The sequence below is a fragment of the Branchiostoma belcheri genome, unplaced genomic scaffold, assembly GCF_001625305.1.
Source record: "Branchiostoma belcheri isolate BF01 breed outbred unplaced genomic scaffold, Haploidv18h27 scaffold120, whole genome shotgun sequence".
Lineage (NCBI taxonomy): Eukaryota > Metazoa > Chordata > Leptocardii > Amphioxiformes > Branchiostomatidae > Branchiostoma > Branchiostoma belcheri.
In genome coordinates this window covers 672,945-744,319 of record NW_017802603.1, presented here as the reverse complement: position 1 = coordinate 744,319, position 71,375 = coordinate 672,945, and the positions used below count along the sequence as shown (strand labels likewise).

The window sequence follows — 71,375 nt, the reverse complement described above, 5'->3', positions numbered from 1 at the left end:
CGTCCGACGGGAAAAAATACCGTCAATTGACGGTAAAACGGGCGCTGGCTAAAGCCCTGGTTGAATGTCACGAGGTTTGTAAACTTAGATGTTGGGGACAAAGCCATAGAAGAGATTTTGAATAAAATTATATATATATATATTAACGTTACTTATAATTTAAGTTAAAATGTACTTTTGTGTCTCATTTTTTTATTCTGTTAAAAAGACTCTTAAAAGAGAGAAAACAGGTTATAAACTGTTATATACTTGATTTTTGTAATGTTTTAAACTTAAAGAGTTGAAATATAGAAGTGCATGTTCTCTCATTATATACAATGTTGATGAGAACTAGAACCATTTATATAACTTAGGTAAATTGAAATGATAGGATGGGGAAAATGTTCGTAAAAACTGTAAGCCTGTAAGCGGCGAAAATGGTCAGCTTTTGCAGAAGCACTTGTTTCAGTAGAAAACCAGAATAAATCACGCACCCGTAATTTGGCTTCGACCCAGAGCTCCTACTTCAGAGTTGAAACCTCAAAAAAAGTAACTTTATTAGAGCATGGAGGTATTATACCTCTATGATTGGAAGAAATATAGTATTGCGACACGTGCATAGAATTTGACAAATGGGGGGGGGGCGGTGGCGCTACCTAAAATTCTGCTGCGCTACCTAGTTTTTGCCCTAGGTAGCACACTGTGCTACTTTGCTCAAAAAAGTATTTCGAACACTGCGTTAATCAACAGTCCATACCGAACCAACCGTCAGTAGCCATCAAACCGGCATACAAACATATTACGCACATAACTTTCATACTACACACAAACAAATAACCTAAACCAATAGAAAAAAAAACCCGGAGGTTTGAAATCTACGATTTCCCTTGTCTATGTCTAAGGCTAGGCTAAACTACTGCTGCAATTTTCGAATACATGTATTTTTTAATACTTTGTCAAAACTACCAACGCCTTAACACTTTGATGTCAATTGGAAACATTATCCAAGGGACCACCAAAAGTGGTCACATTGTCCAGGTGGTCCTTACATGTATGTAGTGGTTTGACTGTAATAAAGATCTCCTCTGTTACTTGGCACACAGGCAAACTCTCTGAAGACGAGCTGAACTCCCTGATCGCGCACGCCCACCGGCGTATTGAACAGCTGCAGAGCCAGCTGGCAGAACAGCAGCTGCTGGAGAAGTCCCGTATGGACGACGCGCTCGGCAGACAGCGTGCCGAGGATGAGAAGGAGACCCTTGCGCTGCTGAAGAGAGAACTGGAACGGCAGAAACAAGAACTGGCTCTGGCTCAGGACCTCAGGGTATGTGGATGTGGGAGCGCATGATTATTTATTTGGGTGTTTGTGTGTCTGTCCGGACAGTAGGTTAACAGCATGTGGGTGTGGGGAAGATTGGCAGGCAGAATGATAGGTCAAAATGTTAGAAACAGGATGTCGGGTTAGTTACCTCTAAATATCATGGAATCTCAAAATGCTCCCGGTAAGTCTGAAATCCCTGATTTGTTGTCCAGATTGCCCAGGCGAGGGAGCAGTATGAGACAGAGATGCGTACCCAGCTGCGTCGGCAGGCAGCAGCACACAGCGAGCACCTGCAGGACGTGCTGCGGGTCCAGGAGCAGGAGCTGGGCTCCAAACACCAGGCCGAGATGCACGACGCTCTCATGGACGAGCGAGATCGCTACCAGGTCAAACTGAACGAGGCCATGGCCAGGCTGAGGGGGGTGGAGGCAGCCATTGAGGGTAAGCTCAGCGAACATTAACCTATTCATTAACCACTGCTACCAAAGAGCAAGTTAAGCTGATACATGTTACATTCATCATGAATGACAATGACAATATAATGAAGGGATCATTTTCATAGGTTAAAAGCGACCCCTATTAATTGGTTGCAGTACTGCAGATCACTGTTTGGGCATGCTGCAAATATCATCTATGACAATGATAAGAAGTTTATTACATATCCATGCCTAACTGGGACTAAATGCAAATTTATTCTGGTTCCTACAGGTCGAGCTGACATCGAGAGAGAAGCCCGTAAGTCCCAGGAGCTGCTGATTGCTTGTGAGACCTTGAAACGTCTCATCAACACTGGCAACGAGGAGGCGACGTCATGGGAGGAGCGCCGCGTGCCCCTCTCCAGGGAAGTCAACACCGTGAAGGAGGCAGCAGGGGACAGCACGTTCTTCCAGACGCTCCTGGACGCCATGCCGCAGCAGGCCATGGAGGCGGGCGTGTATCCGGAGGACTCTCTACGGCAGCGCTTCCTCCGCGTCAAAAGGGTCTGCCGGCGCGTGGCCATGATCGATGAAACCGGCGGAACCCTCTTCCAGTTCTTCGTGTCGTACCTCCAGTCTCTCCTGCTGGTGGACGCGGGAAGGAGGTCGCTCCCCCCGGGGAAAGAAGTCGACCCAAAGAAATTGGACACGTTCACGTTACTATCTTATGCAGAACATAGCCTAGAAAACGGAGACTTAGAGCAAGCAGCAAGGTTTATCAATCAACTGAAGGGGGAGCCTCGGAAGGTGGCTTCTGGTTGGCTAGAAGAAGCCAGGCTCACGCTGGAAGCGAGGCAGGCAGCACAGGCTCTGGCCGCGGCTGCGGCAGCAGTAGGGTTAGGAACGCTAGTTTGATAGCGATAGGTTTATTTGAGACAGTGGATGCAACCACAAGAAGCAGTCCTGGAGACTTTGATCCTCTTAATGTCAGTTTACTTTTGCATGTGACTGATTCATATTGTATACTGTGAAAAAGTCAATGTTTTGATCAATTGTATGTGTACTTGTGTGTAAAATTGGGTACATATACTATATAGCTCTGTTGTGGCTAAATAAAAAGATTCTGAAGACCTAGCAATTTACATAGCTATCTTAAAATTTTCTCCTGGAGTCTCTAGAACTACCTCTTGCAAATTTTCTGTATTTGAAGAGAGATTTTGCCGCAATAAGAACATTTCAAAACATGGGTTTCCCTGCATGCAAAGTCATTGAGGTGCTTGTGATGTGAAAAGGAATTTGACAGCTTTAAATCAAAGAATGCTATAAAAGCTTTTTGCAGAAAAAGAGTTTGTCAGTTTGATATGATACTTCATAGTGGTACATGGTAGGACAGGACCAATAATTAGGAGTGACAAGGTCACTAATGTGTAAGCAATGATGACATTAAAGAGTTAAGTCAGACTGTTGAAGTGTCAATGTTTCCTTTATGTGTTATATGAACCATGAGTAACCCCTGCTGTTAACAGGAAAAACATGCTCATGAATTACATCATCACACCTTCAAAGGTGTGTTTCTCAAGGTCGGTGACTGGTCATGGTGTCACCCGGAGATGGCGTGGATGCGAGACAACTGTTTGTTGTGATACTGTAAATGCATTTATTTTGCGTGCTTCTATTTCACAGTATGAGGCGAAAGGAGGCTTTCGCGGCCCTGAAGTCCAATCCCGTAGTAAACTAAAAATGTAAAATACATTTTTGCTGTGTCATGATTTCGTATTTAGAAGACACTGCGGAAACCGATAAATTAAAACCACTGCAAAAGTTTCATGATTTACAGTTGTATGCTGCTAGCACAAATCAGTAACAAGATCAACATGCTGGATGATTTGTTTGTTTCAGCATCACTGCAGCCTGTCTTAATCCTAAAAACAAGCTTAAGCGCTAGTCCCCACAGGTGGCTACATTTTTGTAAATTCTTCGAATCCCATAATGTGATTTCATGCTTGTTTCAAATGGTGCTAGGGTGGGGCCAAACATAATCTTGAGTATTGGCAACTTCAAACGAACGTTAACAAGATTGCAGAACACTCGAAAGATTCGAATTCCTGGTGTTACACTTCAGACACTTTGAAATGTGCTACCCGCCATGGAATCAATAAACTGTGTTACTTCTGTTTAGTATGCAAATTTATCACTACTCACGATTCAAGTTTAACCACTTGTGATGCTTACATTCATACTAGGGGGAGGCACTTTAAGAGAACCTTGCATCATTCTCCGTTATTGTTTATCCACATCTCACATACTAAGCCAAGCTGGAACCAGAGCTTAGAAAAGCGTTTAAGGTTCAGCCCTCCAAGGATCACTCGCGCTTCGCTATGCAACTTTTTTCTTTGTTGTTTTGACCTGCCCCTCCCCACACACACACTTTGTGGAATATCCCATTTCATGAATTGACGACAGTCTCATTTGTGAAGTCAACAACAAGGTGGGACAACACGACGCAAAGTTACAGCTCGACGCAAGGTTATAACACGCCACAAAGTTCTGCTCAAGGTAATTCTTACCAAATTTTTCTCAGAGGCACCGCCACGTATTTGCTGGACCTACGTGCCAGGTAACGTTAACCTTTCGTTGTTTGTTTCAAATTCAACTTAACGTTAACCTCGCTTGCTTTATGTTAATTCTGTAGCGTGACAAAAGCAAGGTTTGCCTTTTGTAACCTAGCACTCAGTGTCACGTCAGGATCGCGTTCGCCCAGGGTTTTCTTAGCGATTTCTTCTTTCCATGGCTATAAATACATTAAGTTACGACAAATGGAATCTCCAATGTTTACTGATCAAAGCATCATGTATAGATTTACCCATTTTACGTGTATTTCGGTGTGTTCAGCGTAACTGTTGGAGCGCATACCTCCGTCGCACCAACAGAGATGGCGTCGCCTCGCCAGAAATTTCAACAAGTGAAACTTCATTTCGGGTACAGCGTGCAGTAGTGCAGCTCCTCAAGTAGTGCTGACTCGTGATTACAAATGTCCACTTCCGAGAATTGTAGTAGTGGTGCGCTTGTCGGAGTTCAGAGTACCAACAGGTCGATATCCGACCAGACGTTTACCGCCCCGCTCGCATCGGGCGAATAAACCAGAAGGTCAAGGGCATTATATCCTATACAATGTCCTTAGTATAGCCAACCACTTGACCACTTCATCATGAACTGACCACTTCAACATGAACAGCCCATGAGCCGTTTTGCTGTTTCCATTCTGTTTACATCAACTTGGGGAAATCAGAGACTAGATCCAGAGTCAGATATCGCCACGTACAAACATTGACATTTGAAGCGGTGTTTCCCAAGGTCAGTGACACCTGTCGGTACCAGCCGGAGATCGTACGGCGATGTGAGACAGCTGAGGGGCATGTCACGGCATTGTCACACACTTACCATAATTGCTAAAGGATGCAGAAAAAATACCCAAATGCATTTTTATCTCTCCAGTACCTTTACTAACATGATATTAAGCCTTTGATTCTCGTGCAAACACAACGGCAAGTGTGAGAAACTAACTAAAATCTGAAACTAGACCTAGTGTGCCTTAGGGGATTCCTGGCCTGTCTACAATTACCCACTAATGTGCCATATTTTGAAAGATGACTATTAGTAAACAAAGCCACGGTCAAAGATGACTGTCATCGATAAAGGTAAGATATCATTAGTTATAAAGGTAAGGTATCTTATCTGGGTAATAAGATACCCAAGTAACTGTTGTAACTGTTGACGTTACTCAAGCAACTGGATAGATTTTGAAAACGATCAGACCTTTTAGGTTGCATCAAGTACCTTTCGACAAGATAATTGTGGCAGTCCAGGTGTCGTGCGGGATGTCACGTACACCATACCATATATACATCGTACCAATGCCACATCTTCACACAATCATACCGCTCCGATCCCTTTAAGTTTTTTCAAAAGGACTGAGTTTTTGGTTACAATATATACTCCCTTTATTTTGCATTAATAATGGAAGCGTGATTACAGAAGAACGTGCAACATATGCAGACGTCGTAGATATTATCATAGGTGACATGTAGTTAGAGCTGATTTATGGTTATCGATTAGGGACGTGGCGACACAAAGTCCTGATAAAATCCCAGTCATCATACGCACCTCAGTGACGACAGTCCGAGAGAAGAAGGCAAGCGCAGGCCCATGTAATTGACATGACACGTGTGCCCATTCCGCGATGCAGGTGTATTACAAATAGTGTATAATGTCTGGGCCCGTAAGAGAGTCTTTTCCTGTCGACTCTTGGTAGGAAGCCGTACGTTGTGTTGTGTTGTATTGTCATAAGAGTTTCGCATATGTAGAAGTGGGTTTCTCGATAACAAAATGTTGGAAATTAACCCACATGTCAAGAACGCACTAGCGACTAGGACGAATGTTACCTCTCCCTAATGCCGCAGAAGTAGTAGTAGTGGTAGTGGCGCAACGCTCGTGAGGACGCAGTAAGTCAACGGACCCAGGAATTTCCTATCTCCAGAAACCGTTCACGATGACGCACAGGTTTAGGATTGTGCAGCCTTCAAAATCCCATACATTACCTGAAATCAACAAATCGTTGGTACACCCGATCCCTTTTCATGTTCCTGGCCGATCTTTACCCTTCTGTCTGTTTACAGTACAGAGTTGAACACAGAACGACACCGCCTGCGGCAAAGTTTAGAACGGACAGCACGTACACGGAAGTAAGCCGGGCGGAACTTTGTCTCGTGGGAAATGTTTCTAAGCCACTTTGCTTACATTTTCACATGCACATTACTAAATGTTTGCCTCATTGTAAAGGACATGAAGTTAGCATGGGTCAAATTCCATACTAGTATCCTGGCCTAATAAGTATTTCTTTATTTATGACGATTTATCATATTTGTGGAAGAAATAACAGGTGACTATCAACCTCCGTTATGAAGTGAAAGTTGTTGTGTCTGGCACACTGCAAGTGACTGTATGGATCTAAGAAACGAAAAAAAAAAACGGGTTGGGCGTTTCGGTTATATAATATATATATATATCAAGACTGACGACAAACAAAATATGTTAAACTCCATTTTGCTTCACACAGATGGCATTCTCCCTGAAGTTGGCGGTCGCCGCCGCCCTGGTCGTGACCCTGTCGGTCTGCATGGTTGAGGGGTATCCTTCTGGTGCTCCTGTCGAGGCCTGTAGTGCCATGTTCCCGAACCACCGGATGAACCACGAGAACTCCAGCCTCCCTGACGAGCGCTACAGCTCACAGAACCTGTCCACGGCGCCTTACCTCATCACTGCTGCCAGGCAGGACAATGGAAAGGTCCAAGGTAACTGTAAAATACAAACTTATGCACTTATTCTTTGTGTGTGTGTTTTCATGCGTGCGTGCGTTCGAGCGTGCGCGCTATTCTGTGTCTTTATGTTTCCTTAGTATGATTTCAGATGATTGAGGATTATGACTGGGTTGTCACTGGTCTTACGGACGACCTGGTCTTACGCCAAACACTGAGACGCATCGCTGCTGCTGATGATGACTAGTCGTAGTTATGCCTTAGTGTTTTAAACGTTAAGACTTGCATTCCAGTGTCCCTGGGAGTTACCGATGCGGCCCAGTACTACTGGGAGGGCTTCTTCCTGCAGGCCCGACTACAGGGCACTACCGCCCCGGTGGGCAGGTGGGAAGTGCTTCCAACCGGCACCCAGACCAGGGATTGTCCGGGCGGGATGAAGGTAAAGACTGGCTCGTGCATATGTTTCAACGTATAAAGGTGGTAGACTCACGGTAATATCTTACCAGATATGTACGTGTGCATACTGCACGTTATGGACGCGTACGTAGCTAGGAACTGTTTTATATCACATCTCAGACAGGCTTATTTGATTAAGGTTACGGTAATGTTTGGCACAAACATTCTTTTGTATGGCCCAACATTTGTTTCACCGTATGTGTACGTGTTAAAGTTGACTCAAACATGAGCCCCTTTGTGCCCTCTGTAGAATGCCCTCACTCACACGTCAGAGACGAAGGTCCGAACTTTGGACGCTACCTGGACGCCACCTGCCGCCCCGGCTAATATGACAGTCGTCTTCCGCGTGACATTCGTCAAGGGATTCGAGACGTTCTGGGTCGGCCTGGAGTCGGCTCCTGTCACCGGCGTGAAAGCCTGTGCGTAATAACTTCCCATTGTTTTCATAACAAGTTAAGGGGCCTAATAATACTACAATACTACGATTTTATGATTATGGACGACATCCGTCATTTTGATATCGACCAAAATTGTCTGCTTAAAATTTGTTTTTAATATGGCCATGCGGCTGTGCTGTCGACAATGTTGACAACCCTGTCTGTTACAGATGTGAGCGCTACTGTCCCCCTGAAGGCCCTGACAACTGTCGTGTTCAGCACCGCTCTGATGGCAACCGTCGCCGCCATGTTCTGAGCAGGATGATCCAGTCATGTGTAGCCTGCCTTAAGTTAAGAGCAGTGCATTTTTTCTAGATAGATCGTTTTAAGTTATGGTGGATACTAGCGGGGTTAAAGTAAGGGATGACATACCGTACGGTGACAAAGACTTGTTGTTCTACTCTATTTGTTTCATGTAAAGCATGGGGTGACGTTAGTATATAAATACTGTGTATATATACGTAATGGTTACAGGGTACCATAAGAGAGATCTGTTCCGCAAGTCAATCATCACCGCTTTACATCGTAAGCTACATGTAACCAAAAGATCATATTCAAGACAGATTTGATAATAATTACTTAAGGATAATAATGACTAATGAAAGAAATGGAAAATAAGGTTGATGGAAATAACGTTTCACTATCACCATTGAATCTGCTTTATACCATGATAGTTCAGAAAACCAGCACAACAATATGGCAAATCACACATTAAAAGTAGCAATTGACCAGAGAGGAAATCATGTTAACAACATATAGCATCGATCAAGCACTATCAGAACTAAACAAGGGAAATCGTAGATTTCAAACCTCCGGGTTTTTTGTGTGTTCTATTGGTTTAGGTTATTTGTTTGTGTGTAGTATGAAAGTTATGTGCGTAGTATGTTTGTATGTGTTTGATGGCTACTGACGGTTGGTTCGGTATGGACTGTTGATTAACGTAACGTGTCTGACAGCCTGCACCGTCACCCGCGCCATTACCCCCGCCGTCATCCCGCGCCATCATTGCTGCGCCGTCACCCAAAATTTTTATCGGAACCATACACCCCTCTGACTCTGTTTTCTCATTTTTGAATGGTTAGACCCAAAACTGCACTCGCCCCATTCCTTAACAACATGGTAATTACCATTTTCAGCATGGCGGGGGTGTCCGGAGCACTTAAACACCTTTTATTTCGACGCCCATAAACACATATGCAATTAAACAAAAACGTTCTGCATCATCTGCAGCCCAATAGCAATACGTATACCGAACCACAGACAAATCCGTCCAGCCGATCGCGAGAAACAGCTGCTGACAGAAATGTTTCGAACCATAGTAAAACCTCCTCGCGGAAGGATATCTCCTTCCCCGGAGGTAACAACATGTAATGCGTCACTTAAATGCTTATTTTTAATGATTATTTGCGTTTAAAACAGTTTTTTGCTATATTTGGTATCATATTCAGCATCATAAATAAATTGCGTGCAACAGAAATCTAACGATTCATTCAAGAAATTTCAATTCAATAGCTTACAACCATGTTCGAAAATTCAAATAATACACTTGCTGATTGTGAAAACATATTGTATGACATAGTACTATTTGGCACGTCGCGATCAGTTTAGTGAAGAAGGCATCGTCATCTCCAAGGTTATCGTTCTTGTCGTGTTCTTTCTCACCCCGGGAAAGTCGGCCAGCTCGCTCCACCTGTCCTCCTCCACGTGGTAACAATGAACCTTCCCCGGCGCTTTGTAGTCCACGAAGAGGAGCCTGTTGCCCAGCAGCGCACATTTGCTGGCCGGGTGGGACGGCAGGTAGTTGGGAAGCCGGCTCAGCTCGCTGGTTTCCTCGGTCAGGATGTCGTACTTCACCACCTGCCCCGCCGGCTCCTCGCTCTGCACCAGGTACAGACAGTTGCGTTCCGCTGCTTTCATGCCCGGGTTGGCGTAGGTCGGCCATGTTTCCTCCCTCCAGCGGTTGAGCTTGGGGTCGAACCGAAGTTTCTTCGCCGTGGATTGGCTGGGGCCTGAGCATGGCATATGCCAAAATTCTGATATATTGAAGAATAGTACTTTCAGTAAACGTTTACTTTGAAATTCAACACCCGAATAAGCTGATATGTTGGTTAGTGACAGTTAGTCACAACTTAAGCGACGGTCACAACCCGCCGTGCGTGCTTTTGTCCGTACGTTTTTTGGGAGGCTACGTCTGCTACGTTTTTTCTGAAAACGTGCGGAAGGAGTGGCATCGACGCACGTCACTCGCACGTCACTCGCACGGTTTTGCAAGGTGTAAGAGTGTGGTCTGCACGTTACGTCTGACCATGAGCGATTGCGTGCATTGTACGTTGCGCAAGTGGTACGTGAGTTGTACGTGCTTACAACGTACGATCTCTGTGCGATTGCAACTTTACCGTAAGGAGGCCGTACTCACACGTGCTTCTTCCGCACGGCACGTATGGGGCACGCACGTCGCTCGTACTCGCACGCACGGGTGGTGAATCCGCAGACCGCACGTAGAAAAAGTTTTACATGCACTTAAAGTTCTACGGCGTGTCTGTGTGCTCCCAAATCCGTAGGATTCCGTACGGAGGTGGTACTCACCACGCACGGATGCCTCACGTTTGCCCACGTTTTTGCACGTAGACAGCACGCAGGAGCACGTACGGCGGGTTGTGATCGTCGCTTAAGTCAATGCGTGACATGTACTATCATCAAATAAGTGACACACAAAAGTCAACAGTGTAAACACAAACCTTGGTAACTCATAACATGGGGTAGTTTTCTAAGGCTGAATCTATCGTTATGTGTTAAGTTGACACCGTGCATTTTCTCCACACGTGCATGGATATTTCACCACAAGATTTCATTACCACTGATTTGCATATATCCAGTATGCAGGGTCTCCTCCTCCATAATCCCTGCGTGTGCTGCATTACGCAATAAAAACAAAAGAAGCAAGAAGGTATTAGTATTAGTATTATATTTTGGAACTTTGTCTTTGAGGAAAGACTTTCACAACAATTTTAGTAGAATGTATCCTACAATAAACTAAAACAAAAGGGGAAACAGATTTATCCAGGGTAGGGTATTGCAAATAAGGGGAAGAAGTTAACGTTAAAAACCGTTTGGCAAAAGCAACAAAGAAGCTAGAGACATTCACGCGATTTATACTACAGCTACTTTGTCAGTCTTTTTGAAACAGCGCTAACTACTACTACAACAGTGGAGCAACTAGATCCGTACCAGTTTTGTGCCTGACCTGAATGGGTTAGAGCCAGAATCAGGCAGGGTTCTGCATAGTCTCCTCGTATCCAAAAACGGGCGTAGATTTTCTCCAGGCACGGTTCTGGATGCGCGTGGACTATCCAGAATCGTATCTGGACATGGTTCAGACTCTACAGTACGGTTCTGGATACACCAACACTAACCTTTCATTCCGGGCAGAGCGCTCCACAGCTCCACCCAGCGATCCACAGCGGGATCGTAGCGCAGCGACCTGGCCGTGCTGTCTCCCCACGACAGGTGGTCTCCGAAGACCCAAAGGTTCCCCATGCAGGTGGTTAACCTTGGAGCCCGGACACCCACCGGTAGGGCGCACACGGCACTCCAGCTGTTGGTCACGGGTTCGAATCTCTCCACAGATGACATGTAGCTACATCCCATCTCCTTCATTTCCTGTGTCGGTAAAGAAAAATCTATGTTGGGAATGCTAATATACTTCTTTGCTATTAAAGCATCTTTCATGCCGTATGTAAATCGAACGACATTTTGCGCTAACGACATAGAACTGTCTAGACCTATGAGGACAGTTATACAGGCATTTGAACATCATTGTACCTTAAGATTCCGGCCACCCACGACGTAAAGATGTCCATCCAGGGCTGCCAATCCAAAGTAAGATCGAGGATGTCGCATTTGTGGAACTTCGGACCACAGTCGTAAGAGGGCGTCGAAACAGAACACCCTACAACTACTTTTTCCACGCTGAGTGTCGCAATCCCCTAGAATGACGTACACGTAGTGGTCGATGGCAGCGACGTCAAAGTATGTCGTCTTGGAGACGTCGTGCGGAAGGGAAGTCAGGAGCTTCCAGACGTTTCTTGAGTCGTCAAAAATGTACAGTTCCGGAGGGTCATCAGTGGCATGGACAAATTCCTGCGGATGCAACAACAGCAACGGGTAAAGCGAACTACATATGTACATCTAGAAGGCAGTCGCTGAGCGTTGGGCGACCAAAAATTGGATTTTGTGCGACCATTGATTGCATAATTAGAATATGATGCAATATGTTTAATTACTTTATTATGATTGACAAGACAACACGAAACGCTATATGACGATAGCTCAGCGGTCGTAGACTCTAGTGGAAATGGCCATGGGGCGTCAGCAAAGATGGGTGGCACACAGACTTGCAGACATTTTCCAGATAGCCTACCTGTGCTGCAGTAGCTGCGATGCACTTCATCGGTGTCTTGTCGAAGCGAGCTCTTTGCTGAGGGTTCATTTGTTCCACCGCCCACGTCTCTCGCCTGTCTTTTATAAACTGATACACCCTGTCTCCCAGCCTGGACAGGCCGTATGTCTCCGTCAAGTTCAAGACATCAATGCAGTTCTCTGCATCCAGATGAAGGTACAAAAACTGCGCGACCGCTTCGATGGCCAGCCGAATTTGAAGGAAGCTGGACGCCACTAGAAGCTCGTTCACTGTTCTGAAGCATAACTGTAGTTCTCCTGTGTACATGAACTCCATGAGATAGTAAAAACTCCGTCCACTGACTCCCTTCAGCGTCACCACGTCCTGAAACCGCTCCTTCATGTTAGATGTGAACATGGAGCGGAAATACTCGCTGGCGGCGGCTAGGATGTTCTTGTGAGCTCGGAAGACCCTGTTTTCGACGTGAAGTTCAATGTCACAGAACTGCTCGCGTTCTATCATGTCGTTCAGATTCCTGTGGAAGGATGTCTGGAGGTTTCGTTTTACGCTGTCCTGGATGGTGATGGTTGAAGTATCCTGGTATTCAGGGGTTTGCGGGGATGTCGGTGGGGAGGGGGTGGTGGAGGGGGTGGGGGTGGAGCAGACGCCGGTGTCTCGCTGCCCCCCTCCCCACCCTCACCTCTACCCTCCTCCACTCCACCCTCGCCGTTCGCTTGGGCCTCTTCCTTAGACTCATTATCAGACTTTTCCTTCTTATCCCCGTCTTCCTTCTTCTTTTTCTCAGATTTCGGAGAGGACGGAGGCGTCGGAGGGAACTCCACCGGGTCGCCGACTGTCGAAAATGTGACAGGAATCTTGAAGACGTCTTCACATATATCCAGCAGTTTGGCGTCCAGATTCTTGGGAAGTTGTGAGGTGTAACACATGTACATGACGGAGTCAAACTGCTCCGGAGTCACGGCGTCCGTGATGTTGAACTCCGCGGGTGCAGGGCCCGCGGCCTCCGCCGTCTCCGCCCCGAGGGTACCGCTGAAGTACGGGCAGCTGACGGCAAGGATGTTTCTGTGCACGGGGAACACCCGCTCCCCCACCAGGACCCGTCCATCACAGAGGATTCCCTGCGATCGGAACTCGTTCAGGTTTTGCTGTACCAAGTCCCAGTGCCGACTCTTCCAGTCACTGATGACACCGACATCTTCGGTCGCCATGTCACACTTGTGTTTTTGTTTAAAGGGATCTGATGCTCCTATTTACTTAAATGGTACGCGGAGTGCTTCTCTGTTTACTTAAATGGAGCACGCTGCATCTGTAGGAAGAAACATGAAATAGCTCTGTTTGTTATGGAAGTAAAACACCGTGATACGTTTCCATAACAGGCATTACATATCATGTGTACACAGTTATCTTGAACTACAACAATATCTACTCCTTAAGTTCATGGGTAATTGTTAAAGTAGTATAAGACAAAGAGAGGAATAGTGATAGAATGCAGTGACCCAAACGCGCATAACAGGAATTATATTGGTGTTAACGTTATTCGGCACACACCGAGTGATTTGACATTGAAAAGACAAAAAGAAATCTAAAACATTATCATTTGTGTTACAGGCTGGTGGTTTGAGGCACTGGTTGGGTCAGTGTTAGGCTAGTGTTAGGCGATGTCGGAGATCACAGAAGAGCTCAAGGCGATTTTTCAATAGAAACGTGTTTATATAGTGGCTTGCGTTGACTTTTGGTTGTGGCTACAATTTAGTCCGAACAGCTGAAGTCTTGTTTTGGTACGATGTAGGGGTTAAGCGTGCCTGGCAACGACAAATATGGCTGGCATGCCGGGTACAGAAATAGATGTCAGCGACGAACCAACATATCTACTACATTTCAATACAGGTCTTAATACTACAATATCTTTAATATGAGGCAGTGAAAAAAACACTTTTCCAACTCATTCGAATGTTCGTGTAGTTATCAGTACAGCTGTCAACATGTTCAAAGATAGATAATTTTGCTGAACAATCATGCCAATGTCACGCCTTCTCTCGTTGCGTTTACGAATTTAAGTGAAGAATATTAGTGCTTTCAGTTTGGAAAGCTGTTATACCAGGAGTAGCCTGAAAGTTGAGCATACCTTTTCGTTGCATCCAGTACCCGTTAACTCTGCTCCCAAGCCGTCTTAATACACGGGGTTTTCTATTTTAAACCGGCACCGTGTTCAGCGGGGTTTGTTGTGACCGTACACGACAGGGTTAGGCGATAACTACAGACTACGTCATCACCTGCTGCTGTCAATCACTCTGACGTCACTACTCCTCGCGAGAGAACGGGTATGCCCAGATGAAGTCTTCTGTAGCTTTTTGGTCGACCTGAAAATAGAGGTTAGTTCTACAAACATGGCGTGTGGTTGCAGCTGTGGGTTCTCTGGCCCCATTTTGGGACAAGTCTATGTATGTACAAGTGTTAGAGGCTGGGGATGGTAATATTAAAGGTTGCAAACACTGTAACCTGTAAATAAAATAATTGCGTTCAACTTCCGGCGTAAGAACGTCGTTAATTTTCCCTTAAAGCAAAGAAAGAAATCCCCCAAAGAAATAAGCCACTACCAATAGTCAGCCCCGAAAATAATTGTTAAGTAGTGAACAGCTGTACCTCGTTTGTACGACGTTTGCTGAAAATGTTCTATTTTTGGTTTCCTGCTCTGCTCTTCAACAAATAAAGTGCAACTTACACTAGTGATAACGGCCAGAATGATTGACAGGTCATTTTGACTTGATGCCAGGGCCCCAGATCCCAAAATGTACATGTTTCGCCTGAAAATGGCAAAAAAAAACAACAACAAATAAAAATTAAAAGCCTGTATAGAAATAGTCGAAAAATGTCAGGGGATATTTGCCCGCTCTACCTCAATGCCTCAATACAGATCATTTGGCCAAAAAATAAAGCAATTGAATCCATTGAATGTAATCACAGAAGGAGGAGGTGGAGAAACACAATGGAAAGCAATATATTTCTTCCATACCTATGATATGGACTGGATTATAACAAACAGAATACTGAACACGTGCACCAGTAGTCAGAGAAACAGCTTATTACATTTTAGAATAATTTTCCTTCATCAAAAAACGACTAATTCCAGGAAATGTAATAACATGTTGTTCCACGTGCACCCACCCACTGACCCTCTAGGGCACAACGGGCTGTCGCACTTGTCATTATACTCAATATGTGCCCTAGGCTCTATACACTCACGGGTTTAATTCAGATTTGATCCAAGTGATACTGCTGCGGTGGTGCTGACAGAACATTTGTCGAAGAGGACATGCAGACATCCTTCTGTGGAATCATCAATTTCGGTTCCTTCTGAAGATAATCCGGACATAAGTTGACAATGAACACTATTCCCATTTTATTATTCAAAACCACGACCCAAACTGTGAGACCAGCCGTCCTGGGGGAGGCAGGTGCAGCGGTACCGGTGACAGTTGGTCCCTACGTCAGACAGCCTGTTGAATTCTTGGCTCGGAGCCTGCCGTTCTTTTCGCTGTCGATTGTTGCCGTTGTGGTCACCGTTGTTATCATCCTGTGGGCACGGTCTTCACCTCAACCTGGCCATCCGCCGGAGGAGGACAGAGAAGCAAGAGGACCTGTATTCTAACCTGCTGATATCGGGAACATGCGTATCATGCATATGGGAATAACTCTTCTCATGTTGTGTACTTTTTCTCTTTAACTTTATTCAATGTGACGTGACGGTGGTGTTGGCCATGTAACGTGCACGTGTATGCACAAGTTTGGATCCATATGGACAATCCAGGTCTACCCGTCCTCTTGATACTACAGCGCACCCCCTCCTGAAGGTTAACATCACACGCCGAGTGAACATGAAAGGTATGTGCATGTGGATGGGGAATTGGTGATGATTATAATCTTTCTTTTCCTCTTGTATACCGTGGCTTGGGCCTCAATAAGGACAGTATCAGTCCACCCTAGAGAGAAAGACGATGATATATACTCCTCAAGACAGCTATATATAATAGAAACTACTGAGTAGTTAATTGTCAGAAGAAAGTCTTGTTTTTCTCCATTAGATTAACATGACCACTACAACATCTAGCAATTGCAGGCTATTATACAGGTCAGCTTCCGTTGACACTTAACTCAAGGTTGTTTTCACTTCATTTCCATCCACGGATGTTCGATATTGAATATTAGATATTGAAGTTGCCTCAGCACCAAGGACAGGGCCAAAGTCCTCCCGTGGCTACGGGCTATCAATCGCGGTGAAGAAGTGTCGCCCTGGTTTAGGCTCCTAGGGATTCCATCCGTGAAGCCCATATGATATATCTAGAGAATACAATCCAACGTCATCCTTTCTCAACAGAACAAGTATGAAATGTGTATATACCCCACGATATGAGAAATGATTCGTAGCATCAGAGCAGGTCTCACTGCAAGCCGCCGTAGACCTTCCACATCCTCCGTTCTATCGACTGACTGATTCGTTTATGAACATCTTACGTTTCCTCCGGGAACAACAATGATTCTGCATCACTGGCAGAAAGAGACTATAAAGCGGATCATCAGTATTTCAGGCTTCGATCAATATGTCGTAATACAGTTCAACAAATCTGGAGACAAGTGCCGCTTGACAAAGCCAGAGTGGAAGGACACTGACAAAATGCTGTTTTCAAAAGATCGAAGTTGCTAAAGCTACTTAGAATCTAATATCATCGTTAAGTTAATATCGCTGTTTATTGGAGTATTTTGTTGGGCTTCGATGTTTTCTTGAAATAGAATTCAAAGATTGGGACAGGTTTGGATCCTAAATAGTGGGCACGGTATTAACCCATAATCATGCGCACCCGATCTACTGGAAAGGTAGGGAAACTGGGGAACTAAAGGCGCCAGTTAGGGAAAGCAAAATAGTTACCAGTATATTCAGATATCACTACATAAATGCAAATACGAGTAAATCGGAAGTCGTGAAGTAAAAGATTTTTAGTTCTCTTCCAATACATCTCCTCATTGCCTTCTCAAGCACTCCTGGAACTAGACTAGCATGATATACTGCATAAATGGTTCTTTCAACAGTTAAAACAGCTACGTAGCTACAAGTTATACCATATACAATGTACTGAACCCTGGCAGCAATTATGAATACCATTTGACCTCCCAGTTTCCTAATAGTACATGTAGACTGCATCTGACGTCATTGCTCCTCCCTTGTCGCTTTTGTTTCCACCGTGGCCTGTATATAAACATAGAAACTGGCTTTTAATGAAGACGAATAGTGGACCATTTTCTGGCAGAGTAAAGCTCTGGACTTAAGTTGAAAGCTGTGTGAGCAATAGCAGTTGATCTTCCTTTCCCACCAACCAGTTACGCATGCATCATGTATGTTGTGGGACCTGAGGTCAAACAAGGGAGCACGGTACTCAAAAACAAGCCGGGGTGTCAAAGCTTGCTCGATATTTCAAGAATAAATGTCAATATGAGATCTTGAGAACCTCAGGCCCCTTAGATTGCCAACCTTCCTCGTCCCAAAGCCTTAGCAAGCGTGCAAAACAGGTTATGCCCTTTCGTTACAACAGACAGACAAGAGATCAAACAAAATAAAGAATTAGTTTACTCTATTCATTATACTCACTGTGTTCACATGCCGTTCTACTGATACATCTAGTGGGCCGACGTTCCAATATCCTTAATGGGACAATTGTTGCGCATTCAAACAACGCGCCACTGAATATCTGAAACATTCATTTCCTTACTAATAGGTAATATTCAGAATATTGTCTAAAGGTAGGTTCCGGTGTATCTGTCAGAGTCTACACGTCTTTGTGTGCTCATGACAGATTGATGACCAGTCTCGGTCAAAACTCACGCCTGCGTGGCGCCTGGGTAGACGGCAATTAGCTGCACTGCAGGCGTATTCATTCCCGGCCGTCCCCGGCAGTGGAAGTCGTGCTGAGAGAGGTGTACCGGCATCCCAACGACCTGCGTTTTCGACGGTCTGTCTGCTGCAGGGAATGTTTAAGCTAATGTGAGTGTTTCCCATATTCTGCATTGACTGTTTCCCCGCACCGAACAGAAACAAGCATGCATCTTGCAACGCCGGGGATCAGCGAGGCATCCGCTACCATGTCCTCGGCTCACCCTCCCGACTTGACCCGGGCAACATCCGCGCCAGTCCCGTTCGTCCCGCCAAATCTTTTTCCAGACAACCTGTTCTTCATCTTCCTGTTGGTATTTGGTGCCATCTTCATGTTGGGGACCTACCTGGTCCTAACGATCTACAATAAGCTGTCCAAGCCGTCCAAAACGGAGGTGTGCACGCTGTCTGGAGAAACGGTTCCTGACACGGAGTGGAGCGAGTTGAGAGGTGGACATGCTGGCTCGCCTAACAAGAACATCAAGATACCGCTGTAAAGGTACATCTGAGAACATTTAAACTTGCATTAGATTCCATCGCGGACCGCATCTTGCTTGAAGCAGAAACTATTTCCATGAATTAACATCGGCCGTCTGGACCCCAAAACGTCAACCTCTTATAGTTTTCCTCATCGTTTCTTGCTGGTGGACTAGTACTGTGGGCTATGGTGTTATATTAGTCACAGTCGCAAACTGACCTGAACAGTCAGTCTGTGACTGTCCAAGACCTGAATAATGTGGGTCTGCAAAGAAGCTACAATCCCGATTTTTTTCGTCTTTTATTTTTTGTTTCTCTTTTATTACCAATTATTAATACAAATTCCAGGACGGAATTCCGTCGGTTCCATCACCATGCTTTCCCTGTAAGCTCCACAACACGACAGTCTGTTGATGACGACATATCCTGGAGCTTCTCGGGTGTGTAGAATGTCTTTAATGTCTCTGTATTACCTGTGGCGTTTCTTTATTGACGTCTATCCCAGCGGCGCGTGCCAGGACTGTGGGATTTACTGTATGTGCTAGATCTAGGAACATGATAGAAAAGCAATCCGATGGATAACATAACCATCGGTCTTCTTCATTCCATGTGCATCTAGGACCACGCGGCCCGGCCCGTGGGGAGTTTATCAGTCCAGCGGCAGTAGCAATAAATCGTCTGTCAAGAATTCCCTTCAGGAGTGAGGACGTGGGCGTGGACTGATATTGCTTTGGATACGCTCCATCTCGATCTACCTAATATTTCATAAGCCAACATTGCTCAATCGTGGGACGGTTACAGGCCATACCAAGATAAAATCATGCGGCGTTTTCAACAACAATGCTGGCCAAGGCACAGTATAGATGTCAGATAGCAACATTGAAATTGGACAGGACTGTCTTTCATCACAGCTTCCAGATATTCTAACTTATATAAGCAGACACATCAACGTGGTCCCTATACTACAACAGCATGTACCCTAGTTTTCCTATAAAGAAAAGTCAAAACTGTACATTGTGCCATCAGTATCTACAATAGGCCGGGTTTATATGGCATCTATCAGTGATAATGATGATAATGATAACGAGAAGTGGAGTAGAGAGATCTGCAAAGAAATGCCACGTTTAACCAAGTCCTCGGTTTAACAAGCAGGTCGATTTTCTCTTCAAACGTTTCACAAAGGACATGTTGACGTTGATGTTGACATGTAATAACGAACGAACCGGATACGGATACAAGACAAAAACCTCTTGTGCATGAAAGCGACATCAGGCGTGTTTAATGTATTAGCAGGTTGGGGATTTATCATTACCCATCACCGGAAACCATCCACCTACCGAGATACAGGATATTAACGTCGGCACAGGCTTATCACGGATCCATTTATCTATGTTACCTTAAATGTACGTTGTTATATGTTGACGCCAGGGTTTATTCAGAAATTGATATGTTCTTAGTATTGAACAGCTACAGACAAGGTTATCCAGGCCGGTGGAAAATATTATTACACGGCCATGAAGAATTCGAAAGTACAAAGATTCTTAATTACGTGTACTCTTGACCAAAAATATGATATATAACGTATACGGAGGTATTTATTGAATCCTACTGCTGAAGATACATGTATTTCACAGAAAACAGAAATGCGGTCATATGTCAAATTTTCAGTTTTTAATACATGATAGAGTGAATCATATATCAGTGGTACAGAATGCTTTTACCTCTTGTCTTACTTTCTAACATCATGTATCCTTATCTTAAGATAGAAAATGAGAGTCATCTTTGAAATATTTTACACAGTAATGTAATGTTTCTTCGCTCAGAATCACTTCTACAATGTCTCATCATACTGAATATTACTAACGGTTACCCAGAGAATAGGGAGAGAATAAAAGGCAATTATTGTCATCGTGCACGTGGCTGTCTTTGATAGCTGTAAGTAATGCCTTAATTGTAAGTAGGTGCAAGCAGTCCCGTTTCGTTCCTGTCTCCTCGTTATGTCGTTATAATTCAACCATGCAATATTAACGATGGCATTTCAGCACTAGTGCTGTCGGTTATCTCTCATTTCATTCCTTTTATGTAACATTGAAAAATAACTCCATGACAGCTTTGCAGCTTTATCAACATTTTTAAAGTTTGACTACCAGTTTTTTTATCAACATATAAATTAAACCAGTCTTTATTTTCTCGTTTCTTTTCTTTCATACAATATTGAATAGATGTCATTTGAACCCATGCTCGTCTGTACCAGTTGTTGCTGAATGCCGCTGCAAAATGAGAAACCACTCCCGGTAAGGAGAACTGAGTCCACCGTGACCAGGGGCTTAACCTCAATAAAGGAACAAAGCAGGGTAACTGTCGGCCAATGATAATGGATTTCCATCTATTGATTTTGGCGAGACAGCGGAGAGGATAATTGAAAAACCATGAACTTGACTAATAGCTACTCGCTATTAGGCCGGAGATGAATGTTTGTCACATCACTCACTACCCTTTCTTAATCTAGCGGGCGAGTGCGGTTATGGCCATCCGTTAGATGAAAGTGCCAGTGATATGGACATGGCACTCCGCCGCTGCATATCATATTTGCCCCGGATGTTTCATCTCTAAGGCTTCCCTTTCCACTTGATGGTGATCGCTGAGCGGCCAAAATTGGATTTGTGGCCCTTGATTTTATTGTTGGAATATGATGCCTGATGTCAAAACATGATCTAAAAAATAAAAAAAACACAGAAAACATTTTAAAAATCGTTCTTTGAATGAAATTTGTTGGGCAATCTGCCGTATTTTTTTGTCATTGATCGGTGCTCATTGGTCCCAGCCTGTAGGAAAGGTGGGGGGACAAAACGACAGTCATGTAACGTCATGGATATACACAATAGATACGGTACGGCGGGAGTGGTATAGATGACGTAAATCAGCCGCCGTTATTCTTTGGTGTTGTGGAATATGTATTGGCTCCATTGGCCTTAGCAGCTCCTTTAGCTCCAAATAGCTACATTTTTGTGTTCAAACGCAATCTATCAGTCTACAGGTAAGTACAAGATCACACGGCCGGAGGGAGTAACCAGCGCTAGCTGTCTGTGTACACCGAAGATGTATCACAGCCATTACCGACTGTAGACGACGTGTCTCCTTAGTTGCCTACAGAAAGCCACGCAGGGACAATCCTGTGACCGCCAGCTCGCTACCAGCAATACATCTCAGCATGCGTTATCATTACACACTCGTATTGGGATTAATTAAAGTCAGACAAACTAGAAAATAAGAATTCCAGTCTCGCAAAAAAAGCGCTTCCATGCGATCGTAACATTTGGTTCAGAGTGCAGGAGAACTTGATGTATATATAATAACCATGGGAATGATTAATAGATCTCGATGAGGCCTTCCATGCGAGATGAAAAGATTGGTGATCCTTCAAAATGTGTGGGAAACATTTAAGTAGGGAGAGGACTGGACCTGTATGCTATATGCCGCGCCATGTGAAAAGGCTTTCGAGTGAGAACATATGCCTTTTGCGATAATACCTACCTCAAGAATTAAGTGCTTCTCGCTAGCTGGCATCTAGATCTTCTTCATGGATGGAAACGGATGAGACCTACAGTAATTGCAATGATAGTATCTCTTGAACGGTAAGTGAGTAGGCGACGATCTAATAATAATTTAAAACAGAAGAAGACTGGAATGCCAAAGTAGTTAGCTTACATCACTTCGCGCATGGGAGAGGAATCGATAAATGTCTTGGGGATGTTTTGAAGGTTTGGTAATGACTTGACGGTGTGCCAATGTCTACCTTGACCCTTTCTTGAGTTTAAATTTTAGGAAAAGTGCGCCTGCAGCCTGGGGTGCCACAGGACATCGACCCACGTACATGCATACGTAGCACATCTAATGTACTAATGTACTATTGGGCCGTGGGAAAATGTCCCCGGGGACATGTTGGCCCTGCTAGCTGGACTTGAGGAGCCGGCCTGTGTAGACCCCGCTGGAAACAGTCTCAGTGACCCAGGCTACTTATGTACGTGCCTGCCCTGTGATTAAATGTGGTGGTGATGTTCCTTTTGTAGCGACCAGGTAACGCGAGCGGTAGTGTATGCATGATGAATATGAGACATTTCCTGGGGGAAGTTAGAGTTGTATATGTCTGGGGCATGGTGAAGATAGCGATAAGGTATAGTCTGAATCACCCATTCCCCTGGTAGAGGTTGAAATCAGGATATATATAGGAAAAGGATGGTTTCCCATTCTTTCGTAATGAAGTCATTGATCTTAAGTGGTATGATTCGACGTTGAAAAGTAATTAATGGCAGCAATTGCTATTTTTCTGTAGATACTATTATAATTATTCTGAATCCCCAAAACCTTGAGTTTGGAATAGGCAGCAGTTATACGGCATCGATATTCTGGTAACCCCCCAAGTACCCTCCATATCAATTACAGTCAGATGAAACGTTTTATTTTCCAATCAATCATTGGACAAACTTCAAAGCGAGAGCCTGGGGTCTGACTATCTGGCACTACTCACGTACTGGATTGTATCATTGCACGACAATTGTACGTGGTACAATATATGGCAACAACTATTGAACATGGTACAAAAAGAAAGGTATAAAATAAAACTTAACATCCTAAGTACTAAAACAACAAGAGCTAGCATACGTGATACAGTGTTATAAATACTAGTAGTTCAATTCCTTGTCAATCTGTATCTAAACTTTACAAACATGGTTGGTTTTGCATCAACAAAAAATGTGGTCGTGTAGGAAATATACAGTAACACTTGCCTCTGTTATTTAGTGTTTGCCTTTAAGCGAATATATACCCCAGAAAAAATTGCAGACTCCGATCGCTATCTCTACCGGTAGAATCCTCGATCATACCAGCAGAAATCCCGATATCACCTGTCGACAGAACTGTACCGGCAGATTCTACCAGTGTAAAATTGCATTGCTATTTCTATCCTAACAAATCCATTACATTTCCGAAGTAACAGTCCCTCAACCTTACTTACTAGTCTGTCCTTAGACGACTTGCGATACGGCTGACTTAAAGTCATAATTAGGATCAAAGCCAGTTCCTATGCGGCTGCAGTATAATATTAGTGCATCCAGGAGGACTTCAAACGGCTAATGGCGGTGCTTTGACATTATCAGTTTCTCATGACGCTCGAAGCGCCCCTGATGCCCGCTGGAACGACTGTCCTGCCCACGCTAATGGCGTCAAAACGCACATCACATTATCTTTAGAACGGTCCTGGTGTTAATACAAGCGAAGATCAAGTACTGTATCGTTATTTTTCATTAATCCGTACAGGTCTTGACGTTGGGTTTCATTGGAGACAAACGTTGTGAAATGTCGTACCGAGCTATGCATGTATTCCGGTCGCACTCCACGGTAAAACTACATTTTGTTCGTTTTTTCTATGATCATTTTCGTGCCATAATTCCCATATTTACATACAATAGAATACAGACGTTTAAACGTAGATGCGACCCATGGTGTGTTTGGAAACTTTTCCATAGTTAATTACAACGTTCAAAAGTTGATTTCTATAGTTGGCAAATGTAGGATCACACAGCAAAATGGCACTTTAGGGGTAGGCTAGATAATACTAGTACCTTGAATTTTGCGTTACAGCACTACACTATTTAGCCGTTAGATGGCGCGTATGATCGCTTGGACTAGTACCGTGGTAACATGAACAAAGTTCATGCCACGTACAACTACATGTACAAGGATAGTGACAACTTGACTGACAAGTAAGGAATTTAAAAAAAAAATGCAGGCTGACAGAATTGGGGTAACATGCAGGGACTTTTGACCGCTCAGCGAAAAAGGTATCCTCATGACGTGTATTTTCACTCAAATCGCCACTCCCAATGCTAATTCATCCATAAGTGAATTTTTCGCCTGCGATAATATATATAATGCTACACTACTTTCATGTAACTAGTTTGGAACAAAAGCAAACAAGCCAATCTGAATCTGTGTCAACATTTTAGACACGTCATTTAATAGCCAGCAAAACATGTACCAGATTTATTACTTTTTGCCATCAGTCCCAAGTACTTTCATTTTTTATTGATCGCACCAATGTCCTTGATTGGACTCCTCCACCTTTCGGCGCTACATGTATTTCGAATCTTATTTATTTCGAAGCATGTTTAATGCCAATGCTACTCTTTTCCGCTGCGTAGACAAATCTGTGATTGGAGATTAGTCTTTAGCGCCAAAATGACGTCATACACTCCAGCCAATCAGAACGCCGCATGAGGGTGTTCCCCACTCACGATTCACTTCCGGGGGGAGCACAGAGACGCCATTTTGCGTTTGATGTAGTTCTACAAACTGGACACTGTGCAAAAAGGACGAATTCTCTATTTTCCGCGGGAAATGCGGGAAGAATCCTGACTGACAAGTTGTCTAAGTACCCCGTGCAGGTAAGGGGCTCCATTTTACACTAATCCAAAGACTAGAAAATCGTCACTAAGAGTTTCTATCCTTTCCCCGCATCACTGTTTACGTTGGGTTACTTTCACTACTTGAGATCTTGGGGGGACATGGCACATAAGTTATACTGTACCTCCCCTCAGTTTCCATTCCTCTTCTGTTTTCTGAGTTGCTAGAGAAAACGGAGGACTGCCTCCTTAACAGGCACTCAACATATTTTTGATTTAACGACTTTCTTGTAGACTAGTAAACTGAAAAAGTTTGCTGTAGTTCTTTTCAAGGACTTTAGGAAACATTGTTCAAATTTTTACATTATGATAAATTGTGTTGTTGTGGGTTTCAGATAGTGAATATTTATCAAGAAGAAATGTATGACTCCGACTATTATATTGCCGTTATACCAGAAGTAGCCAATTCAAACTACTGTGGTAAAAGTTTTGATCCTTTTTAAAATTAACAAAATTTATTCTTTTTGAGCATCAATAAAATTAAGTTTTGAATTATTGCAGTTTTAATTGACATATTTGATCCAAAGAATTGTTTTGCTTGTTAAGTACAATTTGCTGTCAAGCAATTGAAAATATTTTCATACAAAACCCACTTCACCTAATCTAATGGGAGCTCAAGTGAGAAATAGGATCAGTTTGAGTTCGTATTGAATCGTAATAGTCTTTATGTTCTATTGCCTTGGTATTTGCTCATACTAACCTTAGTTCAAATACTAGTATAATTTGCTAAGCAAAATGTGTTTTATTGTAAAGGACATAATCTGATATGATAAAGTACTAGTAGAATCTAGTTGTCTATACATCTGCCTCAAGGCTGTAATGTATTCCTACTCTAGTACTAGTCTGTCATTTAAGTGAAGGTATTGTTGGATATGATGTTTAATGTTCAGCATACACACTACATGTTTATGATTATACAATAAGATGTTAGTTCAATGTAATTTTACTTTATATTTAATTTTGAATATCAAACTACAAGCAATGTACATAAACATCAAACTTATGCACAACTGAACAGAACTTTATAATGATATTCAAAACAGTCTGGTACTATTTTGAAGTTTGATTGGAAATAAAAATACCTGGAAGGTGTTTACTGTAAGTGTAACAACATAGTTTTCTTCATGCATTTTTGTATGTAATCAGGTGTTATTTTGAATTGCTTGCTAGTAAATTAGTTCTCTGTACATGTAGGTAAATTGTCCACAGTGCATGAATATTTTATGTACAATACAGTGTTTCCAGTCACATCCACGTAAGGTATTGTTGAAATTTGTCACACCTGTTCATTGTCTATAGTGATGAGAGCAGCATCAAAAGTATTGTTACAACGTGCACATTACGTTATAACTGACACTACAAGCACTCATGTACAAAGGACTTTCAATGAGTGAGTCACTGCCCCTCCCAACCTGGCCCTAGGGACCCAGACAATTTGGTACATACCAAGTTACCAACATTCCTTTTCAAACTGGAACACTGTATACATACATGTATGTTGTCCTACTTCACCAAAACTATTAACCCTATGCTGCTATATCAATTTACATAATGTTTCAAACTCAAAGGAAAGGATTTATAGAGGCAGTGGGGAGAAAAAAAATCCATGGTTTGTTTCAGTTTCTGCTTAGCCTATAATATTTTCATATTTTAAGAGGAACATAATTATCTACACAGAAGACATTATGACTATTATGTTCTACATAAAAGAGGCACTTAAAGCAGTAACATTACTGTCACTGTATCTTTCCTAAGCCCAGGTAAAACATTGTTATTCTGTAGTTAGTGACCTATGACATTTAGGATAGGTTTTCAAAACAGGCTGTCCTAAGTGTTTGAGGATCATGTATCCCTTAGAAGGACACTACAGTTACTGTGCAAGTACAACGTATATCATATTTCACATTCAGTTGTTACCCAGTTTACTGGCGACAAATCTTTTGCAATGTTGCTGCAAATTTGGTAAGAGAAACTTGAAATGAGTTTCCATAGTACTAATTTAGTCATAATTACAGTGACAATGTCACATATTTTTTTACAATATCCTACATATTCATGTTGTACATGAAGTTTCACTGCATTGGCAATGCAGATTTGGGTGCAGTCTAAGTAGTAAGGTAAGGTTATTTAGAGTACTAATGGTGGAAGTGGTTAATAAGCTCCCCTGTTTACCCTCACGTGGCCCAATACTGGCAGACTATAATTTGAGAACATTACTGGACAAAAAGAAACTAGTCACGTAGGTTAAATATGACCTGTCTGACTGGTTTCATGCCACAGTTCAGCCAGAGTATCTATGTCATGTAGTATTACATGGTCTCTCCTGTAAACTATATGTGGAAAAGGTTTCTTTCTTACAGTTATACAGACTAGTTGTCTGATAATTAGTAGAGTTGACTTATTTACAATTTCTGGACTTATATACAATGTATACCATAAAGCTGTATTGTTCAACTGGTGTAGGACAGCCTTTCGGCAAATCAACGAAATCCCAATTTTGATTAAGTGCCAAAATGTTTATTCATGTGAAAGAGCAACTTATTTGTAACTTCAATTTATCTGACAGAGATAATAAGAAAGCAAACATCAAATGTGGTCCTGGCTTACATCCAAGTTTGTTAGCTCATCGATGAAGTCTTCAGAGATCACTACTTATTCCCAACAATTATACTTTTGGATCATTTTAAGATTCTGACAGTACAACTTTCTTCGGTTAAGGAGCTGTCTGTTTATTTCTCCTACAGGACTGCATACTATATTACGTAGCTATAGGTGGAGACAGCTATAACTAACATGGACCTGGAAGATAAGAGCCTTTTTGTGGGCAGGCAGAAGGGTGGTGACAGTCAGGACTACACTCCTGTAAGTACAGCAATAACTGTTATTTTGCAGTTATAAATGCCTCCTGTTTGCAACTTTAGTTGTTGAAAATTATTTTCTGTATACCTGGATAAGTTTCAGTCTGATAATATACTTGAACATACTGTAGACATTATGCAGTTAACATTATAGACCACCCAGCTACATGTGTATATGGTCATGTAGTCCTCCAAATCAGATACACAAACACATACAGCACTAGTAGCTCTGGGCATGAAGTCTGAACCTTACAGTGACTAAAATCTGTTTGCAAACAGTATAGATTTTTCCATCATTTTCTTTATTTGACTTTGAACAATATCTGTGTTTTGCTGCAAATGTTCCTGCATTGCACTGCTGGTCAGTTGATTTTGCTGAAAACATTTTCAAAGCAGACTGCCACATCAAACTGCTACATTCTGGACATGCTTGCCCAGTCAAACGTACCAAATTAGAATTGTCTGTAAACTCTAAGGTTCATCCTGGGGCAGCTCAAGGATACAGCTACAATCTGTACTGCTGACGACATTGCCAACTAGAACATTTGTGCCAAGGGTAGACATTTTGTTGGACTTATGTAAAAAGCTAAGAGAAAAAGGTCAGGGATATCGCCTCATACCCTTGGACTCAATGACTTTCAACTGACTTTCAAGTACTGTCTCCCTGACAGCTTATCATTTTGTACTACTACATTGTACGTATACATGTGTACATGTACATGTATATGTTCAAATAATGTATTCTAGATCTGGTTTCTCTCTCACTTTCTTTAAAAAAGTTATTTTGAAAGAAATGGAATGATCCACACACACATTGCTCCTTGCAGAAATACTCACTTATGCATGATCCCTGGTTACATTATGCAAAATGTTCTTCATTCTAAATTCAGCCTTATCATTCTTTTTGTAGATATTCTATTAGTTTGAGTATAAATATGATGGTAAACTAAGAATATACTCTCTGACTTAGGTAGTTGAAAGCTTCATTTAAATAGTTTAAATTCCTCCATTGAATTATATACAGCACTGTTTAGAAATAAACTGTCTATATGATATATGTGTTAGATACATGTTTGAACTAATCCAGTAGGACATTTGGCTGCATTTCCCGTAGATCTACACTGTAGTGACAGCAGTGCTGAGTCCTGACTTGGTAGACAAGCTGCCGACCAGGCGCCGAGAATTCCTGCAGAAACTCCAGACAGACACGGGTGTGAGCATCAACCTGCACAGGGGGGGAGGCACTTACGAGGTGGAGGGCAGTCTAGCACAACTACAACAGGTGAGGGGAATCTTTACCCTTCATTACTTTTGCCACTTAACTCTAAAAGAACATGTTCATGTAGTAATTCTGCCAGGTCACATATATCTGGCACCCTGAAAAAAAGGGTCTAATGAGATCTCCAATGCAACATCCCCCAGTATAACAATTCAAAACTTCATATCAGCAGATCTATACATATTGGATAAAGTCAAATATAAAATCTTCCAATGCTTATTTCCTAATATAGAAAAAACTCCTCGGCTCTGCCATCTCTGTTGTGTGGAACACAAAAAGTAGTATAAAACACTGTCCCTATTTCCAACCTTTTTTCACATGGTAGATAGTTTTTGACATTTGTATTTTCCCAGGTACATGACATACTGTCTGAGTTGGTTGGCAACCGAGAATCCCCACAAGCCAGACTTAAGCAGACAAACATCCCAAATGGCCTGCCCACAGAGGGGGTTCATGATGCATCAGGCACAAAGCCCATCGTGGCCAAGGAAGTTCCTGATGAACCTGTTACAAATGGGACACCTAAGTCAAAAGTCTCCCCTTCTGGGAAACCCAGAGGAGAAAAGGCAGCAGAGAGGCAAAGGTCCAGGAATTCAGAGGACGATGAGGGCTTCGAAATCATAGATGAAGCAGAACAGGAAGATGCCAGAGGTCATCAGCCAGCCGTGAGGCCAAAGGTCAGACACCAGCGGCCAATGGCAGCCCAGTTCGACAATCATGACAGTGGGGAAAAGAACTCTGGGTCCGGAGCGAGGAGAGTTCGTGAGAGACATGACGAGGACGGGTCAGATTTGAGCTCGGACGATGAGGACGTGATGGCTCTGGACCAGGACACCTTCAACTACCTGTACCACGCCTACCAGGACAGGCTGCAGGACATCCGCCGCCAGTACAGGGTCAAGTTCAGGTCAAAGAGCAACGAGACCGACATGCTGAAGTTCAAGGTCATCCCAAAAGATCCCACCACCACTGTGGATCAGCTGACCACGGCCAAGGATGCCTTCATCGCCCTGTACCAGAGTGTCTTCCCCAACTTGGTTCAGGAAGTGATGGAGCTGGCCTACGACCCTGCACTGGCACAGCAGGTCAAGACAGCCATCGACAAAACCAGGAAGGATCATCCTGACGTGTATGTCCAGGTGGAGAACAACAACCACCGGTTTGCTTTCATTGGAGAACAGGTCCAGGTCAGTAAATGGTGTGTTTGTGTTGGTCATAATTTGGGACGTCATATTTTTTGTACCTTTTTATTTAAAAATTCAGTAAATTAACTTTCTATTCATATGATAACTTATTTCTTGCAAGTACTCTGTTGTCCCTACTCCCTGGCCAAGTCATACCTTTCAAAATGGTGCATACAGCTGTTTTTGCTTAGCACACAACTACAGTACTAGTGGATTACCACCGGCTGAAGTGAGTTCTGTGGCCCAGACCTAAAGAAATTTTGCAATGGACACCAATCTATGCACCATGAATGGTGTGGGAGTTACTTTGAGTCCTTAAGTTTGACTACCTTTTTTTGACTCTGTCAACAAAACTTGTTGTTCCCATGATACGCAGGTGATTGAAGCCAAGAGCCAGTTCCGCCAGCTGTCAGGAGTGATGTCGGGTCTGGTGCGTCAGGTCGGGAGGCACCACACCCTCGGCGGGCACATCATCGTCCCATCCAACCTACAGGACGAGATACGGGAACAGGTCACCCGTGACATGGGCGAGAAAATCCCAGAGGAGTACCCCTATGGTGAAGAGATTGAGCTCCAGGAACGTAAGACATCAGAAGCCAGCAAGCCAGGAGGAAGCAGAGGGGTTCGATTCAAACAACAGGTAAAAAACAAGAGTGTAGGTACATCAGTAAGGTTACACATCCAGGTATCGATTATAAATCAATAATTTCTCGGAAATGTTGGACATTGCAGATAGCATTCTCAGTCATTGATGAAAGATCTGAAACAGCTGGCACTCAAGATACAACTTTTCTAGTTGCTTGATTCATTTTGTATTATGTAAGGAATATACATGTAGGTACAGTAGAAACTGTTACTGAGTTCCCCTGGGTTGCTTGTGTTTTTATTATTTCTAACATACACCTTCTTCATCCCATTTCTACTGATCTGTGGCAAGACTGTAAGTGTTGTACAAATCATAGTCTTCTTAAGTGTCTTAGTTTACATCCTGACAGTCTCTCTTGCTCTTGCTTATCATCCACAGAGTGACAGATACGTGTTCAGGACGAAGGAGGGAATCACTGTGTCCATGTACCAAGGTGATCTGACTCAGGAAAAGGTCACTGCTATTGTGAACGCAGCTAATGGCTACCTGGCTCATGCTGCAGGCATCGCTGCAGCTATACAGGAACAGGCAGGGCCCAGTCTGGAGGAAGAGTGCAGGAAGTATGGAGTACTTGACGAATGTATAATATTTGATCACTACACAGTCATGTGCATTTGATGTTAAATTCATTCTATCTATATAACATTATAATTGTGTTATAGTGTCATAGAAGATCACACAAAAGTCCACATGCTTTTGTTGTGTCAATTTATGTAATTTTTGCCTTTTGGCCCATGTAGGGCGTGAATATGCAATAAAGTTCATTGTCATTTTCTTATTGGCAGTACAAAAGGGTAGGAGTGTCAGTCTAAACTAAATGAAAATGTACCTGTCATTTATGATGAGCCATACAATGTATGTATAATTGTTTGAAAAGTTTTCCATGGAAAAAATGTCTAAGGCATTTTCTCCAGTCATCTCATACTGCTCATACCTATTACAGATCAATTCTACCCTTTTCTATACACCTACACTTCTCTCACTCACGTAACTGCTGATTCTTTCTTTCTTCTTGTAGCTCTTTCCTTCTTCCATCCTTCACATCCAAGTTCTAGTGCAGTTCTGTCTGGTAAAATACCTCATGCTTCCTTTACTTTTACCTCCTTGGTTCTCAGATTTTGAGACTGCACAAGAAATTTGATTTACAAACTTGAACTTAAAATTAGAATGTGTAAGCTTAAGATGCAAAATGTACAGGGTATCTTTCCATGTATATTGTGCATTTTTTTCTATCAGGTCAAGAAAACCTTTTAGTAACAGGTAGAGTCTAGGATTTAAATTAGCATTGCAATGTAAAGATACTTCTTAACATTCCACAATTCCTTGCATGGTGTGGTAACTGGTTACATGCACAATCATGATACATTGTACTTAGAATGTAAGGAATCAAAACCATGATTATAGCTAAAGGTTAACCCTAGGATTGGAATATTAGCTGAAAGATGTTTCCTAGTTTCCTAACATTCAGCATGTCCATGTCCCAGGTACATCAGTAAGCATGGCCCTCTATACGAGACGCAGGTCATGCACACCAGCGCGGGAAACCTGCCATGTCACTATGTCATCCATGCTGTCGGCCCCAAGTGGCGGGACTACAGTAACAAGACGGAGTGTGCCAGTGCCCTGCGTGTCACCTTCCTGAACTGTCTGGACTATGCTAATGAAAAGCTTCATGCTACAACCATTGCTCTCCCTGCCATCAGTACAGGTGGGTCTATTCTACTGAGCTTTAATTTTGTAGTCAGTTTTACTGAATTGCGTTCATTTTACACAGTGCATTTTTCAGAATTGCATATGTCTTAAAATATTGTCAGCTTTACCATAATAATGCTGACATGTGAAATGACATACATTCAAGACAGTTGAAATACAGTAAATGTGACAACAACACAATGACAACTTTAGCCTAGGGTTTTGCTGGCATCACAAGAACGATAGTGTTCCTGTGTTCAGACTTTCTTGGTATCAAGGGTATCTAATGCATACACATTGTATAGAACACAGAAATTTATCTCTTGGGCTATGACGTTGTATTTGTAAATGTGTATTTAAAATAATGAACCAGTTCTTCTTCATTCTTTAATCCCAGGTATCTTCGGTGTCCCAAACGACGTCTGTGCGAAGGCGGTGTACGATGCTGTCCGAGACTTCAGCAAGTCTCAGTCTCAGCTGGGCAGCCTGGGGGAGGTTCGGCTGGTGAATGCGGAGATGGAGATGGTCCACGTCCTGAGGCAGATGTTTGAGATCAGCATGAGTCAGGAGGAGGAGGAGGAGGAGGGATGTGAGAGCCCAAGTTCAGGGAGTGCCTTCATCAGGTTATTCATTTTTTGTATCATTTCAAACTTGTATCTCCAATTGAATTGTGCATAGTTTGTTATACATAATGTACTAGAATATGCATTGGTTTAAACAATATTACATACCCCACTTTTTGTTAAAGCCCTGGTCACATCCATTATACAGATATTATCTACTTAACCAACAACTAAACTTTACATTTACAATTTACAAACTTTTTTTCTGCAATTATATCGCAGTACGTCATGGGTGCAGTTATTTGATTTTCAAACTATTGCACCCGTTTATTCTCAAGTCTACTACATATGGCATGATCTTCGCACAAAACTCTCCATTGTTACTAACCAAAGATGCATCATAGGATGTATGTTGTCCGGGGTTCCAGATGATATCTACATAAAAGATTGTGTTGTTTTCAGAATTTCCAAGACAACAGAAGAGGTCCTGTTGTCTCCCAGGGCTGCACGGAGGAGGGAGGAGGAGAGAGAGGTGGAGGAAGAAGACACAGAAGTGGCCCAGATCACAGAGATGGCTCCTGAGGAGGGGGAGGACAACGAGCCTGAAGTAGAACCTCCGGAGGATGTTCAAATAATAACAGGTAACAGCTCAGTCACATTCAATGTACAGTTGGTCATTTGATGCTGTAGAATTTTCAAGGATCTTTTCAATATGATGACAGCTGAATTTAGGACACATGCACGACTATCCTACAAATGCCCAAAGTTTTGCAATTGTACAACAATCACACAAAGTATGATGGCCCTACATGTAGGTGTTAGATAAGTTTTCCATCTTGAAAATGGTGACATCATTCTTGTGATGTGTACATTCATGTAATGTTACATTGTATGTTGATAGGTCATTTAGTCATTCTATGCAAGTCAAAACTATATTTCTATCTGTTTTGTTTTTCTCCCAGGCAAACCCAAACTTCTGCACTCCATCTCTGATCCCCATGGAGCCAGTGGGGGCAGAAGGAAACAGGATAAGAGCGATGTCATTTTCACTTCAAACAAACCTACAGGTCAGTTTTCTACAAAACTCTTGCTGAGATTGGCCTGGCATTTTGTAGCTGTAGAGTGCTCTTCAGCAGTTTACGTAAAAGCCTGTCCGTATATTTTTATCAAAACTGAAGACTAGTGTTTTGATTGTCCTGACATTTAGCACCTTTAGGGTGCTACAAAGGTTATCTATACCAGAGGTGTTCAATAAGTTCTCTTCCTCACCCAGAAACAAAGGGCATAATTCCAATTTCAGGCATCAGTTAGGTGCAAGTAATTATTCCTTGATCAAGCTTCAGTTGAGGAAATTCTTTTAATGGAAAATGGCATGCATTAGCGTTTCTGTGAATTCTGGCTGCAAGGTCTGAGGGATTAGTAAGACATTAAAATGTTTTTTAATTGTAAGGACTGACACTCATACAAAACAATGCCTGGATGCTAATTGAAATCCTCAACAGTTACTGTTTCAACCCCTCCCACCTACCTCATATGTTTATCATCACTTCCTGCATCCTCATCCCTGAATCCACAGATCCTGACCCAAGCTTAGATCAGGAGGCAGCTCACCCTAGCAGTGATGACCAGATTGCAGCAGCTGCAGCTGCAGAAGTGGCAGGCCCTGATGAGGATGACCCTGACAAACGTGCTCATCCTTTCTGTTTCCCTCCTCTTTACATTCACCTTGTCCTTGTCTTTGCTTCATCTTGTCACAAAAGCCATTTATGTTTTTAACAGGTGGTTGGGTCAGATGCTTCAGGGGAAATAAGGATTCTCTTTCTAGTAATGTTTAATCAGTGTCAAGATTTTTTTCTACCTCAGGGTTGGTTGAACATTAAAGTGGAGTGTAATGATAATGATGAAACCATGTCAAATTGTAATTTTTTAAAATGATGTTGAGCTCAACAATTAACATACTTTCATGTACTTTCACTCACTCACTCACTGTCCGGTTTATCGTCTGTTGTTCCCCGTCTTCCGAGGGTTAGAGGGACACTTTATTCATTATATAATATATGTGTGCATGTAATTTTTTACATTGTACATTGTATGCCTCCTTATGTCCCTTTAGGTCCAGTGCAGTTTACTACAAAGCCCCCACCAGAGGAAGGTGCCATGTCTGAAAAGGAGAAAGTTATCAAAGATCTTCTGGACAACTTTGATAAACTGACTGATACAGAAAGGGGTCTGCTAGACCAGCTGCTGACAGAGACTGACCCGCGGTCCGGCCAGTCACACGGAGTACACAAGCCCCGTGTGCGATCGCGCAGCCTGGACAGACCTCCCAAACAACCACCAGAAAAGGAAGCCTCCAGGACAAGGTCTCCACTCCGCAGCCAGAAGGCCGGAAGCACGGCAAGCTCACAAAGTGAGAGAAGCACGAGGGACCGCGGGAAGCCGAAAGACAACTGTCTCCTTTGCAACACGACAGAGCAGCTTCGCACAGTCCCCTTCTGTAAGGTTGGACACAAGTACTGCCTGCAGTGTAAGGTTAAGTATTACTCCCGCCTCCGCACATGTCCACACAAGGACTGTCACGAACCAGTCACACCAGACTTCCGCAATGCCTCCAATGACACAGAGAACAAACAGTTTACATCAACCACCCAGGCTTCAGCGGACCCAAGTAAGGGTCCAAGTGCAGCACGTATTCACTTTCCTTCTGATGTAGAGCATAATCCTCCCAGTCAGGAGCCAACATACAGTACTCTATATCCGTTGCATGAAAGTTCACTCCCCTCAGAAGAACCAACAAACAAGCAGTCCACAACCAGCAGCAGCACAACCACAAAAAGCACCTTGAATACTGAAGGAAGACGCCGCTCTTCAGACTCAACCTTGCATCGTAGTTTTGAGCCAGAAAACCAACCCCACAGCAGCCATGTCCCTGAGAGTAAAGTACATCATGGAAGCAGCTACTCGGCTGATCCCTCTTCCTTTTCTCCAAGAAGACGTGTCTCGGATTCAGGTGCTTCTTCCACGGACCAGGAACCAGCCTCGTCTCCGAGAGTGAGGGCAGGTTACAGTTTTTGGGGAGAGGGCAAGCCGGCAGCACAGCCAGTCCAAGAAGAAACAACGTGGCCTTATTGTGAAGAGTCTGGCAGAGGACATTGACGATGTTGGACTTGACTCTGGGCACCCCCAGCAGCGGAGGAGGAACTCAGACACACATAAGGGGAGGGACTCTGAGAACTGCTCCATTTGCAGGAGCACGTTTATGAACCCAAAGACCCTACCAAAATTGCGGACATGTGTTTTGCACTCCCTGTATCGACCGTGCAATGCAGATCAAACCGGTCTGTCCAATTTGCGGTGAAGTCTACGGCACCATGTGGGGGGCACAGCCAGAAGGGACCATGGAGTGGAAAGTAGATCCTCACCTCCCACTGCCCGGTTACGAACGGCACGGCACGATAGTCGTCATGTATGACTTCCCTGATGGTATACAAACAGTAAGTTATGTTCATACATGTGTGGCTGCCTCCTTTGACTTTCTAGGGTGATGTATCATTGTGCTGCATTCTTTAGGGACAGTAAATTCATGATTGACATAATAAAGAGTGTTTGAAAGGCTGAATGTCAGTATACTGCCACAGAATATGATTACTTTCTATTTGTGATGTGTATGTACAAATGTACATGTTAGTATATGCTTAAGTAGTTTTTTGTTTGCCAGTATCTGATAACCGGTAACTCATGAAATAATGTAAACTGTAATGATGTGTACATGTGTTCTGAAATCAAAGTGTGTTTGAATTTAAAAATTATTGATCGGAAAGACTGACAGCTGTGTTAAAAGTCTGTTCCATTTGTGTTTGTGTAGTCGAATCACCCAAACCCCGGACGTCGGTACTACGGCTGCCATCGCAGGGCATACCTCCCCAACACTGCCGAGGGCATGGAGGTGTGCAGACTGCTGCATAAGGCCTTCCAAACCAAGCTGCTGTTCACCGTGGGCCAGTCTGTCACCACAGGGATGGACAACTGTGTCATCTGGAACGACATCCACCACAAAACCAACACACACGGAGGCCCGACAAAGTAAGGTTTATGAATTACACACGCATAGACTCATTTCTTCATACGTCATCCCTAGCTTTTGTCGCTGTTTTGAAAGTATCCTTTTTTCCATAAACATAAAATGCCTGGAAGCAAGGACGTCACCGCTCTGCTAATTTCCTCCCTTTGATGTCAATGTAAGTCAAACAGCCAACTGTGCATTGATCCTGCATTGAGCTTCTCTGAGCTTCTCATGAATAAAGAATAGTTCAAACAAAAATATTACATGAAGGCTCTTGCGAAAAATACCAACTGTACAGCACTTTTACATGTAATTTATTTACAAAGCTACTAAGTACAAAGCTATGTACTGCTGCAGTCCTTTTTAGGCCACACCCATTTTGAATGCTTGTTCTCATCTTTGACTGAATGAACAACATGAAAATATATGTTTAAGGAAAAAGTCTACTACTTCAGGCACTGAGCATAGGCTCTCTCCATATTGTCCTCTAGGACTTGTTTAATTTTCACTGTCTTTATCAACTGAGAACAACATTTCCCCCAAATCTGTGTGACCCAGTTTCATTCAAATCAATATACTAATTTTTTTTGGTGATGATAAGGTACAATACTTGGATCAGAAAGCTATTTTCATTTCTTGTTTTCTATGGTTTGCAAATTGCAGAGATAACCTCTGCCATACATGTACTTCAGTGTCCCATTCAGTTGCAATCAAATTTTATAATGTTATTTAAAAATTTTTGGGATTCTATCACAATTCATATATATAATTGTCTCTGGTCCGTGGTTTCAAAGATAAAAGCTAAAGCTGCATACATGCATTAAGCCCGTCTACATCACAATGGACCTATACCATTATTACGTCACAGTTTGTTTACCTGTTCTAAAGAACATTCTAGAACGGTCAGTTAAAGAATAAAGATCATTTCAAAGTTTTCAAAGTAAGGTATGTCTGATTTTTGCTGCATCTAGTTTTGTTGACACAGCATTACATGCCGCATGGGTGATTTAGTTGTGACATAAGACTAAAGTAGTACTGTATTAAAAGCCTTATATTAGGCTAACTCTACACCAACACACACCGCGCTACGCACCCCTGTACAATATAAACGTCGATTGACCGGCATTCATTGCGGTAAACAAACTGTGACGTAATAATGGTATAGGTCCATTGGAGCAGCCCTTCCACCGGTCAGGCCCTGTCAGCTCCTGACAGTGGGTGTTTGTGTACCACAGGCTAACATCCATGTTGGTGACATTTAATTCACTTCCACGAATACGATTCTTTTGTTGTGCCCAGCAGATTTTCAACACAGCACACGTTCTTAGAGTTGATAAAATGTAACAGGAATATCAGCTGTACATCACTGCAATTTCATTGGCAAGTTTTTTTCAGTGTTTTGAATCCTGAAGTTGAAGTTGAAGCACATAGTTCTGTACATGTAGTATACTATTCAATTATTATAGCAATATTAAACTGAAAAGTCTATTTGGTGCAGAGGTCACTGCAAGAAACGCAAAGATTAAACCACTTAGGAAATTTCAATATTTACAGTACAAGTACATGTATTTAAAACTAACACTGCGTCCATATTTTTTTGCAGCCACGGATATCCAGATCCTGACTATTTGAGAAGGGTGAAAGAGGAACTAGCAGTGAAAGGCATCACGACTTTGTGACCTGGCCAATTCTGCCCATAGCTACATTTACATTGTATGTCCCATTACTGATAATCTGACATCATAGTCTACTATTAAAGTATTGAAGCAGAAGGCAACTACATGCCATGCATATTCTACAAATAGATATTGTAGTGGCTTTATCTGAGCCAACATGCATATATGGGAAGAATTTTAGAAAAGCTAAGATTAGCACATGATATAGCCATGTACATATAAATTCATATTGTATGTGTGTATGTGTTCATTGCGTATGTGTTCATTGCAAGCCTAGCAATATTAATTACTGCATGGTACACTTACAATGAAAATTTTCCTGATGCTGCCCTTTAGAATGTTGAGTTAAGTCTAGACAGCATCCTGCTGTTCTTCTAAACATCAGTGTTTGGCCTCGGCCCGGGCTGATTCAAACCAGTTCTAGCTGCTTATTTAAAGAGACATAACAGGCTGTTTACCTGCAGCTCTTGTACATGTTTATATGCCTTCTCTTGACAGATGTCTCAAAAGAGTTTGTGGAGAATGTACTAGTAGACTCATTGAAATGTAGTCCATGTATAGAGTATTGTATTTTATGGCTGTAAGGTAATCCAGAACTTTGATCCATTCATCAGTGAATGTTAGTGTTTGCCATGCATTAGAAATGACAATCAAAGGAGCTTTAATTTATAAGCTCCATAGTTTGGTTCCAGCACATCTGCATCCATTTAACTTTTAATTGTTTTTGCCTTTATTCATTTATCATTTGTAAGCGTTTCAGACAACTTTATTTTGGGCCTTTTGGTGCACCCAGCTGTGTGACACTAGCATTGTTTTGATAAATTATGCACATAATCCAGCAATCAAGAGGGTGATGCAACATTTGGTAAACATTGGAGATGATGATATAACATCTATCTGAAAGTCAACAAAGGTTCTGTGTGTGATAATTGACAACCTGGTTACAGTGATCTTTCCAGCTCCATCCCATCAGCTACATCTCATTCAAGCCTGTTTGAATCAGGAGCTATTGTAACACTGCCACCATGCTGTGGTGTAATCTTACCTAACAACAGAAATCTTTTCTCATTTGATCCCTACCTTCGATGCTTTGATATTCTTATTGAAATCAGACTACTTTCAACTTTGTGACCTTTGAGTCAGTATTTGCACGCATATGTATTGTGCATGCATGTTGAATGGAAGTTTCCCTAATGTCATTCAGCTGTGGTTCCAACTAAAAAGCTACTGTTGGAAGACATAATCTGTGCCCTGTCAAAAAAAGGTATTCATACCAACATGGTAACTTTTTGGAAAAGTTTCCTCCAGTGCGTCTTATGTTTGAAACCTTTATTCCACAAGAATCAGTGCCTAGTACATTCTAGTACATGTATATTCATAGACTAGAGTATAGTTTATTGTATTTCTCTCAGACCTAGACATTGACCAGGACAAGTTACCTACCACTCAGCAGTCAGATTGAACTTGAGTACATGTAGTAAGGTGAACTTCTTCTTTTTCTTCTTATCCAGTTTTAACATCATTTTCCCCCATAACTGGGGATTAGACGTGCTTGCATCAAGTGCAAATCTTTTTTTGAAGCAAGATTTTTACGGCTGGATGCCCTGTCAACCCAAAGCCGAGTAGGGCACCCAGGATCCCTCTACCTGAGGGGGAAATGCGTGTTAAGTGCCTTTCCCAAGGGCACAATGGGTGCATGTATGGACATGTCTGGGTCCAACCCTGGAGATCGAACCTGGGTCCCCTTGCTTGACAGCCAGATGATCTATCCACTACACCACACAGATGCCACGAACCGTTATCAATAAAGATTTAACTGAATTATGAAAGCCTAGCCTACAATGTCATGTAGTTTTACTTACTACATGTACATGTACAATGTACATGGTACACAATGTTAGTATAACGTGTCCAAAACGGGTCCATAAAATCGCCACCTTGAGAAATAGTGTGCTTTAAGATATTTTTACTGCAACATACTTTTGGTATGCACTCCTGCACTCCTCAAATGTACATACCTAGGGTATGTTGCAGTAAAAATATCTTTAAGCACACTATTTCTCAAGGTGGCAATATTATGGACCCTGGTGATATCATGGACACAGATGCTACATACGTGGATTACTTTACATAATTTATTTCAAATTTATTCATGAGAAACTCGAATTGATCAGGTCACTTTTCATTGTGGTTAATGAAAGGTTAGGCCTCTTTAAGACCTCTTTTGGCCCCTGTCATCAAATTTTGATTCATATTGACATTTTCAGCATCCATTTACCCAGACTGGCAGAGTACCACTGACGGGGGATGAAACCTTTGCAAGAAATGCTGCCAACCCAATGATGTCAGTCTGTATTGCTCTCAACATGTATTTTTCAGCAAGTTTGGTCAATTTTTACGAGATCAAATGTCACACAAATGTTGTTTTCCTGCTCTAAGAAAAAGATTAACCTTTAACTATTAGTATCAGTCAATAAAAATTACATATTGACAATATGCAATTACTGTTTCCTCAGTAGATTTTCCAAAAATTTTGATTCAACACAATTACTAAATGTGAAGAACACCCTTCCATCTGCCCTGTTCATTGACATTTCAAAAACACTTGATTCAGCACAGGTAGTCGGCTGAAGAGTCTGTAACTGAATTTCTAGTTGTTCTCTGGCCTTTCAGCCACTCTAGATGCGACTTTTGCAGTTTGGTGTAAGTACATGGCCAAGGGATTTTAATGGCCACTTGTATGATATTCTTTAATATGATGAGTTGTAACTTTTTGCTAGCCTTAGAATCAGTAACTAGAGTTCCACGATCTCATACCTTCGCCAAATGATGTTAGCCTTTATGAATAAGAAATATACTAATCACCCTGATTATGCAAATAGGATCCTCAATTGCATGAATTATATCAGTCTGTTGATCATATTCTCCACCAAAAGACAGTCTTTATCTTAACAAAGAATGCCATTTTCTCATAAATTATGCAAATGTGGTCCTTATTTGAATAAGTTATGTTTAATTATGTTCACCTTCACTTAACTTTCAAACACCCCAAGCATGAAATTCCAGGCAGTTACCACTACGCAATTATAACATTTTCTCATTAATTATGCAAATTAAGTCTTCATTTGCATAATCAATATTTGCCTGTGTTTCTCTCGTTCTTAATAACATATGTTACAAGCTTGAACTTCCTATCATGGAATGCAGCTGATTTATAGAATTTCCTCATTAATTATGCAAATTACATCAATATTCGCATAATTGTAATATCATTATGTCAAGCATCACTTAAGCTACCTACATACCAAAAATCACGATGATCCATCAATCGGTTCTTGAGTTATCCTCTTTTAAACATTTGTCCTTTAAACCCCCCTGCAGTTCTAGAGCAAGCTGCTAGGGGGCCTAAACTCACGTCACTTCTTCCCCAGCACTAGAGCTACCTACCAACCAAATTTCATCACCATAGCATGTCTGGATCTTGAGATATCAAAACCGGAAGTTCAGCTGCAGTACCATGACAAGCCGCTAGGGGGTCCAAAATCTAATCTTTTTGAGGTCTCATCAAGACCTACCCATCTACCAAGTATCAAGACAATCCATCAAAGCCTTCTCGAGTTATCGTGTTGACAGACAGACACACACACACACACATATACACGAACGCCCCTGAAAACATAACCTTCTTGGCGAAGGTAATAAGGTTCTCTATAAGTACTAGTAGTTGAATGGAAGGGCAAGGACGGCCTGAAAAAAGACCTAAAGGAAGAAGTATGACACAAATAAATCAAGCAACTGGAGAAATTCCCTAAGGAGCCAGACATTTCAGGTAGCATCATTCCTATCTTATATTAGTGAGTGAGAAAGATGGAATTCGAATTCTCAATCACTGATGAAAGAACATGTGTTGTCTAAAATGTCTGGCTTCCCAGAATTTATACAGTTGCTCAGTGATCTATTTTGTACTGCATAATTATAATGTTGTACCAGGGTGTGCCTCCTTCATGTAAATGTAATAGTTGGTAGTACATACACATGAATAGTACAAGGTATGCCTAAAACATCTCACCCTCAAAACATTATCTGTTGCAAGGGACTTCAGGATTTAGCTTTCTTCCAGGTGGTGTAAGGATTGAACTTGTTGTACCTGTAAATCAGTGTCATTACCTTCACCTAGAAGATTACATGTATGTTAGCGTTTGTCTGTCCGTCAGTTTATGAACAGCATAACTCAAGAAGCTTTATATGCATTGTCATGGAACTTCGTAGGTAGGTAGGCATTGATGAGACCCAGAAATTATTAGATTTTGGACCCCCTGGCGGCTTTTGTTGGTACTGCAGCAGAACTTCCGGTTTTGATATGTCATGATCTGGACATGTTAGGGTCACGAATTTTGAATAGTAGATAGCTCTTTGGCTAGGGAAGAAGTGACGTGAGTCTCGGCCTTCTAGCAGCTTGTTCTGGAACTGCAGGGTAGGATGTTTAAACATCATTGAGGAAGGATAACTCGAGAACCGGCTGACGGATTGTCGTGATTTTGGTACGTACGTAGCTTTAAGTGATGCTTGACATAATTAGATGATAAATAAACATCCAATAAACATCCATTTTTTATGATAAAATAAGGATTTGATTTATGATTAATGAATTTCTATAAATCTGCTGTATGCCATATTATAGGCCCATGGAACACTTGTGACATATGTAATTGGGAACAGAATTTAGAGCATGTTTAGAGACTCGTGGAAGTGTTTGATATAGATATTTTCATGTTGTTAGTGATGTTTTTAAAAAGGTCTGTTCAAGCAAATCGTATAGATTGTTGCAGGACTTTTTTTTTTCATTTTTAATGTGTAGCAAAATGTAGATATTATAGGGTATTCATTGTACCTGTACCCGTGGTGGAGGTTAAAATACAGACAGAACAACTTTATGTAGTGTTTACTATGGGAAACAAATAAATGCTGTTACACCACTGATGATCTGCTAATGATCTTAAAAGTACAGGCGCTGTACATGCACGTACCAGTGTCCATGACTTGTATGTGTTTAGTGACAACACGAACCCAAAGTCTGACATTTGATGACAAGGAGGTGAGGGAAATTTGGAAAGTGCAGACAGTCCAGCGACATTCATTGAAAATTTCCTTCTGGGTCGATCGATCCGCTGAAGCTCCAATTCCAGACAGGAAATGAGTGGGACAGCTCTCCAACTGCAGGCATCGCGGGGCTTGGTACTGGTAATAACAGGCCTACAGCACACAGGCTGGCTGCGGATCATATAACCAGAAAGCAAAATTCATAAGGGTTATTCTGGTTAGCCTGGGTGCCATCCGATTCGGGGTTGCCGTCACAAATCGGATGGCACCCAGGCTAATTCAAAGTGGTACACTCCGAAACGTCGGCTCGTGAAAAATAAATGGTTGTGATAAAAATAACTTTGCTATTCAGTCGTTTACCAACCTGATGAAATTATTTACGAAAGTGGTACACTGTCAGAATGCACTGTGAATGGTGGTTTACATGTACAGGGTGACCATCCATAGGTTTTCTTTGAGTGAAAACGAAAGTGTTTGTTTAGGCCCTCATGTGAATATAATGAATACACTATGAAACATCCTTTTTATATCATATGTACTTTCCCTTTGGCCATGTGCAGATACTACAACACTGAGTTATTGAATACGTAAGAAGGTTAATTATCCATTTAGGTAGGCGGATGGAATCTGATGAGACTGTTATTAGCTAGCTATTTGTGCCTTAAACCTGTCAGTACCATGTTACTACACCAGCAAATGTTAGACTTGAGATCAGTGTTCGCGTCAACATGTACATATGCTCCCGACAGTGATGGCATTATATTTAGAAAAATGTGATGTTTAAAAGTGTCTTTGCAACTGTTTATGTTGTTCCACATGTGGAATACCTATTAGCTAGCTATTTATGCCTTAAACCTGTCAGTACCATGTTACTACACCAGCCAATGTTAGACTTGAGATCAGTGTTCGCGTCAACATGTACATGCTCGTAACGGTGAACGGTGATGGTTATACCTAGAAAAATGTTTAAAAGTGTCTTTGCAGCTGTTTATGTTGTTCCCTTCACCATCAAATCTTGCCATGTCAAGGTCACTGCAAGAGGAAAATATCAAGGTACATGTAGGCTCTATATTGTTTCTAACAAAATGATTACCCTTTTATATGTGTATGTGCAACTTTCTTCTAGAAAATTCTAGTGGTAAAGGTGAATTGCAATTTGTTTGAATCGTTACTATTTTTGTTGCTATTTGCTTAAGCTGCTTTATTCTATAGTGTTCAACTTTAAGCGCGTTGGGCATGAGATAGTACTTTATGGCTACTCACCAATTATTTCACCATCTATGTCTCAGTGTAATTGTTAGGTGCGTCGTAATGTCAATGGATGTGAATTATGAAGGGCACTTGTAAGTAAAATAACCAAAACAGTGGAGTATTTCATGAATGCTAACGCTGGCATCAATCTATACTTTACTCCTGTAGTTGTATTCCATGATGGACGGATCGATTAATGCAGACCCAAGACAGTACCAAGGAATAGTCAGTCACATTGTTAACGTTGTAGTAATTGCCCTCTTGAGACAGAACTTGAGCACTATTACGTTTGTGACTGACACGTTGTAGCTAACAGTACACTGCCACTAGCTTAGTGGTCACAATATTCAGCACGTCGTCGTAGTTTTACTAATGCACAAAACTAGTTCAAAGGTTTTTGAGATTAAAATCCGTCAACAGGACATGGCGGAATCATTCGACATTGCCGACACAGTGTCTGGCTCCATAACCTAATATTGCATCATTAACATGGAGTATGATTTCATCTTCTGACACCTAATATATCAATATGCTTGTTACATGATGATGGATATGAGGAGTTATAAGGCAGCCAAGATTTATTGTTGGGAACTTCGCAGGTAAAGACGGGACATTCTGCAGGAAAAAGTGAGCCATTTCGTCGGTCAAATCAGTTGTGGTTCTGTTTATGTGAAATCAATAAGTGATATCTGTACTGACCCCGAAAACCGCGGAGGAGACTTTCAGACAGCTGCATTCATACAAGTTGAAATGCATTATGCACTTGGAAAGCAAACATTTTTAAAAGTTAGTATCCGACCTCTGTAAGTCTAAATTTATTTCACCACACCCCAACCAGTTGCAGCAAAAGGTTGGTTTAAGGAGGGCAATTAACACGATGCTCGTTTTATCTCACAGCTAGGTCGACCAGTCCCAATTAAACATCACTGGCCCTGCCATCCTCAGCAACAGCCTTGAGGACCTTTATCGAAAGGTCACAACGCTGTCCAAAACCCGAGTCGATCGTCCCTACTACGGTACAGATAGACATCACCAGTCTTGAATAGGAGGATCAGACATGTACTGAAAGGCAGACCACATTGATGTGAATAGGTTCATCTGACATTTAATTTCCTGGTTCTCAGACATCCAATTTATCCCCCACACTATATCCCTGATATACAACAATGGCTGTCATATTTTGCTAACGTTATATGGCTATATGGAGCATACACTGTTAGCTCATCTGAAGACTAAAAATTGTCCTACAATTTCCGAAGACTGTAAAAAATCTACATTTCCGTCTCTCGTCAGTACACAATGTCAATATGTGTACCTCAACAAACTATCCATTTGGCGTAAAACACAACAGTGGACAACACACAAGATAGAAAGAAAGGGATAACCCAAAGGATAGAAGACAGTGAAAGTGTTTATATGTTGAACAAAGCTGACAACTTTCACACAGATTGGCATTACCCCAAACTAAAACACTTACTCCTGCCGTAAAAGCGGCAATTTGCAACAATGCATATTTCCATTCTAGTTAGATCGATGCGGTTGAGTATGCAGACATCTTTGAAGACTCAAATCAAAGACCAGAGTAAAGGAGTTGAAATCAAGACAAAGTTACCGAATGGGTTTAAATGAAAGACCACTGGATTCTCCGACATATTGGCTTTGACAGCCTCTGTCAAAACAACATACAGAAAGATCAATAATCGAAAAGTAAACTTAGTGACCCGGTGATTAGGATTTAGGGTTACTTGGTCATTAAAAAGTCGAATCGAACGGAATTTGAACGGGTAAAACGGACGTTACACGACAGGTTTATGTGTTCATATTTCCCGACTAAAGCTGTTGATTTCTAGTTCTGCGTCCTTGTACGTGTGGCCTAGACGAATAACATTTTAATCTTTTATCTGATTATGTTTCATCGCATCATACTGCACAAAGGCTTCAATAAAATGATGATTTCTTCCTTGACTACCCAATATTCCCAAACAAAGCATCCCACCGGCTGTAGTAAGTGGATCGCGTGTGACCTACATAGCAAGAAAGTGTTTTCTGTCCTGTTGCACTAGTTTCAAACACTTGATGTTATTCACAGCCATAGATAGATAGACGTTTGATCGGTTCCGCTTTAACCACGTTGTCAGAAGGTACATATACATGTACATATATTTGATTACCACTAGTATCAGACCATTCCCAGTGTTGAGCAGAAATTAGATTCAGCCAAAATTCATGACTACGTGTATCAAGATTCGAAATTTGCCATCGTTTGCCGACCACAAGAAGTCCCACAGGCTTTTCTTTTGATATGATAATAAGTAACATCACTACATCCTGTACTGGTACAGTGCGTTCATTCTTTGATTACCTCGGTAGTGGAGATTGCAAATATTACTCAATTTCCCCTGCGCATGGCGGGAAGCAAAATGACAATTTAGCAAAGGTTTCGAATATTACATTTTTGATACCTGCATTGTATCATGACTAAAACTACCGCCCCATGACGTATGTTAATTTGTGCTACTAACAAAAAGAAAGGAACTGGCATCCAGCCGATTCCAGACCGCGAAGGCGTCGAGGCCCATGCCGCCCCACACACTGAGAAAACATTGGTTGAGCCAACTCGAAGAAAACAAAATACTTAGCAGTAAAGTGATGTCTACATGAACATCTACTACTTTGAGGAAAAATCCTTACGTATCCGTTTATCAGGCATGAATAACAACATCATATTTTACAGGTTGAGCAAGTACTCAACTGCCCAGCCTGTACCCTCTGACTCTTCTACATGAGTCAGACGCCATTTTAATTTTTATCACCCCTAGAAACACAGGCATGATTAAGTACATTAGTTTGATGAGTATGCGAAATGGAAGGGAAATATCAGTTCAGCCAGATCATTTGACGTGGACAGTCTCTGCTGACGGCCCGTGAGCAGCAGGTGGTTCATTCCATCTGAAAGTGATCCATCTCGTTTCCCGGAGCTAATCCTATGCGCGTAACAAAACCAGATACTTGTTGAGATCCCTACATGTACTCAGATATATTTCACTGTTCGTGTAGACATAAAACATCAAACAAAAGCTGAGGTTGCTTGAAATGATTTTTGTACTTCCCCCAAACGTCCAACATAACCAGACGGGACTTAATCCCATTTTCCTATCAGAAATATGATTTATTTGAAATGTATATACAAGTCGTATGATTTGGGTATCTCCCAATTGCGTTTTGGATCTAAGGTATTTGCCACAAACTAGATGTGCCAAGCGACATCATCAGATTTTTTCGGTTGTTGTAAGCAGAATTCTGTCTGCTAATGCCTGACAAGTGGCAACACACGCGAGTGAGCGTGACTAAACCGCGCTCCTCGGACAGACGGTAGGGTGGCTGGTAGTCCCCGACAAGGAGGTATTGTGCAACACAGACTTGTGGGTGAGGGAAGAAGGAAGGAAGTGCAGTATGCCATTTCCTGTAGACGTAGGTTCGTCACCGGAGTAACGGCTATAGCCAGGACAGTAACAAGGTCATTGTAATTGATTTACGACTATTTCTTACATGTAGGTCAATTTTTCCCAATCAAAAAATACCTTCTGCAAAGATACAGGATGGCAGGAGGTGTCTGGGGAGACATTGGTCTAGTTTTGCATTTCCCGATCAACAATAGGAACATTGATTCTTCTTCTTTTCCCTTTTTATTGCCTGTGTCACAGCGATCTCGTCCCCCCCCCCGTGATTTCGCCCTGCAAATCACTAGCGATTTCAAATTTGTCCCCCGAGGGGCGAGAGCACTAGCGACTACGGACATCACTTCTACAATTACAGCCAAGGCCAGCTCTCTAGGTCATTTCTACAACGAGAAGAGAAAAAAAATTCCTCTCTCTGTGTGTGTTTTGTACTCGTAATCATGCGCTGTGATGTGACTTCGACCGGTCAGTGACCGTTTCAAATGGCAACGGCCGTTAGGTTACGAAACAGAAACATATTAAAGTTTTTAAACTTTGACGGTTGAAGACAACACTTGCTGTGTCTACTTGCTATATTTACTTGCTGAGATGTCACGATCCGTGGGATCTGACGTCTGAAACACCACCTGCCCCTTTGTTGCTCCCCAGAAACAACGTCCATGACACCGCGGGAGTGAAACATTGTCATGGAGATTGTTTGAGGAAGATCTGCTGTTGATCAAGGATCGTTAGCGACCTGTGGTGGGTCCATAGGGAACACAGCAGGTTTTGGTCTTGGGTTGGATTTCATATGCCCACGCACAGGTGTGTTGTGGATAGGTTGTTTGTCAGAATCTTCCAAAGCAATGCAGACGTCAAATTCAAAATGCATTTTGAGATACTAAGTAAGAGGAAAGTTAAAAAGGTTTTCACCGCTGCGCTGCAGTTACTTCATGACAAAGGTTTTTCTGAAAATAACGTTATCTGGTAGGTAAAACTTTAAAATAGGATATTGGGGTTTTCTTTTTACATGTTCGGTAATAACGAAATCTACATCGACTACATAGTCTGGTAGACACCGAAACGCAAACAGGTGAGAGTTACTACCGTTGTGTAAAAGAAAAGCCCAATATCCGACAAAGGTTCTTTTTCAACAGAAGTAAATATATATATATATATTTGGAAGAGTATTCTTACATTGTACTTGTTTGTAAATTCCGTTGGAAGCAAATGGTAACTGTGGCTGGCGAACTTCAGGCCCCTATTTTTCCAGCTACTCACGGAGTCTGTTAGAGACTATCATGCCCAAACTTTGCTGTGAGGTTAGGCCACGGCATGTAAATTTATGGAGTAGAGCAAGTCTGTGTAATATATTGTTTGCATTTGAAGCAAGAGTTTGATGTTAACCATTCCGACTGACGAAATCATACATTTTTTCTCATTGCTTATGAAAATTAGATCCTCATTTAATTTCCATCATGATTTCAGTTGATCATAATAATTATTCTCCACCCAATGACAGCCTTATCGTAACAGAGAAGGTTATTTTATCACTTCCTCGTAAATCATGCAAATGAGGTTATGATTTGAATAAATTATGTTTATTGATATCACCTTCACTTAAATTCCAAATGTGGCAAGTATGAACTACCTGGCAGTTACTACCATTAATTATACAAATTAGGTATACATTTACATAATCTATGTATTCTGATGTCCCTCTCATTCTCACTTACATATGTCACAAGTATTCCATAGGCCTATTATGGAATGCAGCAGATTTATAGAAACTCCTCATTAATTATGCTACTAGGGGGCCCTAGCCCAACAGCTATCTACCATTCAAAATTCGTGACCCTGCCATGTCTAGATCACGAGATATCGAAACCGGAAGTTCTGCTGCAGTACCTAGGAAAGCCGCCAGGGGGCCCAATCCAAGTTTGATCCCAATCCATCCACTGCTTTTTGAGTTACATGTATCTTGCTAAACCACAAACACACAGACACACATACAAATGCTACGGAAAACATATTAACCTTCTTGGCGAAGGTAATAGATAAACAAAAAGAGCAAGTAGAGCAATAGAAAGACAAGACCTGTCCTACATGTACTAGTACTTCAATGTTCGTCAATGAGGGATGGATTCGTGCCAAACATGCACGGGCTTCTAACTCCGTGTACTCCGACACCGGTGCGGCGATTACACTCTTTCTCTGGCAGTGAATTGATTAGATTAGAATCCCTGTCTAGGCTGATCATCGCTCTATAGATAACACCGCTCTAGTATTACGAATCACTACTATGTTATTAGGAAGGGTGCTCTGTCGATCCGATGCTCCAGCTCATGCAAAGATAAGTGGGTCTATCCTAATCTGCTGTCGTGACGCTCCCCGACTCTCTTACTCTCTAGAACCAAGGACATAATGTCCTTGCTAGGACAAATTTGATTGCAGACTGACGTTATACTGAATTGGATCAAGTGACAGTAAAAGGACTGTGAGTTCTCCATTACATCACTGGAATGTTTCCAATCTTTCATCGGGACGAAAAAAGATATCCTTTGTACGTAACGAAAACCACGTCCATGGTACGACATCGTGCAATCATCGTACGAACGCAAACCAAGGGAATTTATATGATAGCCATACACGTACCTACATAATTAAGTTATCTTTTTACGGAAAAGACTGTCTTAGATCCTATCCAGTGGTTGGGATCAAGATCTCACGACGGCCTACACTAGCCTGGGTACCATCCGGATTTTCGCTACGCAACGCTCGCTTCGAGGTTGGTATGGTACCCAGGCCAGGCCTACACTACAGTTCGCACGACGTATGTGGCGGTGCAAATGACGTATGAATGAGAGCTACATGTTTTCTAACAAAACTGTGATGAGTTATAGGCAGCCATTGCCTGCCTGAAGTCAACGTAGTTTTGCACCATGACATACACTTGACAATTTTTAAGGCAACTACTCCCCAGGCAGAAGTTGAAGGTATAGTTCTTTGCCTTCGTCTGATATGGTACCTGTTTTCTGACAGCCAATCCCCTCGACCAGTTCATGACCAGGAACGCAGTAGTCCAATCAGGCGCTGGGCAAGGTACCAGTAGCTCAAGACTTACCGAATCGTCAACCGTCAAAATTTTCAAATTTCACGCAAGAATTTTCAATCAGGTTGTGACAGAACCAACTGCCGACACGAATCCACGACAACCGTAACAAAACAGCTGAGCTTGAACTTGACCACTCCTGGAACACCATCAGTTTGAGTTCACATCGTATGACGAGTGTGATCGTGCCCCTACCAACGCATATGCTTAACGTCGTGTATTGGCAAGTATTTTCCTAGTATTAGCGAATATTCAGTGATGATAGGATGAATGCACCAGCACTTCGAATCTGAAGGGGGCGTGGGCCTGTCGGTACCCTTTTAGCGAGGGGAACAGTTTTCATCACTTGACGATTCAACAAGTGTTACGTGACTACATAAGAGAGGTTCAGTGGCCTCTATGATTGCCGAAGCTGCGCATGTCTCACGCGTTAATGCCTGCCATCAGGCAAGGCGGCCTTGATGAGGAAGAAACTAGAAGTATCCGCACCTATTTGGTGAGACAGGAAATGGCTGTATTCATATTCACAGCTAGGTTAATGGTGTCTGTTATGGTGCGCAGAATTTAACGGTCCAGTTTACAGGCCCACTGGAAACGCTAGAAAAGTATTATTCATTAGAAGGATTACTATCGCCAAACAAAAATAACATATTACAAGATGTTAGGAGGCAGTTAATTTGCAGTTAATTTTTTTTATAAAAATATCTTCACAATCTGGTTTTTACACCTGTTAAGTAGTCGGTCTTTCCCAGGGTCTGGGGTTGTCAGATTCTTGTGATATGCATGCTTTCTGTACGGCCTCATCACGCGCCAAGGCCATATTCTTATAAAGTCTTCTTAATATACAGATGACACCTGTGATGGTTTCTTCCGTTCTTAGTTTCAATCTGATTTCAGCGTGACGCTAAGACCTGGACTCCATTGAAATGAAGTGGAGGCTAAGGTGCCTGGACAACATAATAGGCTGGAGCAAGGGGACAGCATCCGGGCGCTTAGCTATAGGCAGGTAGGCAGGTTTAGGCTTGCGTACATAGTCTATGGCGCACGACTTGGCGATAGAGAGATATGGACACGCCTCGACATCATGGCGCGCTGAACTGACAGCTGCATGTACAGTTGTAATGTTATTACACAGTTCAATCATTTTAAGTAGCGTTTCTCGACGTTTCTCTGCGGTTTACGAGGTGTAGGCGGTGTTGTCACACCCCCTTCAGTCTAATCAGTCCGCTGCTGGAGGCCGGGGCCACCTGACGTACCACCAAGCTCTCCGTGGTAACAAAATGAATAAAACAGTTACGTCAAAAAGCAGTTACTCATATCCAATTGCTTGAGTAACTGTTTTTTTTTTTTAGCGTATCTTATTACCTGGATGTCTAACCTTCATCGACGAATAAAACAGTTGTGCTATTCTTGGGAAACGCTGACACCTTGCTGGGTACCAAATTAGATTTTAATCAAGTCTGCTCTGACGCTATGTACATCTGATATAATTGTTCATGTTGATCTAATTTATTCCAATTATGTTTCGACAGTCTAATTTTATCAATTTCAAAGCTTAAGGTACAACCGACTGAACAAATGAAAGAAAAATAAAAAGATCTCAACACAATCGTCGACGAGAAGGAAAACCAATTGATTCTTCCCTTTCTTCTGTTTTCTTTCATTTGTCTGCCAGGATTGGTCTGCATGTGTGTACTCATACATATAGGCAGTGATGCATGAACAAATGTAAATAGGACAAAGGTGACTTCCGCAAGTAAACATTTGGCGAGACCCTGAAATTAGAAGCATCGTTGGGTTCATCAAATCAAACAGGACTTGGAATTGCTCCTTAGGACAGCATCAAACACCCGGGTTAGACAAGTAGCGAGTAGAGACCAGTGCCTGCGGTGGTGTCGGTGATGGCTGCTTGATTACAAGGTCGGGAGCTCGTATGTAGAATAATACGTCTGAGATGTCTGAAATTCAAGGCATGCTCGACATTTCACAACTTCATTTCAGCTATTCTATTCACATCAGCCGCCCAACCTTCGTCACGGCCCGGGCCCCCAAGTATGTGTGGTGAGTTTTCTGGGGCGGCGACATCACCGCTTTGTGTTGTTAACAGCGGCAAATGTCAAGATGTCACAGGGACCATATGCATATCAAAAGTTACGTTTTGATCTCGCAAATGAAATCAGCCTACAGCCACGCAGCATTTTTGATGATCATGTCTACGTTGGCCAATCGTGACCTCGATCGCCTGTAAAACACTTGTTATATTGGTCTAAAAGTGAAAATGCACGCACTTGATTATCGTCACTTTGATTTTGTTTGCCCTTGGCTCAGGATTCGAGATATGGGATACAGCATGAGTTCTACTGCTAACAAGCATACATAAGGATACAACATAAACCAAGAACAGCGTCGCTTGTTTAAGTACTAGTTGCCCGATTGACTCTGAATTGACTCATGAATTTTCCAGTTGCGTCCGTCCACCGCTCATTGGCCTTCGAGAAACGTTGAAAGTGGACAGGGCGCTTTTTATTGGCCCATCGTACACGTACACACGTGTCCTCGCCACACGTGAAAAAAAACTAGGGCGCCAACGGTCGTAATTTTCAGAACGGACGTCAGTGAAATGTTTACGCCTCTGTTCACTCAGTGTCCACGTTTCTCCCGCCTGAGGCATGCTGCGAGCAGAGGCCGTCATCATGCTGCCATCACGTAGGTGATTACAAACGCGTGAGTATTAATTTTGTGATCAATCTATCTTTAAAGAAAGGAATCATACGACTAAAGGTCCACATGCACGTAGGAGAAACCTTTTGTTATCCATAGGTCCAGTTCTTGGGAAACGGATCTCTTCTTAAGCCTGGCGTCTATGATTGCCTTGGTGATTTGATTTATTTAGCTCATGCTCTATACATTTGCCGTCCTGTATCGAAGGTGGACAGATATCACGAAGTACTAGGGCAAGAGTACCTGCAGGGCAAGCGCCTGATAAGTACTAGTAATTAAAGACTGACCTGTTAGTTTGTTATGTCAGGCGCGACATAAATTAACAGAACTTCGCTGTAGCTGGTCTGTGGCACGGTGGTTGCGTGGGTGTGTTCGTTCGTGTACGTGCCAGATACCTCAGGCGTAAAGGTCCCTATTTTAGGATTGAAACAATAAAAAGTCAACGTTTTCTCCATTCCTTTACATATAATAAGTTAAATCACATTGCCTCACAGAGTTAGGTCTTTGTACTGTTTGTTTGTTTGTTTGAGCCTGTGTTTACAAAATGTACGAACGTTGTTGAAAACCTGCGCGCTTCCTTCCACCGAACCAGGGAAATTGAAAGTAGGGTTATGAATATGGGTGCAACCTAGGCTGCTGATTTCCGCTGGTTACCTGTGGACAGGGAAGCAATCAGAGGAGTGGCCTGGAGCTAGACTAGGACTAGGGCTGCCAAAACCCTGCAATAGGGGCTTTAAAAGCTGTGGGTGGGGATATTTGCTACTTGATTAGTTTCCGCCCTGATTAAAAAAAGCAACTACTTCATGTACCCCTGGTGGCTTACTTTGGAATAACAAACAAGACTAGAAATACTGCATTTTTGCGCACATAAAATTGGAGCTGTATACATATACTCATGACTGTGGGCCGCACAGGTGCGCCCAGATATCAATGTAGGGTTACGTTTATAAAGGTACAGTATCCAGCATATTGTTGACATTTGAGTGTCAGAAAAAGTGATGAAACGATTGCTGTATTTTTTACTTAAAATAAAATCTTAAAGCAAGAAATAGAATTTCAGATAAGAGAGGCAGTAAGGTTTTCAATTAGGTTTTGCTGACATACTACTTAATCTTATGTTATGCACCCACCCATTTTCTTCTGTAAAGCTAAATTTATAGTGCACCCACATGTATTCCCAAACAGGTATTTTCGAATTCCTCCAGATGGTGTTTTTATGTTTCGCTGTGAACATATGATTTTGTAATAATTTTGAGTAGAGAAAGAAAGAAAGGAAGAACTGATTTGATTTTGTATCTTCACACGGAGCCGCAGGTGTGCGTGAGTTGGCTTGTGAACATGATCATTCACCAAGTCTGGAATCTGTCATATTTGGCACCCTGGATGGTGTGCAAGTGCAACATAAGGGTTCGCTTCAATAGTTCATGGGTAACAGTTGAGGAAATTCTTTAATCTTAATTTTGGTAATTGATATGATTTAGGTAGGGATGCATATCACTAAATGCTGGATTAATATAGAAATCCATAAGTGAAATCCATGTTGAGAACTCCATAATCATGCCATATGGCAGTTAATGCCGATCGATATGGAAAGATGCAGATCATGAAAATGAGAACATCATTTTAGTGACCGTTGAGAAAATACAATAATTTCCTAAACGTTGAAAGATCAGGGTTGTCCCATTTGCCTTGACTGCTAGGTAGTCAGGATGGTGATATCTTTCTAGAGAATTATCTGTTTAATATGATATTATATGGGTGAGCGTCAGTGGTTGTGGAACGTCAGTTGGAAGACGTGTATTGATTTCAACACCTTAATATGAGGTTAGACGCCTTAAGTATAGGTTTCCCAGTGGGAAAGAGGGTGGGTGGGATGGATGCCCTTAATGGCAACATATCTATTTACAATGTATACCTTAAGGGATTCAGCTCCATTACCCATCTGCTGAACCACGACTATCCATTTGACAGTTCGGGTACGTCAATATGCATGTTGTATTACAATTCTATAAGAAAGGGTAAATAATATAATCCAGGCGACATTGCCGACGTGTGCAAAAAACGATGTCGGACCGGTACCTACATGTAGCAGGTACCCTCTACCACGGTCAGCCATCAACCACCGCACAGATTTCACCCTCGCGTCCTGCCGGTTAGCAAACAAAGGACAAACTTTGTACTTATCTTAGTCCTGAGAGAACCCAGGGACACACAGAATACTCATACTCGTTTGCTTCCCATTAAACCGTTCTGGAGGATTCCACTCACATTCTGCCCCCGTGTTGAACTGATCATATTCTGTGCATGAAGACGGCCAATCAGTAATCTATGGATTCACGACCTGACCAAAAGCCTCAATCCCAAGGTCTGTGGAGTGGGTCAAATACTGGAAGACAGTCTGAGGGATACAAATTGAGGTCGTCAGAACACCTATTACTTCCTAAATGTGTTGTTTTGGCCTTTTGAATGGGAAACGTCTGAAACTGGTGGTTAGTGCGCGGGTCGTATAGCAGCTGCCGTACACTGCTGAAGGATGCCGGGTTTGGTGAGATGGATCTAATTTCAGGTCTTTGTCGTCAAACCCTCATCATCGGGCGTTAATTTAAGCCAATGCTTACCTCCGAAAAATATTTCCATATCAATGTAAGCTCTCCTTCCCGAGCTCGGGGAATGAACATGCAATAAAGTTTCAATTAACATGCAGAGAGCCATAGAAGTGCCTGAGGGATTATGTCATTTTGTGATCTTTACCTATAAACACACGAAAAGACTAATGGTGTGCCCTCATAACACCACAAATTGTCACTAACGCCCTTCACACTGCCAGTAAGTCCCGAGGGTTTTCCTGTCTACTGAAATACTGAATAGAGGATCCGCTTCTTCTAACAAGCTGGTTCCAAGGAAAGGCCGGAAGATGGTCATTAGAAATATAAGAAGTTTCAAACATCAGAGAAAAGTTGTATAACGTCCTTGGTCAGAGATATCTCACCTTTAATTACGCAGAATGTACAGACCAACCTACTTAATGTGAATATCAAATCAATGCAATACTTTGTAAGTCTGCACTGTGGTATCATCAATAAATATTTCAAAGTGTTCTATAGTAATATTTTGTCTTCATGCTCTGACAGTCCAATTACAATTTGATTTATAGATCTGGACAATGTCCATTTTGCTCTTAATGGCTGCTTTTATTAAACTTTTGTTGACATTTTAGAACTGTTGGTTCATACATTTCATTTATTCATTCAATCTTCGGAAAATATGGGTAGAGCCCACCCCTCCCCGGCAAAAAAATTTAGCATATATGCTGAAATTAACACAAATTGATTCATGAAACAACGTATAAACGTTCCATAACGTGTTATGTAAAGTGGGTCATGTGAAATCACCACGATGATTTACAATTATAGGCGTTTCATAAGCATTCTCTTCGCTACCAAATCTTACATGTTCGGGGAGAAGTGCGCTTGGTATCATTACGAAAGAACTTTCCGTTGCGCTAGTCTCCTTTGCTGGCTGAAATAATAAAAGTTGACCAGGCGGGGCGGGGCAAATTATTAAAAATGAAATTTAAGGAAATAGCGGGCAGGAGGCAAGTCTCTGGTCACTGTTTTTGTGCTGTACTTGGACTACGTATTCCTTCAGGGACATGCACGCATGATTTGGTGTCATGGTGTAGTTACACCAGAGATGTTCACGCACCAAAACACAGAGCATTCAAAAAAGGACGCTTTAATTAATTTGAAGTTTGTTATAACGTACTCTATTTTAGGCGTTGTCGGTCCCATCGTAATTGCTACAACACGACAGGGTTTCTTGTCTGATAATTAAAATGGTATCGTCATTACTACCCCTGTTGCCACCTGCTGTTGACATGCTCGTCACGGCCATTCCCTTTATTTAGCCAAACATAGTCGAATATACGGCCTCCCGAACACTGCCGGTAGGTCGGGAGCAAGGTTGGCTGATGTTTGGCGACATCGGCTACTGTCCGCTGTGCCGGCAGAATGTTTCACTGAATATTAATGTTTCACAATGTTTGAAACATTCGGGTGTGGTTGTAGTATGTCAGCAGTGTTTGGGGTGGCCCATGGTCAAATTTGACTCAAATTTAACTCAATTCAATTCGTATAGAAAGGTAGGCGTGGCCTAAATATGATCAGAATCAGACTGCTCCCTGCTAGTGTTTGGGGGGAAAGGTTGGGGGAAGGTCCTGAATAAGTGACAGGGCCTCTGATGCACATGTTTTAGACTGGGGACCATTAAGAGAACTAGTTGTGCGTAGTCACCTGTGCGCTTCCCCGTCTGAAAATCTTTGGTTCATTGAAAATTGGTTCATTCAAAATGATTTGCCTTGGAATGCATTGAGCAGGTCAACCATATGCCAGCACAAGCTGCAGGGAAATGGTCACTTCTCAAGCGAATCAGTACGTTCAGCCTATCACTGAATGAACTATCGTTGATCGATCTACACGGGATATATCCGTCCATTCGGACCAAACGACGATTCAAAGAAGAGCATGCCGTATCGTCGCATCAAGGGCCGCGCACACCCTGGATATGAAAATAAAACGTCCACCTGGTCCTTCTCGCTCGCAGAAAGGCGTGAGAAATCTCTTTTTGGAATTTGAATGCTCATGATACCTAATCCCGGATTTTGCATCACAGAAATGGTCACAAACTCAACATCCCCAAGACAAGTGCACTCTGATACAGAAATTCCCCCATACTCCATTACTATTATCTTAAACCAGTGTGGGCATTCTGTGATTTAAATGTTGAGAGATCTTATCTCAAATAGATCACTGCATGTGTCCTGTTTATAGTCTCTAGATCTGTGTCTATATCGGTATAGCCGGTATAACCACCCTTCGGCTTGACATACCAGCTTCGCAGGCACGCGGCGCGGCGGCAGCTAGCTCACACCCGTATAAGATCGATGGTTCTAATTCCTACAATTAGCTTTGAAACAAGTCGACTGGTTGTACATTACTCGGGTTCTAACTGCGACTAACCAACAAAGTCATCTTGAGTCGTGATTACCAAACACGTGTCACTTGTCGGTTTAGAACTCCGCGGACTGGTCTTTCCCATTCTACTGATCCACGGACAAGAACCACCTCCACGTACTTGCCTAGCGATATCCTAAATCGTCATTTTGATGCAAACGCCCCTGGGGAGCAAGGATGACCTGATTCAGTTCACTAGCTTTAGTACTGATAACAAGAAGGAAAAATCTTTAGAGTGAACAAAAATGCAAGTTTCCACCTTTAATTTTCACCAGTGCCCGCCGGTGCTATTTTCTAAAAAGTATGTTTTAGCGGAAGGGCTCCCTATCGTCAGATTTTCGTCTCTGTCGACATTACAAATTGTAAACCGTAGTGTTGCTTTGCTGATCTGCCGAATGTCTTATTCTGTTATTTTCCCCAATTGATTGATAGTCGCTTGGCAATGTTATACCTTCATACAGATTGAATATTCAATGCAGTATTAGATTCAGGTTGAGAACGTGTACACTCATTTATTTAGTGAAGTCCGTACAATATTAAATTATCGAATAAGCGAATAAGCATGGTGGAATAGTCCATTCTGCTCGTCAAAGGTTTTGCTTTCAGTTTTAACCAAAAATTTAAATTGTGACTTCCTGTGCCATGGTTATGTAAGCGGGGCGGTACCCATTGGTAGAGATACATGTATGTATAAGGTCAGTAATATAACTTGGACGCAGCACCACCTTGGTCGGCTGGTGTTCAGGAGACAAGGTCTGGGGAGGTCCTGAATGAGTGACAGGGCTTCTGATGGACAGTTTTGTAGACTGAGGACCCTTTAATAAGAGAACTAGTTTTGCGTATACGTAGTCCCCTGTGCGCTTTCCCCGTCTGAAAATACTTGGTTCATTAATGGAAGTAAGGTTAAACATTTGTTTCTGCTCTCCTGCAAATGTCTTGAAAGCAGTTGAGCTAAAAGTCATTCCGCACATGTAATTTTATGAGATCTAGACAATTTTTTGCTGTTATGGTTTAGCCATTTTTTTCAATCTCTCCACGTGGTTCACACTTATTTTACCAGGAGGTTCAATTTCATCAGTATACTGTAGTATAAAGGTAAATGGAAGAAAGTGTGTGCGAAATCAGGAAGGACACGTGGCGTTCTGTTGAAAATCCGGATCGAACCGGATCAAAGCTAATCTATTCGCCTCGATCCGGACAATTTTATCCGAGTGGGAAAAGGGCCTAATTGATCGAGGGCTGCTGCTCCCGTAAATAGTTTGTACCACACATAGCGCAGGACCAGTGACAAGTTCATTTACTCGTTACGTTATCATGAGGTTTATCAGATTTTCCAAGAGCTTCCTCCGACTCCATAGACCGCTCCTTCCAAACGACCTACGTGATCATGCAGCTAATGTAATATGTAAATCATTTTGTCGGAAAGCTGCGGCCGTATTTGGTCTGTAGGTGACCTAAAAAGCTCAACCGCCCACCAATTAGCGTCACTCATCATTTCATATTCATGAGATATTTTGTATCGTCATTCTGTTCAGACACGAGTCATCCTGCTAGAGGCTACTACAGAGGGACTGCAGATGGAAGAGCGCGGGCCGTGCATGGTAGAGTAGGACATAATACGACTCGGCGGGGCTCGAAAGATACCATATAGAACCGTACCTCGGTCTCAGTATGGCCTTTTCGGAACACAGGTGACATTTTCCATCTAGTTTGTCCCAAAAATCTAGTTGACAATGTCGAAGTGCGCCGTACAGTAGTAGAACTTAACTCGCTCCACTGAACACCCAGAACTGAGCAGCATGGAGGTCGCAGATAGGAGTTTTGAAGACAACACTACCCTGAACTATGATCCGTACTTCCTCAACTTCAGTACAATGTATTCGTACGACTTCATGGACAATATTACGAAACTGTACGAGTACGATTATGAGTTCGAAGAGGGATTCAACAGCGTCCAGCCGCTCCCAGCCCGCGTCATCCTCGGCATCGTCTACTGCCTCATCATGCTGGTCTGCGGCACGGGCAACTCTCTCCTCATCACCGCCGTCTGCCGCTTCAGGGAGCTCCGATGTGTGGCCAACGTCCTGGTGGCCAACCTGGCGCTGTCCGACCTGCTGGTGGCCGTCTTCTGCCTGCCGTTCCAGCTCGACTACTACATCGTCAAAAACGAGTCCTGGGGATACGGGGACTTCATGTGCGCCACCGTCAACTACGTCCGCACCATGTCCCTCTACGTGTCCACCAACGTGCTGGTGGCTATCGCCATCGACAGGTACGACAAACTCATTGTTTCTATCATTATTATTATTATTGATGAACATGAAGTAATGACAATGAGCTTTATTGCATATTCATGCTTAAGGTAGGATACGTAAAACGTGAAATAAATAAAGTAGTGGAGTAGGAACATTAGGCTATGTCACCTATATCTTCCCTTCTCTTAAAACATGTAGACAAATGTACACTTTTACAATTACATCGTGTGGTAGTCAAGCATACATTTGAGTTCATAAGTTACACGTCATCGTTCAGCAAACGTACACAGAAAGTTGTACTCTTCAGTTCTTTAGACGGGAAGTTTGGCACAGTCGGTCTGTCACTGTTTCTAAGAGTTCTGTGGTGGATATCGCCCCGTTGGGATAGCAGCCGCCCGTTCGCGGTATATTTCGATTCTGATAAGAGTTCGTACCGTCTAGATCTGAACAGGAGACCAAATATCAACGATAGATGGTGGGTCTGTATGTCATCGGGTGAAGTGTACGTTGAAAGTAATTGAACCTAATTCTAGAATAACAGAATAACAACATAGCTTATTAGTATGTGCAAGATTGCCACTTCACTGGCCATATAAGGGGTTCATCGCCTTGCAATGATACAAATTTAATGTACAAAATGTAGTACTTTAAATGCATTTACTTTCGATGTGGGTTTTATTTAGCGGTATGAAAGACTTTGAACAGTAGGTTACGTGGTGTGTGAAGTTAGCTGTTGATTCTGTAGTTCAGTAGAGATCACATATATTCGCGGTGTTATGATTTCACGGTATAGAAATACCGCGAAAATCGCGGAAATTGGACTACCGCGAATTTCACGATTGACAGTATTTATTTATGAAGATTTACCACATTCGTGGAAGGATTGACATAACAGATGATTATCACCTCTTCAATATGTCAACCCTGAGCTCGAGACCAGTATGTACGGTTTGAACCACTCACACTGGGAAGGTCTCCTACTCTTTTTGATAAGTATAGTGGCTTTTTTAACGTGCGTGGGGTGTGGCTCTCCCAAACATGGGACCTCCATTTAACGTCCTGTCCGAGGGACGTCCTTAACCGAAGCTAGGTTCTCATTTACACCTGAGTGAAGTGGGGAAAGTCGTGTAAATTGCCTTTCCCAAGGGTACAAGATCGGTGGCATTGGGTAGGATTCGAACCCGGGACCTCTTATGTCTGAGCCGAACACTTTACCGTTACGCCACACGACCCCACAGTATTGTCTCAATAGAAGCTGTAAAAATCACGCGGGTAACATGGACGTAGCCGTCAGGAGCAATGATTTGTGTGTAGATTCCAACAAGAGGGCAGCCAGGCAATCAGCAATACTTCTGTTCCGGGCGCTCTCCCTCAATCCAAGGTCCAAATCAGAACTGAGTGGCTCGACGAAGTATCTGATGACGTCCTGACGTTCGTCATTTAAGCTTCTTCCTGTTATTTTCAGAAACGGTTGCTATGGTACATTGGTTATTGCAACTGATTGTGTCACTGGTTTTCTACATCCGAGTGTGTCACGTCCTAATTGCCTATCGCCTCAAGCGTCAACAAAATGGGTTTGACTTCATCCCTGCAATATTGCAGTGGAAATGAAATGTCCCGCGTTTTGCGTATTTGGTGTGCTTGGTGATCTAAAGAAATTATTTTTCTATGGGTTCTGACGTGGTTTTCATAATGAGTACTCCCTCCCCCGTAGGTACTACATTGTGGTTCACCGGCCGATGCAGCAGCGGCGCCGGGCTTGGGTCATGATCGTCCCCGTTTGGCTGACGTCCATGATATTCGCTCTCCCATCAGCTGTGAACTCCAAGGTCAGTACTACACTCTAGTATCACACATTACGTCTTTCATACACGTGCACATCACGGGCACATGGCAGGTGTGAAATACCTTACATATTAGCCACTGACCTGGAATACTATGTAGAGCTTCTAGCCTGTTTTTAGTACATGTACATTGTAATTGATCCTGTGGCTGTTTTTAAAAAAAAGGAAAAAAATCAAAAGCCAGGTTATCATTAATTCAGCCTTTTTCTACAGTAGCATCGTCTGTTGCATTGAAGAAGTGCAGTGTGCTTTTCAGTAATTCTTTTCCTTCTTTCTTTCCTTTCTTATAGACAATCATGAACCATCGGAACGGCACGATGTTCTGCGGCCAGGCCTGGTCTGTCCGCTCCACCAAGTACTACCAGGCCTACTACGTCATGATGTTCATCATCGAGTACCTGGTCCCCATCATCACCATGACGTACTGCCACCTCACGCTGTGGCTCAAGGTCCACCGCCGCTCCTGCCCGGGGAACACCAACGAGCGTCAGCAGCAGACCCTGGCCAAGTCGCGCCGCAAGACGGTCACCCTGGTCATCCTCTCCTCGCTCTTCGTCCTGTGCTGGGGGCCGTATCAGGGCTACACGCTGGTGCGAGACCTGTCTCCCCTCATCCTGAAGGAGAAGCTCAACACCACGATCTTCTACGCAGTGGAGGCGCTCGCCATGGGCAACAACGTTGTCAACACCGTGCTGTACGTGGCCCTCAACGCCAAGATACGCAAGTACATCAAGCTGATGGTGACGGAGTCCTCCATCTACAACAGCTTGAACGGAAACGTGTCGGGCAGCTCCTCCTTCCGCGCCTGCAACCGCCCGGCTCCCATCCCCGCCGTCCTGCCTCCTCCCCGGCCAAGCGCCAACCTGACGCACCCGGTGGAGCCCTACAGAGAGCGAGAGACGACAGTGTAAAGTTATAGGGCGATGTAATTAGTAACATTCCCTACGAATGTGAATAAATGGTCTCCACTCCAAGGTTCGGGCCTAGGCACAAAAAGTAGTCTGTAGACAGAGAGATCCATCATTCCAACCTTCACCTAATTCTGAACCAACCTATCGATTAATCGAATAGATATCTACATCCTACGCCAATCAATCAAAAGAAATTGTTCACCCCAATGTGCCAACGTTGCCTACACTTTAGAGTTCGGGGTCAACAGCCTAAAGGTCCATTGGCCTTGTTGTTCGCGTGTACAAACACGTGCACGGAATGGCTAATGCACTTTCTTCAAAGAGTACAAACGATGCCCTTGCTCATACGCCTCAAAAGCAGTCGAAGGGTAAAAAAAAGCCGCACTAATTGCTAACAACAAAGAGGATTAGACAATCATCACATTGGTGCCTCACAACTTCAAACAAGGGCTGCTTGCTTTTTGGTATGATGTTGATGACAGTTTAGAATCCTATTGTACATATTATCATAACGAGGTACACAATATGGCTTGGTTTAGAATGCCATGGCTCGGATTCGATATGCCAATATTGGCTTAAACGCACGGCTTCAAGGCAGTTGCGCTTGATGTAGAAACAGACTAGACAGTCCAAACATGTCATCATTGAGCTGCATTTTTGTAAATCGATAATGGCCTAGCTGCTAGGCCAGAAGTTAACTCAAAACACGTACGTGGCAATGCTTTGAGACTTTTATACAGCTCTGAATCACAATCCTGTCTATTTTATTACCACAAGTGACGCATTTGAAGCAGGATTTGTAAATATATCACTTCAAAGGACCTCTTCAAATGTGTAATGTTGTAATTTTGGAACCCATGTGGACAGTTAGTAGTGAAAAGTGCCAATCTATGGAGGTTGTGATTTTATAGGGCTAGCTTTTGCTCTCAAGTTTTTGAACTAAAGATAGGACAGTGCCATTCTCACTCCAAGTGAACTTAATACAGTTAACCACATTTGCCAATGGACATTTTAAGAAGAATATACCAATGGACAATAACCTGTCAGTTGTATTTTTTAACCAACGCTCGCTGAAGCAGCATCTCTTCAACCAAAGAAAGAAACAATCAAACTTAGGAAGCTGAACTTACTGATCGACTCAATAAGCGAAACAGGGGTTACGAAGGCTGCTAGGGAATTCCCTACCCATTTTAGGCCGGAATTGTGCATGCAAACACCGGTGGTGCCTGTATGTGGTGTTTAGGCAGAGGTTGACGGGAGAGATCGTGCTTTCTTCTGATTAAATACCTTTTTTTCTGACAGCTGAATCCCTTCAAGGATCAGCATGTTAATTTTCCTCGACAAGATGGTAAAGTAGGTTTATAGAGTCACAGAATGCAGTTTGCGCCACCAGAGTCGTTCTTGAATGCGGAGGTTTAACTTTTGTCATTGATCGATCTTTTTTAAAACTTAATAAAGGTCTAACCGGCACAAAAGAACTCGTTCTGTATCAATACGGAAGGGTGTCAAAAAGGCTATTTTTCAGTTATAAATAAATCTAATCACCATATCCCCTGCAGGATGACTGATTACGCTCACAGCATGCTAGCACGCATTTCTGTCTACCCGTGTTTGTCTGATGAATGAATCAAGAAAGGCCGGTCTATCTTGAGCAGTAACGCCGGGAATAGCTTACAATACTACGATGATCTATTAAGTTGCTTGGCATAGTTTAGAATGGTTCGAAACCACAACATGTTTTTCTGAAAATACTGTAGAGGAAGGAGACACCTATATATGGGACAGATCTAGATCCGCGCCAGTCCTGATGTGACATGTGCAAGCCTTCCCTCCGGTTTAAACATTACGCAATAAACTACAAGGATAGCATCCTCGCTGCACACCACCAAAATTGTTTACTTTACAAACTAAAGAATTCAAATCTATTCATACTTTAACTCAAGAGGTAGCTATAGCCAGCCCGGTACTTCAAGTTTGGTACTGGAAAATAGCTAAACATCGAGATGTTTTTCAAATAATTTTCTGAGCTAAAAAAACTGCTATGTTTCGTCGAGGTGATTGATTGTGTTGAACAAAAGTACCACCACATGTATCATAGCTATTTATTGTCGGTGTATACAAAGATAGTGACATAAAAAAGTCAATCTCATTTATTGAGGCATTTTGTGATGTTTGAAAATTCTTGACATATGTTGAAGAGTATATAACGTTATGTATTTACAAAATTTCAAATGTTGTTTACTTGATGTTTTAAAGGATTTATATATAGCTATTTATTCTACAAGTCAAATGTTGTATTTTGTTGATATCTTACATTTTCAACAAGCCAGCTTATATTGTATTTACCTACATTAGCAGACCAAATTTTAAAGCATTTTCATGAGTGCTGGACTAGGAAATGTATTGGAAATGAAGTAATTGTCTGACCCCAACAGAATTTAATTGCATTCAATTTCCTTTCCAATTAAACACTTTTTACTTATCGACCCTGACCCTTTCCATGTTTTACCGTTTTCTCAACTTACCTGTGACCTTGTCTGAAAGCAACTCACCAATAACAACTCATCTTAGAAACATTTTTAGATGAAAAGTGTGAACAACAGTTGAATTCAAAGTAGGGTGAGTAGTCCAGTACTAGTGGTAAGCGGTCTGGGCTAAGAGGTTTGGAGTTCGAATCCCGCGACCGTTGTACCTCACCCAACATACGCTACTGGAAAGGGTCACAGTCCTGTAGGACGGGACGTTAAGCCGTAGTCCACTGTTCATTGTACTTGTCGAACAGAGCTCGGGGGATTTCTCCGGTACAATGAACCTGTAAATACTGTACATAGGGTCTATCTTCTCTATCACGACCAGTGGAAGTTTATTTCTTTAGTGAGCTAAAACTGGGTCGAGATCAATTTCACCACTTTTAACATCAGATAGAAGTGCTGCACACGTGGGATGTTTTCGTGTAGATTATTAAAAGTAAAAAACATAATTCAGTTGAATATTTTACTGCTGGTTAATTTTGATGAAATTTCATTGACTCTTTATCTAATAGGAAATTTCGTTTTCTTAATGTTGTCCCAGAAAACCTATAGGTAGATGTAAATTTGATTGTTCGTTATTTATTTAAGGAGCTCTTCTCTAGATGTGTGGAATAATTTTAAGCCTATTAATGATGTACTTTCAACAGTTGTGACATGGAATGTAAATTGTGCTTTGATATTCCTGTATTTCCAAATATATGCTGAAATGTGAGGGACTTCCGTTGTGATTAGAGTGCTTTCATTGCTGAAATTAATAGACTGGCTGAGTGGGTTCATCCTGTAATTTGGCATGAATACATTTGTATCCGCGTTGACAATTATATCAGCCCTCATTATGCACATTTCATGAAACATCTATACCGCTATTTTTGATGGCCGTCTCTAGAGAGGTAGGGAGACAGAGGTTTAAGTATGCCGACATTAATCTATTTTGGCCTGGAACTACATTGAACACTGCACGCAGAGCTAAATGTATCCCTGGGCTAGCTCTACGCGGTAGAATACATTGTACGTTGTATATTCCGAGAACCACGTGTATAGATATCATTAGTGTGCCATTTTAGTGACTATTATTCGGGAAATTAATCAAGATTAAATATCTTGTCTGGCTGAAGCCTGGAAAATGATTTAACTGTTTGTTAAGTAGTTTGATTGAGATTGTTTTTGTTGTTATGTACTTAACTGGATGTTTCATTCTTGACCTTTTCCTGGAATAAAGTGCTTTGCAGTATTTGATGACCACGTCGTAGACTTTACTGACCGAAATTGAGGGGAACAATTAGGCCAAATGAAGCAATAGACAATTCATACCAGTACCATAATTTGTCTTTCCAATGTATTAACCATACAAGAAAAATGGGGCAGGACTGTAGACATGTACATACAGAGTACTTCTGACATGGTATTTGGTACAGAAACAGCAGTAAGTCAGGTCAGAATCTCACACACTCTGCAATCTGCTATGTTTTGCATATTTGTTGATGTGCATAATGCAAATTACCTCAAAATACAAAATGTCAACTCTCAGTATACATTGTATATGATTCAATATGACACTGCCCACATTTGGTGGTCAGAAGGAAAAGTGCATCAGGTGTTATACAGGCTTCACTAGTCGTCAGATCATATCAGATCTCTCTCCAGCATTTGTCCTTGCATCCTTGGACGGAATTTTGGGATAACAATTTTGGATCATCAACTATACCACAGACTTTTTTTTTCAAAATTACGATGAAGCTTAACACGTGTATTTGAAATCTAGCCTTCAAAATGAAGGAAATAGCATCAAGAGATCAGAATATCCCATGTCAGTCTTGCTTACTTCAGCGCGTCAGAAAGAGTAAAGCTCCGTAAAAGTGAGACAACCGCAATAAGAAGCCTGGACTCCATAAAGGTTACACCCATTAGAGCGGGAGGGCAGAAAACAGTCAAGACAAGAAGGTTAGTTACATACCACTAAGACAAACATACAATGTACAAGCCTTAGAGCAAACAAACAAGGCAACAGGAGTTGACATCAGGACCTTCTAGTAAGTCTCTGTGGCTGGATAAAGATCATGTGGCAAGCCATGGATGGGGTAAAAAAGCTTCTTCTGATCTATATACAAAATGAGGCCAATCCCAAACAGATATCATCTTGCACAATCACTCATAACACATTTGGTTACACTACTGTAATATACTTGTTATGCCAAAGACCTGACTGGTAGCATAAAAAGTGTAAAGCTCAGTTGTAATTTTAGACTGTGTGAGCATATACAAGTAGGTCACACTACCATCACTGCAGGCACGTGTGAAAAGATTCTTAGTTTTTCCCTGTTCTTTTTAACAAATTCTCAACTTTTTAAAAACTTAAAAATTAATAAATAAATAAATCAGCTTTTATTTAAAATTCCATAGACATACTTGGAGTGCATTTTAGGGTTACTCATGCATTGTTATTAATATTCTCATACCAGGGACGAATATAATAGTAACTGAAGAAGAAAGGTTTTGTTTCCTTCATAATCACGTCTTATTTTGGGTATATATTTGTTGAAAATTATTATTGAAAGTGATGCATCCCCAGGCCTGATCACTGATGGATATTTGTGAATATCCAACTTTGGATTGTTGTTTAAACTGCAGCTGAGATTCAGTCTGGCACTTATTATTGAAGCATAATTAAGGCCACACCAATTTAATTTGTTGTTTCTCGGATTCGTCCATTTTTTCTGATTTGCAAAAAAAAAATAAAAATTTTTTTAGGTTCAAAATCAACTGCAAAATGCTCAATGAAAGACATATTTTGGCCTGAACGGTTGAAGAAAGTCCTTTCCTTCCTACTTTCCTACTATAAGTTTTTCAATGTAACAATGCAACTTTGTTTCATTAAAAGTTCAAAATCTATTTTTTTAGTTATAAACCAGCCTAGTATGCTGACTTCATGGCTCATATCGTAACATTTCCGGCTATCATGGGGTGCCTTGGCCTGTTTTTTTTTGCTCTGTCGCTTCATATTTTTTTCTGAAAAATAGAAAGAAATTAAATTGGTGTGGCCAAAGGTTTCCATATTAATTTTTCTCATATACCATAAAATAGTATCTATTCACATAAAAATACCAAATTATGCCATACTAAATTTCTGACAAGATTTCTTTTTATTGGAGACCTACTAGCTATAGGAAATGAAAGCCTTCTAGTACTACAATTAAATTGCAGCTTTAGAATTCTTTCTCAATTCAAGTTTTTGATATCGTGCGGCCCCAATTTGCAGCACAAACAAACTCCGGTGCTCTCCAGTAATTGATGTTTCCAGTTTGAATGGCCCAGAAATGGTCACTCTTCATCCCCCTCTCCATCTTCTTCATCTTCTTCCTCTTCACTGGATGTGACATCAGGGTCTTCTGCCTCCATGATGCACTTCTCACATCTGCAGGAAAAGAGATAATTCTCCCTGAAAATGAGAAAACATTATCAGTCAACCCGTGTTGGAAAGTAAAATAAGGTAAGTGCATTATTCTCAACTGTGCTTTGCCATTGATGGTTATCAGTCTAATTTTCCGAGAGTCGTTGAGAAATTATGCAACCATACTGTCCACAAATGTAGATCAAAGGACAATTAGACCAAATCTAGGGATCTAGGAGTTATTAAACGTACACGTACATGTACATGTGAAGAAAGTCGGACATGATGCTGGAATAACTACATGTACATTGTACACTGGGACAAAAAAACAAAACAATAACAGAATCTGATGTATGAGCCTTTGTGGCCCTTGCAAGAGTGCAATTACATGTATATCCTAATCATTACGGTTTCTCCTGAGTAATTTTTATAAGTTGTCATACCTGGGTCATTTAAAATCTAACAGACTTGTAACCTTAACAAATAAATGCCGTCTTGGGCAAACTCAGGCGATCACTCATTTTAAAGCACGTCCGCACATTCCTTCCAACATCTACTCTGTTAACTTTGTACAAAACTATATTTTTGACACATATTATATACGCCTGCACTGTCTGGGACACTGCGCCCGAACGTGAGTTGGGGAA

The 71,375-nt window shown here is 42.1% G+C and overlaps 6 protein-coding genes and 1 pseudogene across 16 annotated transcripts in view; 5 read left to right on the top strand and 2 right to left on the bottom strand.

Annotated features, from left to right (window-relative positions):
• Positions 1–3,178, top strand: part of LOC109462961 (MICOS complex subunit MIC60-like) — a 24,507-nt gene extending 21,329 nt beyond the window's left edge. For all 5 annotated transcript variants that reach the window (XM_019759600.1, XM_019759597.1, XM_019759599.1 and 2 more), the window contains 3 exons: positions 1,083–1,303; positions 1,513–1,741; positions 2,009–3,178. In XM_019759600.1, the coding sequence (XP_019615159.1) occupies positions 1,083–1,303; positions 1,513–1,741; positions 2,009–2,631 (1,073 nt within the window). In that variant the 3' untranslated portion in view covers positions 2,632–3,178. The remainder of the gene's footprint in view (positions 1–1,082; positions 1,304–1,512; positions 1,742–2,008) is intronic.
• Positions 3,179–3,985: 807 nt separating this feature from the next.
• LOC109462981 (putative defense protein 3) lies at positions 3,986–8,708 on the top strand. 6 transcript variants are annotated; one of them, XM_019759628.1, is made up of 6 exons: positions 3,987–4,272; positions 6,393–6,458; positions 6,833–7,067; positions 7,325–7,470; positions 7,738–7,906; positions 8,095–8,708. In XM_019759628.1, the coding sequence occupies exons 3-6, from the start codon at positions 6,833–6,835 to the stop codon at positions 8,178–8,180; spliced, it is 636 nt and encodes a 211-aa protein (XP_019615187.1). In that variant the 5' UTR covers positions 3,987–4,272; positions 6,393–6,458; the 3' UTR covers positions 8,181–8,708. The 6 variants fall into 6 exon arrangements, with proteins under 6 accessions (XP_019615192.1, XP_019615187.1, XP_019615189.1 ...); XM_019759630.1 differs by having other exon boundaries at positions 3,987–4,333; XM_019759632.1 differs by lacking the exon at positions 3,987–4,272 and adding an exon at positions 5,369–5,414.
• Positions 8,709–9,288: 580 nt separating this feature from the next.
• Positions 9,289–14,917, bottom strand: LOC109462980 (annotated as a pseudogene).
• Positions 14,918–25,085: 10,168 nt separating this feature from the next.
• LOC109462964 lies at positions 25,086–36,609 on the top strand. Of its 2 annotated transcripts, XM_019759607.1 has the most exons (12): positions 25,086–25,187; positions 27,950–28,067; positions 29,178–29,345; positions 29,696–30,529; positions 30,903–31,166; positions 31,551–31,732; positions 32,657–32,880; positions 33,262–33,487; positions 33,890–34,068; positions 34,390–34,494; positions 35,004–35,114; positions 35,541–36,609. In XM_019759607.1, exons 2-12 carry the CDS (start codon positions 27,999–28,001, stop codon positions 36,581–36,583), a joined length of 3,405 nt encoding a protein of 1,134 aa, XP_019615166.1. In that variant the 5' UTR covers positions 25,086–25,187; positions 27,950–27,998; the 3' UTR covers positions 36,584–36,609. The 2 variants fall into 2 exon arrangements, with proteins under 2 accessions (XP_019615166.1, XP_019615167.1); XM_019759608.1 differs by lacking the exon at positions 35,004–35,114.
• Positions 36,388–40,463, top strand: LOC109462965 (probable E3 ubiquitin-protein ligase DTX3). Its single transcript, XM_019759609.1, has 3 exons — positions 36,388–36,921; positions 37,293–37,510; positions 39,094–40,463. Exons 1-3 carry the CDS (start codon positions 36,751–36,753, stop codon positions 39,167–39,169), a joined length of 465 nt encoding a protein of 154 aa, XP_019615168.1. The 5' UTR covers positions 36,388–36,750; the 3' UTR covers positions 39,170–40,463.
• A 20,976-nt stretch (positions 40,464–61,439) lies between these two features.
• On the top strand, positions 61,440–65,256 carry LOC109462938 (prokineticin receptor 2-like). Its single transcript, XM_019759566.1, has 3 exons — positions 61,440–62,071; positions 63,769–63,883; positions 64,189–65,256. The coding sequence occupies exons 1-3, from the start codon at positions 61,599–61,601 to the stop codon at positions 64,807–64,809; spliced, it is 1,209 nt and encodes a 402-aa protein (XP_019615125.1). The 5' UTR covers positions 61,440–61,598; the 3' UTR covers positions 64,810–65,256.
• A 5,039-nt stretch (positions 65,257–70,295) lies between these two features.
• Positions 70,296–71,375, bottom strand: part of LOC109462966 (SET and MYND domain-containing protein 5-like) — a 16,576-nt gene continuing 15,496 nt past the window's right edge. Inside the window, exon 13 of the mRNA XM_019759611.1 lies at positions 70,296–70,776. Within this exon, the coding sequence (XP_019615170.1) occupies positions 70,659–70,776 (118 nt within the window). The 3' untranslated portion in view covers positions 70,296–70,658. The remainder of the gene's footprint in view (positions 70,777–71,375) is intronic.

Coding starts and splice junctions, on each gene's coding strand:
- LOC109462981 (XM_019759633.1), top strand. CDS start 6,833: ATGGCATTCTCCCTGAAGTTGGCGGTCGCCGCCGCCCTGGTCGTGACC. Junction 7,068..7,324: donor GGACAATGGAAAGGTCCAAG/GTAACTGTAAAA, acceptor CTTGCATTCCAG/TGTCCCTGGGAGTTACCGAT. Junction 7,907..8,094: donor TGTCACCGGCGTGAAAGCCT/GTGCGTAATAAC, acceptor TGTCTGTTACAG/ATGTGAGCGCTACTGTCCCC.
- LOC109462965 (XM_019759609.1), top strand. CDS start 36,751: ATGCAGATCAAACCGGTCTGTCCAATTTGCGGTGAAGTCTACGGCACC. Junction 36,922..37,292: donor TCCCTGATGGTATACAAACA/GTAAGTTATGTT, acceptor GTGTTTGTGTAG/TCGAATCACCCAAACCCCGG. Junction 37,511..39,093: donor ACACACGGAGGCCCGACAAA/GTAAGGTTTATG, acceptor ATTTTTTTGCAG/CCACGGATATCCAGATCCTG.
- LOC109462938 (XM_019759566.1), top strand. CDS start 61,599: ATGGAGGTCGCAGATAGGAGTTTTGAAGACAACACTACCCTGAACTAT. Junction 62,072..63,768: donor GTGGCTATCGCCATCGACAG/GTACGACAAACT, acceptor CCTCCCCCGTAG/GTACTACATTGTGGTTCACC. Junction 63,884..64,188: donor CATCAGCTGTGAACTCCAAG/GTCAGTACTACA, acceptor CCTTTCTTATAG/ACAATCATGAACCATCGGAA.
- LOC109462964 (XM_019759607.1), top strand. CDS start 27,999: ATGGACCTGGAAGATAAGAGCCTTTTTGTGGGCAGGCAGAAGGGTGGT. Junction 31,733..32,656: donor CTGGAGGAAGAGTGCAGGAA/GTATGGAGTACT, acceptor TCCATGTCCCAG/GTACATCAGTAAGCATGGCC. Junction 34,069..34,389: donor GGATGTTCAAATAATAACAG/GTAACAGCTCAG, acceptor TTTTTCTCCCAG/GCAAACCCAAACTTCTGCAC.